This window comes from Lissotriton vulgaris, unplaced genomic scaffold (assembly GCF_964263255.1).
Source record: "Lissotriton vulgaris unplaced genomic scaffold, aLisVul1.2 SCAFFOLD_7550, whole genome shotgun sequence".
Taxonomy (NCBI): domain Eukaryota; kingdom Metazoa; phylum Chordata; class Amphibia; order Caudata; family Salamandridae; genus Lissotriton; species Lissotriton vulgaris.
In genome coordinates this window covers 5453-77541 of record NW_028248429.1, presented here as the reverse complement: position 1 = coordinate 77541, position 72089 = coordinate 5453, and the positions used below count along the sequence as shown (strand labels likewise).

The 72089-nt window shown below is 44.7% G+C and overlaps 1 protein-coding gene across 1 annotated transcript; it reads left to right on the top strand.

The window, feature by feature from the left end:
* Positions 1-19144: 19144 nt before the first annotated feature.
* On the top strand, positions 19145-43514 carry LOC147664123 (lysocardiolipin acyltransferase 1-like). Its single transcript, XM_086949977.1, has 2 exons — positions 19145-19214; positions 35139-43514. Exons 1-2 carry the CDS (start codon positions 19145-19147, stop codon positions 35645-35647), a joined length of 579 nt encoding a protein of 192 aa, XP_086806103.1. The 3' UTR covers positions 35648-43514.
* Positions 43515-72089: the final 28575 nt, after the last annotated feature.

The following is a 72089-nucleotide window of genomic DNA, read 5'->3' as shown; positions in this document are numbered from 1 at the left end:
TTATTGATTGATTGATTGATTGCAGACGGCCTGTCTCGGATTACAGCTGGGCCTGCCATTGGGCACCGCTCAGTTTTAGGGCGGTTTGAACTTTGCTACTCTCCCCTCTGCCTCCCTCAATCTCCTGGACGTAATTATGCAAAGAAGTTGTTTATTCAGCGACGGCTAAAGCAATGCTCGACCTTCTGACGGAGACGTGTTCCCATAATGTGCACTCCACTCTCTACTAGTCATTGATACATCTCTTTGGCGATGATCTGCAATTTTTATACTAGGCGAGCATGCAAGCTGCTGGGAATAAACAGCATTTCTTTCCTTTCTTTAAATATATATTTTTTTCCTTCTTGGAGTTAGTTTTCCCAAATCGCCGCCACCTCCCAAATGAGTTTTCTTTTATTCTGTTTTTTTTAAAGGGAGTAAAATAGTGTGGTAATGTTTGGGAACTCTAATGCAACTTGAGTGCATAAAATAGTGTTACTCGAAATTTTACATTCTAAATTGCAGAATCAAATTTAATGGCGTTTCGTAAGCCTGCTTAGGATTGTTGAAATTCTCAGTCTAGTGGATTTTCTATGGCCACAAGTTTAGGGGTGGTGAAAAAACTATGCAGAATGCTCGGAGGAATCGCAAACTCCCAATAATTTTGCACCAGAAGGCCACTATGGAGTGCTGTTGTCCATAATGTGCAACAAAGAAACAATGTCCTGAGAGGTAAGGATATGTAGACAATTAAACATGCATGCATATAGCATTACTTGTAAGGAAAGAAGGAGAACACTCATTGGTATGAGAAAAGATAGTTAATCATCTTTATGATATGACATTAATTTCATGGTCGGACTTATATACAGTTAGAAGCAGCACTGCATAGATTGAATTAGTGACAACCATATAGTACTTGGTGTATAAGGTGTTCAAAGTGAAGGTGGTGACGCAAGTGAAGAAGTGAACAGCGTGAGCGGCGCACTGTGAGCAAAAGTGGTGAGGGTGTTTAACTTCCGTGTCTGGGCAAAGTCACGGAAGTTGAACACCCGCACCCTGCCGCTACCGACTTTTACACGCGGAGATCGATTCCTGCAGCAGCACGCCGATTGATTCAGATTACGTGCTGAACTACGGCCAAATCTCAGACTGCCAACTAAAACACAGATTCATACAAGTGCCCACAAGCAGGCCCCAGATGATCCTTGATCGGACCAGCCCCATGTATTGCAGGCTGCCCCACATAATCGTGATGGTTTGCTAACAAGCTACCTACTTTCCGGGCTACCGGACTACTATCAAGCACGCCCCAAATCAGACAACCAAGTCCTAATGAGGATCGAAACGCCGTCTACCTAAAAGCCCAACAAAAGGCGCACCCCTCCTCCGTGGCTCAACATCGAATTGAAAGATCTACTGTTTACTGTGATATCACACTGTCACATGTTTCTTGAGCCACTCACTGTAAAACATTTGCACTTTTGCTCACAGTGCGCCGCTCACGCTGTTCACTTCTTCACTTGCGTCGCCACCTTCACTTTGAACACCTTATGCACCAAGTACTATATGGTTGTCACTAATTCAATCTATGCAGTGCTGCTTCTAACTGTATATAAGTCCGACCATGAAATTAATGTCATATCATTAAGATGATTACCTATCTTTTCTCATACCAAAGATTCTCCTTCTTTCCTTACAAGTAATGCTATATGCATGCATGTTTAATTGTCTACATATCCTTACCTCTCAGGACATTGTTTCTTTGTTGCACCTTACCTACCCAGTTCTGAATTGGTATATGGGTTACACTCCTGTAAAGTTTACATGGTTGTCCATAATGTATCATTGTTTTGCCGTGCCAAGATGGCCTACACTGTGGACCTAATTGTGATGGCCATGCCGAAGTTTTAAAACAGCAATAAACTATGTACAATACTCTGCAAGACGAACATTCACTGCTATGTTAGCTTTTGTCAATGCAATTACATTTCTACTGTTTTAAGACGGCATCATTTTTACTATTTCCTTTTTGTATTCTTTTAATTTATCTTGCATATGTTGCTGAGTTTCTGTGTAGTTTTTCTAGTTGTGGCAAAGGGGAAATTCAGGAATGAAATAGTGGATGGTTGAATGAATGTATGAGTGCAAAGATGAATGACCAAATGCATGCATGATGACTTATTGATTGCCTGGCTTAAGCCATCAGTGACGCAACAGGGACGTTCCTTCATAAGCCATAACTGTTGGCATTACCATTGTTTTTTTCTTTAGAGACAGAGTATGTGGAAAATAGACTTTTTATCTTGACACTTGCTCAGCCTTTTTGTACTCTTTATAAAAGTATATCTGTTATCTTGCCATTCACTCCACCATTTTGTGCTATAACCTTTATGACTGACCTCTCTGGAACACTCTGGAGCTCCACTTTTGACCTGCCACATTCCTGCACGGACACACACCCTGTTCGTGCTTTGGCCTGCTACAAACTGACCAGCCCGTGCTCAACCAGTCGGACAGGGAGTTTCTCAGATGTTTATCGTCCTCACCCTGTACATTACGCCCTGCAGGCGTCCAACAGGCCTATCCCTGCTTGCTGTGTAATCATACCTCTCGCTTGTGCCCTGCAGTGGTCCAAACAACTAATATTTGTGGACTTATTTGTATAAACATGCTTTCGCCTACACCCTGCAGGGATCTCACTGTTACCTGTGCTTAGCCTTTGTTTGACATGTAATCATTCTATGCCCTGCAGTACCAACTAATCAGATTGACCTCTGTGTACTATGTAATTATAATGTTTTGCCCATGTCCTGCTAAAACCCCCAAAGGCTACTCACCTGCTGATCCTCCAGATTGACCATTGTTTAGGAATGTAATAAAGTATTATTGGTACAACTTCCTTACACGCCTGGGGCAGGATAGAGGGTATATAAGGTGCAGAAGCAAAGCACTGATCAGACTGCCTCCTCAGACAGCTATGGGTGTCTGTTGTGGATGCCCTCTCCATCTCATGAGATTGTAATAAATATCCCTTCTCTCTGGCTCCAGCATTGGTCTTAGTTTGTATTCCGGACCCGTGGATTATAGGGTTACCCTGCACCTGTGGTGTTCTGCCAAAAGACCCCCAAATCCACAAGTACAGCTCACCTACAATGAGGAAATTACGTTTTATTATTCACTTTACTTCTGTAGCTCTTTTATGTAGTAAAAGGCTTCTTGGAGCGATTTAATTCTGCGTAACATCTAAATTGGTGTACATAGAAAAACATGAGCATTGACTGCGCCTAATGTGTGTTGTGCTGAGTGCCACTTGACGAAACCTATGCCTTATAAACACTTGTAGGTACAAATATGTTGCATGCATGTTGCAGGATCTTGGAGGACAGTGTGCCCTTCTGCAGACCCCTATTTTGGCACTGTCCGTGGCTTGCTTCCTGTGAACGAGTCATGCACATTCACTTTTTCTTTTATATCCTTGTTCCTGTTTTACTATTACCGTTATGTTGTCGCTCTGGAATTTAATCCAGGTTCATAATTGCTTCTGTATTCTACGTATAGATTCTGCCGGCCCTGCAGCAGCTGCCAGTAATTCAAATATAGCTTTGAGCGTAAGGGGCACAGCACCTAGCTATTAAAACATTTTACTTCCATTAGTTTGTACCTGTTTATGTTGTGTGGAATGTAAGTGCTATTTGTGCAGAGAAGTTGCTGAAAAAGTAGTGTGGGTCACTTATTAAATATTTGTGACCCATTGCTTCTTGAATTACCAAATTCCACAGCTGGGTGCATCTTTTTCTTGTGCAGAACATATATTTTCTTTAGAGGGGAGTAGAGAATCCCGTGGATATTAAAATGGAACGTGTTGCTTCTCCATTTAATAACCCTCCCCTGCAAAATCCTCAATACGGATCGGCACAAAACTTGCCATGCTGAACTATTTTTTATTTTTAGGGGGAGGGGAGTGGGGTTGCGCAGGCTCGTTGAAGAGCGCCAACGTTCTTAAGAAAACAAAAAGTGGCTTTTCACTGTAACTGACTTGAACAGAACTAGAAGCCCATTATAAGTGAGTGATAATACACAGGTTTGTTTCTTCCATACAGTTTAATGTGCACACCTCACCATGTGTTTAACTGAGAGTAACAGAATTTAATTCTGGTTGGTGAAGTGGGGAATAGTGGCCTTTGTGTTCTTAGTGTTGTGAGGTCCCAGCCTTCGACAGAAATTACTATGAATATGTAAGTCATTATTTTAAACTTGCATTACAACCTGTGCAAAATAGGCTGCCACAAAATACGCAAAAAGATTTAGGTTTAAGATAAAAAAAACTCCAAAATATATATCTTAGTAGTACACAGACTGTACCTAGTGCAAGCATAGTTTTTATAATTGTCCATTAAAAGTATGCTCTCTACAGCTCGCCTGGTCACCTTTCAATTCCCTAAATAAATTCAAAATATCTTTCTATTCAGGAAGTTTCAAGTGACTCCATGAATTGTAGCCAGTACCATCTTCTAATCAGCCTTTGCGCACATTTGCATTTCTCTCAGGCAACAGGCATCCAGTTGAGAAGACCTGTTTTAGTTTAGCTTGTTCCTCTCTGTTTCACAGCACATAGACTCCCTCCCTCCCACTTCAGCTAAGACACCTCACATGTCACATGTCGTAATTAACCGTCCAAGGACAGTTGTCTTTTAACATAAAGTAAGGGAACTGTTTCAGTCAAATAAAAAAGTATGGGCAGGTTGTGCCCCTCTGATCTTGCCTTCTTCGACTGCTGCCTCCAAGTCTGGAGACAAAACAGTCACAACAGAGCTTAGCGGCACTACCTTCCGTTGTGCAGGAGCTGTTGCAAGAGCAAGCATTTCCTGTCTAGTGCTGCAGTAGTTGGATAGGGTATCCACCAGAAAGCGCTTCTGAAGGGAAGTAACCTATTCATCCTTGCTGGTGGTGCTTATACTGGCCTGCCCTTAACAAGGCCCAAGGTCCTGTGGGCATGGGTACAAAGATCTCCTGTTCCCTGTAGCAGCACCTGGAGCAGTTCCAGAGACCACTGTTACCTATGATTTAGCATTTGATAGTTTCTGTACATTACTTTTTAGAGGCTCTTCTATAAACACACTAGAACGTATTTATAAAATTGACGCGAGTTACTCAGTTCGGAATAACGTTTGCATCCCTGTGCCAAGCCGTGACGCATAAAACATTGATTAAATGTCTGCTAATTTGTTCCAGTGGTTGTGGGAAACTCCAAGTAACAAACAGAGATGCACAGGAAGGGACCTCGAAGAGGCTGTATACAGTTGATGCTTTAATGTTCCCCTAATCATGCTATTTAATTTTCTAAGTGACCTTATCAATTGCACTTATCTTAATTGGCCAATTACATGTTCAGAGCAAAAAAAGTAAATCAGTACTAATTGCTCTTTGTAAATATTGGTAAATTTTTATAAACCTTCATGTTCACTTCTAGACTTTCCGCTTGGTTACATTTGTAAGGATGTTTTTATTTTATTTTATTTTTTATGTATTTGACCGCTTTTCAGTATCTAAATAAAGTGTCTCATAATTGACTGGCATTATTTTAAAAATATATTCTTTGACATTAGATGTTGCATTATAAATGCTCATATATTCATTTGGTAAAATAATTTATGTGAATAATTAAATTTTTGTCTGTGGTTAAGAAACGTTGATGTAAGGCCTTTTCTGTAACTTTCTAGCACAGTTTTTATGCACACATCGTTGAGTTTAGCCTCGTACCAGACAGTTTCACTTGATTTTTACCCACCCACATTTTCAAGTGCTGTCTCTGCGGTATTCTTTAGAGGTTTCTTATCATTCTGGGGATTTTGGTTAAATGCCGTTCAGAGCTTTTCAAAATAATTTTTGATCCGGCTTACCCTCACATCCGTTCAACCATTGCTCCCCATTTTGATATTTTAATAGTTTTTAAATTGGAACAATGGATGCTGACCATCTCGAAATGGTAAATGAAAGTTTTAAAAAATGCTAAAAGACCACTAATTCATCACCACACATGTTCAAGTATGTGTGGCTATCTTAGAATGCATTCTCTTTATGAAAAAGAAAACATCCTAAGATGGCCAATCAATGTGTACATGGTGGTTGGTCTCTGAAGGCCTTTTCTCATAAATGATTTAAAAATCCTACAGATCTGGCCAATTGTGCATGCTAACTTAGGAAATTATTTTTCAAGTTATAAGGTGAACATTTTTGTTACAGACTTAGTCCCTCATGTTCTATGGACATCCTATTTAGAACCAGTAGTTACAATGTTTTCTGTACATTTCATCATTTTGATGCCATTTGTCGAGTCTGATTGTGCTTTATTGCAAACTGCAGCCATCCAAGTCTCTTAAGAGTTTCAGACGCTTTAGGTTATCAGCATAATGTGACAGCACAAATATGGGGCCTTTAACTGTTGCTCCAATTGGTAAACAGAAATGTTGATAAACATGATCACTCCTAGATACAATAAACCCCAGGCCATGGGGAAGAACGAGAATTTCCTCATAAACTAAAGAAATCGTGTGAACGAACAAAAAAGGTATGTCATGTCCTGGTCATGCCTTGAACTTTGAGCAAAGTACTGAACCTGTTCATCATAAATTTGCTGATCTGATGTGTTGAACAAAGCTAGGGGATTGCTTTACCATTTTAGTTCACTTGCGTGAGTGCATGTGCACTGACTAGCTCATGCTTCTTTGTCACTCTCATTTACTGCCTTCTAATTGGGAAGCGGAGCCGTCTTCCCTTCCGCTTCTTTCTACAGGAGTACATACCAAGTACTTATTCCTTCAGTTTTATTGAGGTCCTTCCGCTGCTGGTGCTGTGATTAAGGTATTTTTTTTCTTTTTTTCTTTACTCCCACTCCCGTCAGACCCCCCTTCCATGTTGCTTCTTTTCCCTCTCATCCATGTTTTTTTCTTTCTTTTCACCTGGCCATGTTGCTTTTTTCCCTGCCACAGTCACCCTGTCCATCTTCCTTTCCCTCCCACTTGTGTTGCTTTTTTCCCCGATCCCAGTTCCCGTTTCTTCTTCACTTCCGATCCGCCTGTCTCAATTTCTTCTCCCTCCCCAACCCCTGCTTCAATGTTTTTTCTACTCGCCCTGTCCCTGTCTCTTCTACCCACTCTCAACAGATAGATGGGGAAAACAGTTCTTTGGCACTGGTCATTGATGGCTGCTTCATTGCATGTGGTTAACCATTTTGTGCTCCACCAACACCTGCCCTCCCATTCGCCAAACACAACCGATTGCCAAAGCCAATAGCTCCACCATAGGGGAGACCTATTGGCTTTCCTAGTATTTGTTCTTGATCTAGTCACTTTCTGGTGTCATTAGTGACTGATACCAGTGCTTTCGCTGCCATTTTCTTATTAGTTTGCTTTTTTTCTTTCTTTTGATAAAAAAATGAAACCATACTAACAGCTTTTGCATTACGTGAAATGTTAACTATTATTTAGAGTGGTCTTGTTTGTAGATTCCATAAACAATACCTTAATTATCTGAAACTACAAACCTATTTTGTCCAGAATACAAAAAAAGAATAACTTGTTGTTTTAAAGGTTTGTGAGACAGAAGCAGAAAGGTCTCCTCATCCAATGACAAGATGCTGGATAAAAGGGATTTCTGATTGATGCATGTTAGGGATAGGGACTCTTTCCAGATATGCCTAGCAATTAATTATCTTAGATTAGACATAGACAAACGTAGATTTAGACACAGACCCATAAAACGAAAAATAACTGAGCATTAAAATATGAATCTTACCACAAAATGAGCCCTAATTCCCTAAACATATCTTCTATAAAACATGGATTTTTAAAACTATTGCCAGTTTACAAAGGTCCTGAATCCAATCATCAACAGAGGAATGTCTTTGAGATTTTAATAGTCTTCTGATCTGCTCCTGCTAGAAGTATTAATTGCAGTTAAATTTAAATGGATTCACATGGCAATATAACAGTAGCACATTCGGAGATCTAAAATCCGCAATCAAGTTGGTCTTCTAACAGATTTCCTGCCAAGACGTGTTTAATCCATGTCCAAAAGAGATGTATGGTAGTTCCATTGCCTTTGCCACATGACACAAAACTAGTAATTTTCTTTCTACACCCTTTACCTGCTGAACTGTACCAGAGCCAAGCGCTGGAGGACTGACATACAGCGACCTGTGTTTGTGCCGAAGCGCATTTGAAAGCGCTACTTTTCGCCGGACCCGCTCCGCGGGTCCCGCTTCACTGGAACAGCTCCTTGCAGCAACTATCATCTCTGGAATAAGGGCTTGAGGCACACAGGGCTGCGAGCGAGCAGACTGCTGGACTCCAACTCCCAAGAGTCCCAGCAGCTGCCTCACCGATCCCACCTGGTGACGCTCTCCCTCAAGGCCACGCCCCCTTCTATCCTGCAAAAGGCGCCGGATTCCTAACAGCAGCGGATATCTTTCTACACCCTTTGCCTGCTGAACTGTACCAGAGCCAAGCGCTGGAGGACTGACATACAGCGACCTGTGTTTGTGCCGAAGCGCATTTGAAAGCGCTACTTTTCGCCGGACCCGCTCCGCGGGTCCCGCTTCACTGGAACAGCTCCTTGCAGCAACTATCATCTCTGGAATAAGGGCTTGAGGCACACAGGGCTGCGAGCGAGCAGACTGCTGGACTCCAACTCCCAAGAGTCCCAGCAGCTGCCTCACCGATCCCACCTGGTGACGCTCTCCCTCAAGGCCACGCCCCCTTCTATCCTGCAAAAGGCGCCGGATTCCTAACAGCAGCGGATATCTTTCTACACCCTTTGCCTGCTGAACTGTACCAGAGCCAAGCGCTGGAGGACTGACATACAGCGGCCTGTGTTTGTGCCGAAGCGCATTTGAAAGCGCTACTTTTCGCCGGACCCGCTCCGCGGGTCCCGCTTGACTGGAACAGCTCCTTGCAGCAACTATCATCTCTGGAATAAGGGCTTGAGGCACACAGGGCTGCGAGCGAGCAGACTGCTGGACTCCAACTCCCAAGAGTCCCAGCAGCTGCCTCACCGATCCCACCTGGTGATGCTCTCCCTCAAGGCCACGCCCCCTTCTATCCTGCAAAAGGCGCCGGATTCCTAACAGCAGCGGATATCTTTCTACACCCTTTGCCTGCTGAACTGTACCAGAGCCAAGCGCTGGAGGACTGACATACAGCGACCTGTGTTTGTGCCGAAGCGCATTTGAAAGCGCTACTTTTCGCCGGACCCGCTCCGCGGGTCCCGCTTCACTGGAACAGCTCCTTGCAGCAACTATCATCTCTGGAATAAGGGCTTGAGGCACACAGGGCTGCGAGCGAGCAGACTGCTGGACTCCAACTCCCAAGAGTCCCAGCAGCTGCCTCACCGATCCCACCTGGTGACGCTCTCCCTCAAGGCCACGCCCCTTCCTAAGGTCAGTCAATAAAAAGAGTCTTTGTACCCCGCTGCGCGGGAGCGCGCGGGTAGCGCCCGGGAGAAGCCCGGGACAAGGGCGGGCCCTCTGAGGCCCTCAGAGGCACGAGAAGGCCAGGCTAGGCCCACCCCCTTAGGCCCGGTAAGTCATACCTTACCTCAAAACTACCCGCGAGACCGCATTTAAAGCTAGTCTGCAGCCGGGTAGGCATTTACGCTCCCTCCCCTAGAAACAATTACCTGCAGTATAATCTCAGAGTCCCCGATCGACATAGACCACGTCCCTTTACAGCACATTCACGATAGTGTTCCCCAGTCACAATGACAAAGAAACTAAGATCTGGTAAAATAATAGTAGGAAGATCCAGCACCAAAACAAAATCAAATCCCCTTCGAAACAAACATAGCCAATCTTCCAACATGAAAAGTACGTGTCAGCTTTTCAACTTCTGGGAAAAGGGTAAAAATAAAGCCTTGGGGGTGGACAATAAAGCAATGGACCCAAAAGACTCCGGAGTTATCCACTTAGATTCTGCCCCAAATGATGTTCGAGAAAGCCCTGAAATTAAAAAAGCAAAGGCAGACTCAAGTCTAGCTAGGACGCTACAATCCCCCCCCAAGAGCGAGTTCTCACCCCCCCTGTTTTCTACTTTGAAAAATAATATTGACCTAGCACCTGAGATAATCATAAAAACAAAAAGACATAGAGCAAGATAATTTAAACATTATGGCAATTCCCCTCGATGAAGCTATTCAACCTGCAAACAGTTCACTAACCAAAACGTCATTTCACAACGGTTTGTCCCCTATGATTCTAGATGAAGTCCTATGTCAACGGTATTTAGAATCTGATCCTACAACAGTTGAGTTACCCCAGAACACCCCGCTAATGTCAAACCATGCCGGCCTACAACTTTACAGCAGTACCCCTTCCAAAACCTCACACTCTCACTTTTCCTCTAGCCCAAATTTAAATTTGACCGGAATAAATTCCTTCCAATGTAAGGGGCCCGACAAACCACTCTCTGACTCCCTCCACACCTTAGAACATTTATTGGCTTCTATCCTACACTTATTAGAAAAATTTGTGGGGGGATCTGATTGTGTGCTAGATACAGTGACCCAAATTCTAAAAGTCCTGTTGAGGTCCCAAAAAGAGAAGGAAGCGGACGGGAAGGGGCCCTCCTCCCCTCCCACGACCTCAGATCAGATAGGAATAAATGAGCATCCCCCAGTAGCTATAACTACTTCAAAAATAGCGCAAGAGAAAACAGGTGCTCCCCAGCCATTATCCAATTTAAATGGCTCAGTAAATCACGATTTTGTAATAAAACCTCATGGGGAAACCCCGCTAAAAACTGGAAATGACTTATTCCCAATTTTTAAGAAACAGAAGGGGGACGGGGAAACAGAGGAGGAAGCTATTCAGGGGGAAACTGATAATAGAGGGAAAATAGTGCCAATAAAAAAGAACGGAAAGCACAAGAGGAAACTGTTAAGACGGATAGATAAAAATAGGCGGAGGAAAATTTTATTTAGGAAACACTTAAACTCTCCCCTACTGGAAGCGCCACCCCAAATACAGATGGCAGTGGGAAATAACAAAAACCCTGTCAATATGTCAGCCAAAGAAAGCATTCCCTTAAAATCCAAGACAATATCACCCTTTTTACCTACCCATACATCTCCCTTGTCAGCAATTACTAACATATTCACCTTTGGCCAACACAGCAATAATACTAGGGATATAAAAGTGGCACACAAATCGACCTCCCCAGGTCAGGTTCAAAAGCCACTTACCCAAGCAACAACGGCACTTAATCCCTTCGCATCTGTCTTCCAGGGTGTAACAGCTCAGGGTGCTCCTCCCCAAGGCTCTATGAACCAAGAAGTAGATAAACCAACTCCATTAGGGCAAGAGCATAATCATCCCGCCCAAAAAATGTCTTCATTCAATCCCTTTGTAATTACACCCATGGAAGCTCCTGCAAAGGTTACCATGGGCAAAGAATACATGGAAAATAATATAGATACTGTATGGGTCGATTTCTTTCCCCTTTTTGAAGCTGACTGCATTCTGAACAGATCCCTCTTGTTGAAATACTTTCAAGAATCTGCCAATCTGAAACTTATCCAATCAGCCGACCTAGACATAGTTCTGCAACAAAAGTCTGAAGTGGGGACGGTTACAAGGGTGAAGTTTCACTCTAAACTAGTAGCTAACCTCATCCTACAACGGGCTGAAGACCTCCAGAGTAGGGGAATAGATGTAATTCCTGTATTAATGCCCCCCAGTCGGAATAATGCTGTTAAGACGCTGAACCAACAGAATCCACCCTCTTCCCTGCTGCTAGCCGCAACAGGCAATATAAATAACGGGTGAAATCAAAGAATTAAAAATAAGCAAGTCTAATGACTATCGCGTGGTATCATATGTTCAACCCTCTTCTTTAACTTATCAAACTACCCCCAGAGAGGAAAAGGATCATTGGAATTGGCTTCCCAAAGTATTAGCCGACAAATCTTCGGGAAAACCATTATCTAATCTGTTCCTTTAGCACGGATCTATCCATAATATCGTGGAATTCAGCAGGCCTAAAAAATAATACGGAGAAAATACAATTTCTCTTATCCCTAGAGGCAAATATTATATGCCTCCAGGAGACATGGTGCAATGGCAATATCCAAATAGGGAAGGACTATATTGTACTAGAAGGCAGCGCCACTGCGAATAAAAAAGGCCACGCCAGTGGGGGTATAGCCTGCCTACTATCCAACCGTATAAACTGGGACTACAACCACTTCCTGGACCCGAGTAAACTTTTCCAGGTAGTTACCTTGTTTGGGTCAGGCAACCCTTTAGCTGGAACCCGCCTGGCCTTGATAAATGCTTACATCCCTCCTGAAATGGGTTTTAATACAATTTTACATAAAATCTTCCTCCATATACAGAGCATTAAGGAGAAAGATCCCGGAACGGCCATCATCCTAACCGGGGACTTGAACTGTAAAATATCCAACTTTAGCTTAAATCTATTTTCTGATAAAATAAGAGAAGAAACACTCCATATTCCTCGGGCTACGTTCCCTGAAAGTATATTAACAAACAAACGGGGTAAACTATTATTAAACGAGTTGGCAGAAATCGATGGGATAATCGCAAATGGGCGTCTCCCCTCGGACTCTCCAGCAAATTTTACCCACAAATCGTATCAAGGAGAATCGATTCTTGATTATGTCATAACAGGGTCTCATTCATTTGAGTTACTAAAGGATATCTCTGTAATCGACACCGTTTTCAGCGATCATAAAATCATTTCCATCTCAATGAACGTACATCCCCCTAAATGTGACCAATGGTCCTTAAACAGTAACCAAATAAATTTTGGTAACAATTCTGGAAGATGTTATTGGAATGCAAGGGCTCATCGTTACCTAGAGGATATGCTAGATATAGCAATCTCTGAGCTCCCCTCTTGGTATGGCCGCGAAAACGAGCTCTTTTCCCTATTTTTGAATGCAATAATAACAGGGGCTCAAAAGCAGAACAAGAAAAAATCCACCAAAATAATCCACTGTCCCTTGAAATTGCTTAACGTAGACCTGAATAAACTTATAAGGGCCCAATATTTAAATAGAACTGAGGATAAATCCCGGCAAATAACAACACTAAAAAGGAGAAGGAGGCGACTCTTATATGCTCTTCGAAAAGAAAAAGAGGATACCATCTGGGTAAAAATAAGGGAAGCAGCAACTAACGGTGAATTGAGACAATTCTGGTCCCTTATAGGCGAAGGGTGCGGAACGAGAACCATTCCACTCCCCATCCCTATTGAGGAACACATATGGAGGGATTTTGTCTCAAACCTCTATGCAAGTAACCACTCAGTCTCACCCCAGGTACGGTTTATAGACACTAGCCCGCCGATAGAGTCTTTTTCAGAAAAAGACATAGAACTCGCCATTGGGGAAATGAGACGTTCAGGGGCTATGGGCCCCGACGAAGTCCCAATTAATGTGTTAAAGCAGAACAGGGTCAAATGGAGCAAGCTCTTATGCCCCATCTTTAACATATTAAGCATATTAAGCGGAAAGGTCCTACCTTCCTGGAAGGGAAGTATCCTGGTCCCATTGTACAAAAAGGGTGATAGTCTCCTCCCCCAGAACTATCGCCAGATTGCATTGTTGGATGCAATCGGCAAAGTTTTTACTAGATGCCTGCTCAAACGGATAAATGCATGGGTTGAATCCGCAAATATCCTTCCACTTGAACAGACAGGCTTTAGAAAAAACCACGGGACCATGGATAATCTAACCGCCCTCCAGGTAATAGTTGATAAGTACATAAGAGCAAGGAAGGGGAGAGTCTATGTGGCTTTCATAGACTTCTCCACGGCCTTTGATAAGGTTGACCGTCAGGTATTGTGGAGACAGCTACACATCTTAGGAATGCCACATAGCCTCTTACGCTTGGTCCAGGATCTGCATGAGGATACATGGTGCAAGGTTCTGTTGGGAGGAGAAAGAGGTCTTTCCCGGCTCATTCCATCTGCAAACGGCCTCAAACAGGGCTGCCTACTAGCTCCCCTCCTATTTTCCCTCTATGTTAGTGACCTTCCCCTTACTTTATCAACATGTGTAGGAATTGCCCCACGCTTAGGCGAAAGACACATCCCCTGCCTAATGTATGCAGACGACATTTTAATATTAGACCTCTCCCCTAAGGGTCTTAATAACCGTCTACATGCACTACACACCTTCTCTGAAGAGCACTTTTTGAAAATAAACATTTCTAAAAGTAAGATAATGTGCTTGGAGGGACGAAACAAACTAAAACTGGACCACATTAGTTGGGAATTAGGAGGTCAGAAATTAGAAAGAGTAAAATCGTATGTCTTTCTAGGTATGGTAGTCACCAGTAATTTAGGTAATAAATTACACATTGAAAGCAGTTCTCGAAAAGCAAAGTCACAGGGTAAAGGCCTAAGAACACTGTATAAATCAACAGGCCAGAGACACTTTGTTCATCTGTTGGAGGCCTTTCGAGCAAAAGTCCCCCCGACTCTGCTCTACGGGGTAGAATTAATTGACCTAGCGGAATGGGGTTTTTTAGATACAGTGGAGGGCTCTCTATTGAGAAATTTAACCTCGGTTAATAATAGTTGTAGCGCTGCAACCCTGCGTCTAGAACTCGGTCTTAGGAGTAGCTGGGCTCAGGGACTTGCAGGAGTGATTCGCTGGGTCATTAGTCTGATTAAAGGAAAGCCATCTACTCTCAGATCTCTTATCACAAAAGAGTTGATGGGCCCCCTAAATGAATACTCGATCCTAATAAAGAACTATAGGAGAGCTATCACTCTCTTGGAGTTGGAGGAAGCATCCATCTTAGAGCTTTCCATGAACCAATTGAAATTACAACTAAAACAAGCTACATGGAAGCTAAGTTACGAGAGGGATCGGAATTTAATAATACAAAAAAAGGGGGCCATACAAGTTGTTGATTCCTATTTAATCAGACAAATTCAACCCTACCTGTCATGGAACATCCCGCACGGCTTACGCCGCTTTTGGCTACTTCTCAGGCAGGACTTGCTCCCCCTGAACAAGTTGTTGGCCAAATGGTATGGAATATCCAATGTATGTAATTACTGTAACCTAGCAATTCAAGACTCCAAACATGCCCTGCTAGTTTGTCCTGCATTATTGACTTACCGCCGCCTCTGGATAAAACCGGCTTGTATTCAGTTTGGTATTTCTTCTGCAACAGCGTTGTTGGATGCTATTCTTAGTCCCCCAAATGGAATTTTTTGCAACAAAATTTTTAATTTCTTTAAATGTTTCTTAGAACTTTACTAGTATAATGGTAAATTGCTTTTGTATAATTACTGTCTGTATGAGTTGTTTTATACGGTCAAAATTTTACACTGTGTTTTGTAATTGTATAATATGTGGATCTCCACGGAGTTCCAAAACATATTTAATAAAATTGAATTGAATTGAATTGAATAGTAATTTTCACGAAGCCATCACTAATATACTTCTACAAGAGTACAATATTTGCTGAAATGTTTTTTGTTGTTGTATAACTTTTAAACCAAAGTGGTCTAGTGGACATTTTTTAAAGTGATTTAGGATTTCTACGGGGCATATTTTTTTCTAACTTTTTTTTTTCCTTAGTAAGTTATTTTGGCACAGGATTTCATAGTTTAATTTGCAAAATAATTATTCAATTTAAGTGCAGCTTTCAAATTGCCTAGTGGCCATTAAGTGAAAATGTCATCAAACGAGAATGATCCGCATTTCCTGGTTGGATTTGTTGTTGAGATCTGCACTTTTTCTGTACTGTTTTGTTGAGTGGAACGGCAAGATGGTTGATTAATAGACCGTGGCTTGAAGGCATTTATGATGCTAGAGTTGTTGAATATTGCATTCATGGTGTGCCTTGAAAAGTGTGTTTGACAGAAGCTCTGTCAGTTGAAAAGCTCAAAACTCTTGCGTTGTTGAAGGGCGAATCGCCTTTTTGATCCATGTATTCAGATCATCTCGAACAACAATGTTTGGACAGCTTAGACGGAGGGTGACAACAGAATCTGACTTTGGTTGTGGAGGAGAAGATTTTGTGTGAGAAAGGGATGAATTAGTAGGGAGGAAACTGTGTCTTTGGGAGATATGTTGAGCTTGAATATAAGACACTTGCATTCCAATGCTAAGAGGTCATTTTATTGAAAGGTATTCAGGGACTCGTTATACACAATTATGACTCCAGCTTTCCTTTTATTCAGCTGGTTCTTCTTAATGAGACTATATATTGATAGTATTTTTTATCCATGCAGGATTGGCCTATGTAGTCAGCTACCCTGGCTTTGGTATAAATAAGCAATTTGCTGAATGTCCGTTATTAGGTTGTTTTTCTAATGTCTTTTTGTATATAAATCTTGGATTAATGAACGGGCATTTTTCAAATTTTGTTCCAAATGGAGAGCAGATAGAGCTTGGGTAAGTAGTACTTGTGTGACAAGTATGGATTGTTGGTATTTTTCCAGGTGAAATAAGCTTGTAAATAGTAAATGCTTTTATTGGTTGTGGTTCTAAATTGTGCCAATACTTAAGGCTGGCAGGTCTGTTCATCTTGAAGTTAGGGAAGAGCGGCACAATGATTTTATTGTAGAGTTATTTCCAGTTATGCAATCTTTTGGTATAGTAAAGTCTTTAGTCAGATTGTAGTCTTGAATTATGCCTGGATGTGGTGTCAGCTGGCATCTTTGTGTACATGTTGAGGAAGGAAGGCGTGTGGCAGTCATGCTTTCCCTCCTTGCCTTGACTGGTAAATGGCTGACGAGATGATTGCACTACATAGATACTCATGAGTTTTTCTGTGCCATGACTGGTATTAGATTGCATAATTATGTTGGTTGCCGTAAAAGATCTGTTTTTTATATTTATTAGATTCATAATTTATTTTTATCAGATGAGGCTACCAAGATAGATAACTGTGTCACCGGGTCTCTAGGCTACACCTAAAAATAAATAAAAACATGAATGGGATTTTACCGCAGAATCTTCACTGGTGCAAAACAAGCGATAGTGACTGTTCTGTGGTAAAAAAATCATAGAACCATACACTATTAATTGCAGAAAATGAACCTATTCTGCATCCAGCATTTGTCTCGCGCAGTTTCATTCCTTGCTTCTGGAGGCAGAGTTTTCCATCACCAAGAAAATATTAGGCACATTTTCCTTTAGTTACCCCACACATCTTTTTCCTCCTGCTGATGATGTTTTTTGTGCTCTCACTCACCCAGCCGCGCCAACTCAGGAGTCCCCTTTTCATCCCGGATCAGAGCACATACAGTTCTAACCGTTGCTTTGTGTGCGCCAGCTTTGTAGGCGGTCACAAATTGCTGGCCGTGTTCGTACCTGTTTATTGCTAATGTTTTGTAATATTGCTATACATGAACATTGTGTTGCCAAGAAATAAATGGTGTGTGCTTAAAGGAATGGAATTTGAGTCTTGGAAGTAGATTCTTCTAAGAGGCAGCACAATGGCCGTACTGGAGAAAGAGCTGTGACGTTGGCCTGTGAGATCAGTCTCCTAGCACTAACCGGTCATTAACGTTGAGATGTTTCTGACCGATTGTGTACCAGTAGCTTGGAACAACGTTTAAGGCACGTACTTCCGGCATAGAGAAGCGGATCCATTTTCTGAGACTTGAAAGGTCCGTTCTAATGCCTGGAAATGGTGACATCACCTCACGCCATCAACATAGGCCCACTGAGACCGGCAGCAGTGCCTCCCATGCCTAATGTTTTGAGTTTTTTATGTATTGCCCACGATATGTTTGTTCCCAATGGTATAATGCAAGATGGTCTCTTTTATTCCCTAGAGTATTATGGGTCGTGCGCTGTTTAACTTACGTAATGCATAATATAGGCAGCAGTGCTCACATTGTGAATAAATTAGCGATAGAGCCCGAACTCTTTCCTATGAAGCACTCACGGGTCACTTCTCACCATTTGTTTTCATTGGCCCCAGTGGCTCCACCCAGTGCTGGCACCACCCCCAGCGTCAACAGTAACATTAGACCATATTATCAAACACTCACAAATGTAACAGCACAATACGGACACATACACCTAGCCATCCAAAGCTAAATGTTTTATTTATTAATTATTTTACGGAGTTTTATATAGTGCAATCTTGACCCAAAGGTATCGGGTATCAGGGCGCTTTACATAGCAGCAGTTGCGTTACATGAGGACACATTTATTTTTTTTAGACACGGGGAGACTAAGTGACTTACCCAGAATCATAGGATGTTCAGCGTCATTGTCGAGACTCGAACCCAGTTCCCAGATTCGAGACGACCGCCCTAGCCGTTAGGCCAACTACTCTCCCCACAACACACAATAAGATGGCTATTCCTATATAAGCTAGAGGAGAAGCTTAAAGTAGCATATTCATAGCTGTTGAGGTGGCAAGTACATAGTGGAACATCGCAGATGAGCTCACAGTCCCCTATCCATGCCATGTACTTCTGTGATTGTGAAAGCAAAGCAACCTTTTATGAAGAAGACTTGCCACCTCCTGCAGGCCCATGGCCGACACAACAGGGACCTTAAAAAATAAATGTTGAAGCCTTGAGGGAGAGGCCTCAAATGCAGCTACAATTTACATAAAAAAGTAGAGTTGAGAGGGAGGGAACATTCCTATTGATGTGTTTTAGTGCCTGAAATGAGGGAGTGGATGCATGAATGAATTTGTGACCCAATCAGTAGGTGAGTGTGAGGACGTCAATGAGTGTGACTTGAGAACATAGGTATGTGAGTGGTTGTACGAGCCATATAAGTGGGACATCAAGATATACATGCATCAAGTAGGTTGGGGATCACTGCTTTAGAGAAACCGTCTCTTCTAACATCCTGTCAAATAAGTCCACATCCTCAACCCAGCTGAGTAACAATTTCTTTTTTTACATCATCAATAAGTGTAAAAAACTTTGTACTATCTTCAACAAGGAAAAATCTTCATAAACTGTGTTTAAGAGCGCCAATTATCCATGCTGTGAAAAATCAGAACTTTTCTTCATATAATTGATATTATAAGGATATGAAACCTCCCTAAACTGGATTGCTGCAACAGTAGCTAAGCTAGCCCGAGAAAGTCTCAAATTCAAAAGCTATAAAAGATTCAAAACCAAGTAGCCAAAATCTGCCTTAACCTCAGAAAATGGAAACTAAGCTTGCCAGCACTGATGGCCCTCCATCGGCTCCTGGTACAATACAGGATAACGTCAAAAGTATGATGTATTATGCATTACACCTAATACAAATCTAGCTCCAGCTGTCTCAAGCCATTGGCTACACTGTACCAATTAAAAAGAATTCTTAGATGGGCCATTCTTATCAAGATTTTCATTGCTTCAGACTTTTTGGATGATCTCTGATGTCCTAATTTATAATCTCCAGATGAAAAGTTGCTCTGTGATCTCCAGGCACAGAACGGCTCTTCAATTTCCATCTGCTGAACATCCGAAGATCCTTCTGATCTGAATGAGCTGACCTGCTCGGTGATCCAAGGTGCGAAGATGCTGTCTGATCTATCACTAAGGTGCTCTCCGCTCACCAGGAGCTGAGCAGCTCACTGTCCTCAAAGTTCCAAGCAGCTCTCTGATTTCTAGGTCCTGACCCTTTGATCTCCTGGTGCTGAGATTCTATTTGATCCTCTGGTACTGGGATAATGTATGAGATGCCAGAGCTGTACTGCTCTGTGATCTCCATTAGGTTTGCTGGTCCCTGATCAGGAGATGTTAAAATTCTTTCATGTCTGATTGACCATCTCTCAGGACTTCAGATGAGCTGCTCTAGACCTCCAAGAGCTGAGCAGGTTCAGCATCGACTCACTATGCTGTGCAGGTGCGAGCTGCTTTTTGTTCTCAGTTTGCAGAACGTATCTCTGATCTAGTAGTACTATGCTTCTCTCTCTGGATGTCGCGTTGCGCTGTGATTTCCACGTGCCTGGCTGCTGTTCATGAGATGAGTTGCTGTGTGATCACCTGGTACTGCGCTGCTCTGTGATCTTCAGTGGTCAAGCGCCGGTCCAATATCCAGGCACTAATTTACTCTCTCATCTCCATGAGCTAAGCAGCCTTTTTACTCTTCGACCTCCATGGGGTGGTAAGCTCTCTGATGTCCAGGTGTTCAGCTTTATTGCGGAGATAATATCTGATCTCCTAGTGTTAAGATGTGGTTTGATCTCCATCTAATGAAATAAGCTCCAGTTCTCAATGAGCTCTGGTGCTAAGCACCGGGTCAAATGAAGCACTAGTAGGCACTTGTTTTCTATAGTCTAATGAAAGGCGGGCTAGCTTTTTCAAATTTATAGCTCATGGAGACATGTTTACTTTTAATTCAGTTTTTCAAGAATATTACAAGGTGTGTTTTGTTTTCGAATATACAGCTTATTTTTGGACTGCTTTTGCTCAATTATTGTACACAGTGTTTTTTTTAATGTGACATGATGAGTCATTTTTCTAATTTCTAGGAGTAATTTTCTAATTTATGGCGCCAGATGAGATGTCTTTTCTAATGTATTTCAGAAGGTAGATTGTTTTATGTTTGCCTTTTAGGCAAACCAGGTTTGCTAGTGTAATGTTTGCTTTATTTTGATTTGAGATGCCAGTGTCATGTTTCAAGAATTGAGTTTAGTTTCTGCCTGATATCATTCATTTGCCCTACGAAGTTATTGATGCAATCTGGAAAAGAAATCTAACCAAACTAGAAATCATTGGCACAGATCGAACATTATCTGACCAACATTTCGTGACTTTCCCTCACCTTGTACAGTATGCAGACATTAGCTATATGGAACTAAAGACGTCAGGTGTTTTCACAGGACTTTTCTTGTTTAGAAATGTAACGAACTTAGTTAAAACAAAACAGAAAACAAAAAAATCACATTTTCAAGATCATAATTAACGCTGTGTTCTTTAATTATCTTTAAATCCACCCATGTGTGAAAGCTCTAAAGTGTCTCTTGTCAGCTGTGGCACCTTCAGCCAGTTCTGATATTTATGTCCCCAGAGCATTGCATTCTGGTACTTGAGTTTTGGTATTTTCCATTATTCCAGCAGGTTTAAAACGCCCCGCATGCCAAATGCTGCTGCTCAGTCCTTTGAACGGGAGATGTCACATATGATTTGAGGTTGAGCAGGTGCTGAAGTGTGCCTCTGTGGACTGTTTGAATATGCTCCTGGATCCATTTGGTACACCGCTGTCTGTACAGACACATGGGGTCTACCTATAAATAGCTTCCAGTCCCTCTAAACAAATCCGTGAAATGCATTGGATCATTCTGCTGCTTAGTCCTTCATTTATAGTGGAAAAAATACTCCAATTCCCTGTACAAAAAAAAAAAATTCCAAACAGATTTGGATGAGCTCATCTCTAATATGAGACAAACTGGCACTGCCCGGAGATCCCTCTGTAACCACCTTCTCTGCATAGACACGTGCCCCCTATTGCACATCACCCTGTGCCCCATGCTCTTCACCCCCCTTCTCCTCATAATGCACACAATTCTGTCTCTGATCTATACATAACCTAGTGTAGTGCTCCCCTCATGTTCAACTGTAGCATTGGCACAAAGCGCACCACCCTGTGCCCCTTGATGTGCCCTATGGAGCATGCCACCATGTGCTTCCCTGTGGGACTTCTTCCTGGGTCCCTTAGACTGTATAAAAATGCTTGTCTCGAATGGTCCCCTGTGCATGTGTGCCCCCATAGGAAGTTGTGCCTATGTGTTGATTCTCATTCTGTTGGCTCTATTAAAGTTTATTCTCTTTGGTGAGATTCTCCAATAGTATCTTTCTTCCCACTTATGTCAAAATATGACTTCCCTCCAAATAGTATTGATAGATTTTGTTTTAATGTTTTTTTCCCCCGGAAAGTTGTAATGAAGTATGGATGTGTACTGTGAGCAGACAGAAAAGAAAACACTATTTTGAGAGGGAATACAGAGGTTGAATTCACAATGCCCTGCCATTTTAATTGTATGCTAATGAATGCTAGGTCCATCAGGAAACACAACAGAAATTCATGATCTCATTCTTGACATTAATTTGGATATTTATTTAGTCACAGGATGCATGATGCCTCTCATCTCGATGTATGTCTAGTGTCCCTTGCAGGTTTTAAAACCCCAGAGTATGCTGAAATATTTAAAGAGACCTGATAGCTCTTCTGCTTTACCCTAGACCCATTTTGTAAGCCGAATTAATGGGCATTAAAATCACGTTATTACTTCTCTTGCACTCCGACTTAGCCTGGCATATCGGCCATTGCGGTCTTCTACTACTGTAAACAACTTATCTGACATTTTCACTCTTATTGCATTCAGTTCCCCCATTTGTATTCTTTTAGACGATTTTACTATTTGGGCTGATCAACCCAAACCTTTGTATTCCTCTCACCTGCTTGAATCGAGCACTGTTATGTTTTTATTCAGCATATTTCTGTACCAGCGCATGAGCAGGTCACACACTCATTTCTTCTCTTTGCTCAGCTAGAAAAAAAGATACAAGAAGTATTTTGTTCCTGTCATCTGTCTGACCATCCTGCAATACTTTTTAAATGGTACTTTACTTCCACTAAAAGTCCTCATAAAACGTCTCAGTCCTTGAGTAAACACTTGTGGCAGCAAAGCAACGGCCATGACTTTGTCCGCACTTGACTCTTTTATCTAAGTCTTTCTATGAATCGCTATCCAACTAGAGTGCCTGGATATCCTGACCTCTTATGTCATATTGCCTCTTAAAACGACTCTTAAGATGACCCACCGTTAGTGGTCGCGACCTTCTGACCTGCCATTTTTGGCCAACAAACGCAAAAAGGGGATGGTGCACTAACTAGTTCACAGACCAGCACATTCTTTATCAGCAAACACTCTGTGCCCCCTAGAAGGAAATCGAACAAGCCAGGGTGTCTTATTTCACATCACAAATTAACACCACAAAGTCCTCTAAAGAAATTTTAAAGTATGCTCCAGTCTTGCAAACTCCACCCACTACAGTATGCCAGTACGTCCTTCCCAATCATCATGTGATGCTTTTATCATTTTCCTTTAAGATAAAATAATTTAAATATTTTGTAATGTTTTGCACAGTATTCAATCCACTTTCACTCGCCCCTAGGCTATTCTGTTTTGTTCCAATACACCCATTATCTCTGAGTTTAATTTAGTAGAATTGAGAGAACTTACAAACAACTTCTTTCCATAAAATCTATATCTCCCTTGCACCCTGCTATCCTGAGATTCGTCAGTTGGCTACAGAATCTATGTCACCTGTCCTGACTGAACTACACAACTTCTCACTCCATTTTTGCAATGTTCCCTTCTGCTGGAGATAGGCTAGTCTAGGCGAGGACTGGAACCACTCCCGTAACTCGGGTCCGTAACCTAGGATTCTGGTTTGACAACAACCTCTCTCTGATGGCAAGAAAACAATTCCTCTTTTCCCTATTTTCTCATGACATATAGTAGCTTAGGCCAGTTTCTTGTTGCATCTTAATTACTGTAATCCTCTTTGTCAGACTCCCAGCTTTTCTTTCTTGTAGACTTCAGAACATTCAAAATGCTGCAGTCTCACTTATTTCCAATATTCTACTCTTTTCCCCGTATCTTCGTTTATGGCCTCCTTTCACTGGCTGCCTTGAAACACATCTTACTGAAGTCCTTCCCTCTGGTTCATCGTGCAAACCATGAGCAAAGCCCTCTTTACCTCCATTCTAGATCCTCTTGTTATACTCTGGAGAGGTGTGGCTCACTGGTTAGAGGCGGCAGACCCGAGTGCAGAGAACGGCCCGGGACCAGGGTTCGATTCCCGACGCGGCAGGGTCTTGGACCAGGATCAGCGGACTGATAATTCTCGCATCGGTGCCTACTCCGATTAGGGAGCACACTCGGCAACTCTGAGCATTAGCTTGCCTCATCTCCACAACGGCCCCACACAAACGCCGGGGATGCCTGGTTTCACCTTGGAGACCCCCAGGAGGGACTATCTCACAGGGAAAGCCAGGACGGGTTCCCCAGCGGTCTATAGCGCTACGAGGCCTCCGGGTAGCAGTGCGCTTTACAAGACACAACAACAACAACAACTCTTACCTGCACCCTAACGTCGCCCTCTTTGAATCTGATTTGCGTCCTGAAAAATGGACTATCCAGGTCTAGAGGTTGCTTCTACTATCTAGCAGAAAAAAGCAAACTACCCTGGCCCTTTCGCTGCCCCATATACAAAATTATTCAGCATTAAATAAATGTCTCGACTCTTGGATTTTCTTTGCTTAATTCCTATTCCTGTTCTTTTTAGCTCTACCTGAAGTCCTTTAGCACAGGATACCCTTCTGTCTGTAGACTGTACAAATCTATAGAAAGAAATCGCTTTCCTTAATCATATTTAATTTAGGTTATGTATGTCCTATGTTGCTTGTAGCTAACTGAAAACAGATCGAAATCGTCTGGTAATAACACAGATGCCTTTTCTGGTGCTATTTTATGTCCCTTACCTGCCCTCATCCACCTGAACCCTGAGTGTTCCCTGTGCCTTTCTGGTCTTAGTTGAATTGTATTCACTGACCGAGAGACTTTAAATTGTTGTATAGTCCAACTGGAGTAGATTCACGTGGTGTCCTAATATTGTCGGACACAAATATTATAGCTTAAATATAGGATACAAAAATATTGACGCTTTTGCAGCGCCATATTGAGCGTCCTGGTGGGGTGGGTCGCACCTCACCTGGAGGCCCTATTTAAGGCGGTCCTTTTGGTTATTCGCCCTGTTAGGAATCATTTGCCCTGTTTGGCGGCTCAGCATTGTTCTTAGCGCTGCGTGGCTAGCGCGTTTCGCTTTTAATTACCCGTTCTATATTTTTGTTTATTTTTGTTTGTTTTCCCCTGTTTTTAGCTGGGAGCTGTCCCCTTACCTCCACAATAATTGTTTTTCCACCGCTGCTTTAGGGGGTCCGGTTCTGGGGTTGTTGGCGTTCTGCTTCGTGTGTACTTTGGGCGCCATTTTGGGAGGGGCATTGACGCTTTTGCAACGCCATATTGAGCGTCCTGGTGGGGCGGGTCGCACCTCACCTGGAGGCCCTATTTAAACCAGTCCTCTTAGCGCAGCGGGATCGCGCAGCGGGATTGCCATCGCTTTGCCTGAGTCTTGCCAGAGTCCTGCCCGTCTGCGCCCGTCAGAGTCCCGGAGGCGGCGGAGCGGCGGGTTGGTTAGGCTTTGTAGGGTTCTCCGCTGCTGTCGGGAAGATGGTATACTATTCGGCGCTGGAACTTCGCTCTCTGCAAAAGGTATCCTGTGCCTGTCGTACTGTTTTTCCTGGTCGCTACAGGGGTAAAAGGCAATGCCCTGGATGTGGTTGGTCACCAGGTTGTGCCCTTGCTGCTTCATTGAAGAGGGGAGAGGCCAATGTGAAACATCTTTGCCTGCTCTTAAACACTAGATCAGTGCGCAGACATGCCCTGGAGATCTTCGATCTCCTTGTTATGGAAAAACCATTATGTCTGATGTTGACAGAAACTTGCTGGGGGATCTGTCCAATCCCGATAATATGGCGGCTATCCCGCCGGAATATAATATTTTTCGGCAAGATAGATTGAAGGGGAGGGGAGGAGGGGTGGCTCTTGTGGTGAATAAGCTTGCCGCTTGTTCTATCATCCCTATGGATACTATTACAGGTTCTGAATCCCTGGCCTTCTCTATTACTTTGGCCCCTCATCAAGCTCTTAAAGGGCTGCTGGTCTATAGACCCCCTGGACCGGCGGGATCCTTTTTTGATGAACTGCAGGCAGCTATTTCGGGGTTAGCTTTGAGAGCTGAGCACTGTGTGCTGGCGGGAGATTTCAACTTCCACATGGATGAGGGTGAAGATCCGGATGCGAACAAACTATACGATATTACGGCTCCCCTTGGTTTTGTACCTTTTCTTTCAGGCCCCACACACGACAAGGGTCACACTCTGGATCAGGTTTTTTCCTCGGCCCCCTTAGAGGATATAGAGCTTCTTCCGGTGCTCTGGTCCGATCACAGGTTGGCTAGGTTCTATGTACCGGGCAGGGAGAAACTGCCTAGCAATGCGCCTAGACAGTTTGGACCAGTCTCTAGGGCACTTCATCGGATGACTCCTGAGATGCTAGCTCAGGCATCTCTTGACCATCCGTGCCCCCTTTCGGACGACTTAGAGCGGGATTTAGAGTCTTTGCAGGTGTGGCTGACGGACAGGCTGAATGATTTAGCCCCTGCGATGGCCCCTCGGGTAACATCAAAGCGGGTCTCTGCTCCGTGGTTCACGGAAGCACTGTCTGCCTCTCGTCGCCAGTGCAAGGTGGTTGAGAGGGCTTGGCACTGACAGTACGACCCGGCGGCCAGACTTGCATACAGGACTGCGATTTAAGTATATCATCGCGATATCCTTCGTGAGAAAAAGGGTTACTTGGCTAGGCGGATAGAGGCAGCCTCCAATTCATGTTAGGAGATCTTTACTATTGTGAGGGAGTTTACGGCCCCTAGATCTAATCTATCTCAAACCACTCCCTCTGAGTCGTGGGTTTGTGATCGTGCCAAGTTTTTTACGGATAAGATTAAATTGATTCAGGACTCCTTTCTTGAGAGGTTGGTTGAAGTTCGTCCCAGTAGTGGGGACGGGTTAGCTCCATCGCCCACCCTGGATTCTGTCTTGGCTGTTTTTCCGCCTATCTCTACCTCTGCGTCATTGGCACTCTTGGCCAACCTTAAATCGGGATCGCCGTTAGACCCTTGCCCGGACAAATTCCTGGCGAAGATGGCGGTTGTGGTAAACCCGTTGGTTAACCCACTTTTGAACCTCTCTTTGAGGGAGGGGGTGGTCCCGCAGACTTGGAAGCGGGCGATGGTGATCCCCCTCCTTAAAAAGCTTGGCCTAGATTATGAGGTGTTGGCCAACTATAGGCCTATCTCTCTCCTTCGGGCGCTGGCCAAAATTATGGAGAAGCACGTGCATAGCGTGCTCTGTTTTTTTAGAAACCAATGACCTGTTGCACTCCACTCAATCTGGCTTCCGCCCCAATTTAAGCACCGAGACGGCGCTTTTGGAGGTGTCTGAGGCCATCAAGGAGGCTCTGGATTCAGGAGGCAAAGCCATGCTTGTCATGCTTGATCTGTCGGCGGCCTTCGACACCGTCCCCCATGAGGGGCTCCTCGCCAGACTTTATGACATCGGTCTGAGGGGGGACGGTGTTCAGCTGGTTTACATCTTTCTTAGCTGGCCGTCGACAAACGGTCTGGGCCTCCCCTAGCTCTGCTGAGATGCCGCCGTTGGGAGTCGGAGTTCCGCAGGGTTCTGTGTTGAGCCCGACTCTTTTTAACATCTTTATGACCCCCTTGGCGGCACTGGTGGAGTCTCTTGGGGCCCAGATCGTCTCTTATGCCGACGATACCCAGCTCCTTTTTACGTGCAGGAAAGGTGAGGATTTCGACTGAGAGAGTATTCGGGAGTGTCTTGGGGCTGTTTTTAATTGGTTCCAGCAGAACAGCCTCAAATGTAACTCTGACAAGTCGGAGGTGCTGTTTTTTGGTTGCACCTCAGACCCTGACTGGCAGACATGGTGGCCGATTAATATGTTCCCCCCAGCACATGCGTCCCAGCTGGCAAAAAACCTGGGAATTAAGATCGATAATGGTCTGACGTTGAGATCTCAGATCCTCGGTCTTACGGGCACCTGTTTCGGCATTCCCAAGATGCTCCGGAAATTTCTTCCTCTGCTCATAGAAGAGCACAGGAAGATTACTGTGCAAGCCTTAAATGGCTCCAGATTGGACTATTCCAACGTCCTTTATCTGGGTCTTCCGGAATATCTTGTACAGCGGCTGCAGGTGGTGCAGAATTCTGCTGCACGCGCCATTTTTGGCCTTCACAGGCGAGCCAGAGTGTCCGGCCTTTTGCAGTCGCTTCATTGGCTGCCTATCCGGAAGCGGATAGTTTTTAAGGCTTTGACTCTGGCTCATAAGGCGCTCTTTGGTTCAGGAGCAAAATATCTTCAGCGTAGGCTTGTCTTTTACCGCCCGGCCCGATCTATGCGATCTGAATCTCTGTTTCTTGCGGTGGTTCCCCGAGTAAAGAGGGCCCGTATTGGGGGGCGCACCTTTAGACTGAGGGCACCACAGCTCTGGAACACTCTGCCATTGGCCTTACGCTGTACCTCTAATCTGCTGTCTTTCAGGAAGGGCCTTAAAACCTGGCTTTTTACCCTCTAGTATGTCTCCTTTGCTGTTAATGATTGTTTTTATCTGTGTTATGTTTTTCTTCTTATGAGCTGCCAATAAAAAGCGCCGGGACACTCCAATGGAGTAGCCGTGCGCTATAGAAATTAAAATTAACATAACATAACATATTGCTTAAATGGCTATAGCTCTTTTATAATTTACTCCAATTGGATGACATTTTTGTAAACTATTTTTTGGTACCTAAAATTTTGTCAGACAAGATTTAGGCAGCGATATTCTGGTAACATACAGCTTCATACTTTTCTGTTCTATCAGTAAGGGTCATAGTTGGGGGCTTCAGACCAGGGGGCAGAGGTGGGGGGGGTGTCCGCTGTGTGCCTTTGCCTTAATAGCACAAAGGTTTGTGTTTCCGGAGTGTTGCCCGAGCAAGAGTTTTGGAGCCTTGTGTTGAGCTTTCATACAGTAATAGTATTTAGCATTTGCCTACTTAGGTCTTTTCACACACTCAATAGCCACTGGTGAAAGCATTTACCATGAATATCAATCAAGTTTAACTGAAAAACATGAAAAAATGGAAAAAAGGAGAAAAAAAGTGAGAAATTGTCTAAGAGCCTAGGAAGCCCCAGCAGTTCCACGTGGAGATTGTGTGAGGAAAAAATATGAATGTACTGGGGGTTCAGCGACTGACCTCCAGGTCAGTACTTGACAGCTGATATGATCAGGCATGGGTGATGGACCACATTGACTGTTGATCTCGTTCCATAAGAGTCCAGTGCTTCTCTAGATAGATTTAGATTTATAGAGCGCATAGCTCCCCTGGAGCGTCCCAGCGCTGAAAATGACCTGAACATAGTGAACTCAAGAGGGGACGGAATTTAGGGGGTGGTGGGGAAGAGAAAGGTTTTGAGAGCTTTTCTAAATTTAAGGTGAACGGGTTCCATCCGGAGATCTCTAGGAAGGGCGTTCCATTTGTTTGATGCGTTCAGCGAGAACCGGCGGCCTCCAGTACGCGCCTTCCTCACTATTGGTATGATGGCCAAATTTTCCCTGTCTGAGCGGAGGGCCCTGGCCGACTTGTAGGGGCGAATCAGTCCTCTCAGGGCCGGAGGGCCTTTGCCCTGCAGCGTTTTATGGGCAATACAGAGTGATTTAAAAGTGATCCGCTCTTGAATAGGGAGCCATTGAAGGGCCTTTAACAATGGCTTGGCTGATGCCCGTCTAGGCGCCCGCATGAGCAGCCTGGCTGCCGCGTTCTGGGCTCGCTGGAGAGTATTGATAGTGGCAAGGGGGGCAGCCAGGAGGAGGGCATTGCCATAGTCCAATTTGGACAGGATCAGGCCCTGCATTAGCAGCTTTCTGGATTGAAAAGGAAGGAGGGGGAGGACCTTCCGGGCTGCTCGTAACAGACCGAAGCAGCCTCCTGCAACCTTCTGCGCGTGGGTCTTAAAGGTGAGTTGGGGTTCAAACCAGATCCCCAGGCTTTTAATTTGCTCTTTGGGGGGAGGAAGGTCTCCCATACAGGGGGGCCACAACTCAGGGGGCAGGGAGGTGATTTGATTGCCCAGAAACATGATCTCGGTCTTAGTTCCATTCAACTTAAGTTTTGAGCTAGACATCCAGGAGGAAATGGCCGTAAGGCATTTCGGGAGGTCATCAGGGCGGCCCCCTTGTTGTGACAGCGAGACGAGCTGAGTGTCGTCTGCGTAGCTGATAGATTTGATCCCAAATGGGGCTACTACCTTCTCTAATGGGGCCATATAGACATTAAACAGTGTGGGGCTGAGGGAGGAGCCCTGCGGCACCCCACACTGGAGGGGGGTGGGATTGGACATAGAGCCATTTTCCCATATCCTGAAGGATCGATTGTCCAAGAAGGACTGCAGCCAGCTAAGGGCTGACCCTGTGATGCCCAGCTTGGCAAGGCGTTGGGCCAGAACTGCATGGTCTACGGTATCGAATGCAGCGCTTAGATCCAGAAGGATCAGGGCTACTGATCCCCCTGAATCCAAGATGCATCTTACCTCTTCAGTCACCGCTAGGAGGGCGGTGTCTGTGCCCTGCCCAGGGCGAAAGCCTGTTTGGGAGTCACTTAGAAGGTGGTTAGACTCCAGGAACTCTGAGATCTGCCTATTCACTACCTTTTCGGCCACTTTGCTCAATCCAGGTAAAAGGGAGATTGGGCGAAAGTTGGACAGATCGGAGGTGTCTAGTCTCGGTTTCTTTAAGAGCCTTTTGACTCTGGCCTGCTTCCTGCTCGGGGGCACTATGCCCGTAGATAGGGACGCGTTAAGTAGCTCGGTGGCTACTGGGGCAATAGTACTCATGATTTGTTTTAGAATATGCATCGGTACTGGGTCAGATGGAGAACCACTTTTTATATTAGATAAGATGTTACAGAAGTCTTCCCTGGAAATACAGCTGAATGCCTCAAACTGAGGGCAAGAAGGGCCAGAGGGAGGAGCTTCGATGGGTTCTGTAACAGAGGATTGAGGGAGGCTATCAAGGATTTTTCGTATTTTTGCATCGAAAAATTCTGCCAGCTGGTTGCATTTTCGTACTGGGTCGTTATGTATCACGGTTTCAGCCGGAACTTTGAGGAGCTGGTTAACAATTTTAAATGTTTCTCTGACGGAGTTGGCCGACAGTCTGATTTTTTCCTCAAAGAAAAGGTTCATCAATACAAAGGTTTCTGATGATACTGAGAATTATCAGAGAACCTCATTTTTTCTGTTCTCTTGCTGCTTAGAAAATATCCAAGACATGCGCCGTGGCCGCTTTGGATACATATATGTAACTGAAAGTAAGTTCATGGGAATAAGCATCGCAGTAGAGGGTGGCTCTAGAGAGAGTAGGGAGAAGGATCTCCAGCTCCTCTCTGAAGAGCAGAAGGGATGGAGCAATCTGACGTGGCATTTTGATCCAGCTCTGGGGGATTAGTCTATTTTTTGTTTCCGTTTCTTGGGTTCTGGCCTTGCAGTACATTATGTTGGCCTCCTGCGGTGGTTAGTTTTTACAGCCAGGCACATCTTCAGTCTGACACAACTTCCAGACATTAGGAATGAAGGATCCAGATCACAGAAGTGAATTTACAACATGAATTACATGTTGTTCCTTCATTTTGAAATGCACGTGGCCGCATTTCAATTGTGTTATTGGCATGCATGTAGAATATTTGTAATGTTCATCACGTACCTCTGATATCAACACCTTACACAAGATTTGTTGAGCAGTTTCTAAGCTGTTCGTCATTTCTGTGTTGCCGTGGTCTAACATTTTATCATTTGTTCAGTCTCCTGCTATATTTCTCCTTTTCATTTTAGTGCAGTATCACTCATAAGTGTTTCCTCCTGTTAAATCATTCTTATGGTCGATATGATTGATTGTGTTTGTGAAGAGATTTTCAAGAACCCCCTCAAATTCAATACAACAATCTTCTTACGTAAAACAAATGTAGTTTTTCACGTCTGTCGCTCTAGGACAGGTACTCCTTAATCTCATAAATCCAACAAAACTCGAAAACTACATTTTTCCTAACTGGACAGCGGGATTTGAAATTCTTGTGAAGGTATTCGATCCAGATATTCTAGTTTTTAATTGGATTCAGCCAGTCTTGGCTAATACCCATGCAGTAGCAGTGGTGGAGTAAACGACTCCCTGTAAGTGACATTTGTGTTCTTTACAGTGACTAGGTGCTTGCTGCATGATCCTGCTAACCTGTAGTCCATGCGACGGCTGTCATTGCACTTTTGTTTAACTATAACTTACCCAGATTCTGAGGGACACAGGGTTACCCCTTTATTCTTCTTTTTCTAGGTCCAGTACTACCAGGATTCTATACTAGGAAGATGGGAATCTCTGGATCGAAATCTACACCTGGCCTATTTCTACATCTGTATATATAAAAAATGCACACACTTTATATATTGTTCACCACTTGAGCAGCATGCACACTTATCACCTATATGCACTTTATATTCATGTATATTATTGATCCTGACAGTCTACCATTGTAATGTATATATAATTGAATGAAGTAATTCTGATATAAATAATATCATCAAAACCTTTCATCTACGGTAATCATTGCGTGTTCGAGAGCTTACCTTTCAGATTACATTAAAAGCATCTTCAACTTACGCTTGTTCTACCCGACAGAACCACTTTTGTTCAACTTGTACCATCCAAGGTCAGGACATTTCAAGAAAACTGGTGTCAGGGCATATTTGTAATTGTAGCCAGGCCATTCTCCCTATCAATCGAGTAGTCTTAAACAGACCCTCATACCCCCTACTTAGCAGCTACAGTGGTAGCCCGCTCCAATTCTACTAACCATTGTGTAGCTAGGTGTAAAGTATAATCTCTATATTGCGAACGGATTGTTTTAAGTGACCGAAAGGTGACATCTTCATAACCAAGTGTTACCCCATAAAAATGAATTAATAAAAATGTATGCGCAAAGGGCCTGTTAAAGAGTTTGGCGGTGCGGGAGCGGACCGCCAAGCCGGCATTCCGCCCGCCAAACCTTTTTTTAGGGTCGCCCGCCATATTATGGGTGTGTCTTGTGTCTGACAGACTTTTTTGTGCCGTCCCACGGTGGGGCCTCACCAAATGGGCAGGGCACTGCAATGGGAACGCCAACATTTCCTGCACGGCATGAACTCTGTGGTCCATGCTGTGCAGGAACTGGGGTGAATGATGTCCCCCTCTGCATGCACCCCAAGCTCCTGAGACAACAGAGGGCCCTGGAGAGCCGCCTTTGTTTCCTCACTGCCACAGTTTTCATGGAGGAGCAACCGCCATGAAAACTGTGACGGAGAGGAAACGCTTAATATGCTTGGTGAGACCGCGGCGGTCCCGCCAAGTATATTGCTGCCTGAAGACCTCCGCGCCACCACTAGGGAACGACAGTTCACTGGCGTCTGCAGCTGTCACGCGGCGGTCCGACTGCCCTAGTTGTAATAGGGTGATTGGAGTGCTGGTGAGGCGGTGGCTGGACTGCCACCGCCGCACCTATGCCTGTCTGGCGGTCCTCGGACTGCCAGACTCGTAATCAGGCCAATAGTAATACTTCACTGATGATTGTGTGGACGTGTGGTGTATGGTGTTGCTTCCTGAGGTGTCCGTCCTACTGATGTTGGAGTGGCGTCCTGTATATATTTTGGTGTAGTCTAATGTTTAGGGCCATAAACATTTAGAATCTTTTTGTTTGTTTCTACGTTGGGAGTTAACACCTTGGCTGCGGCTGGAACCCCGCGCCGGTGCTGGACATTCCGATTGTGGCGTGGTCATGACGGCTCCCAGCTGTCATGAGCACCGAAGAGGTTAAACACATATCCAAAATATGGCAGCAGTAGTGGTATTATGCCTTAGAGCTACAATAGCATGTTTTGCTTCACTTTTGAGTAGTGTATTTTCCAGTTTTCCACCCCAGTGCCAATTAGGCTATTAAATTATTTAAAAATAATTGTACTCTAAAACAGAGCATCATTTTATTATAAACGCATGGTTTTGATCGTGAGCAGGCTATTACGTGACACATGGACTTAATCAACTCATCGCTGTACGTACTCAAAGTCATTTAAGGTCACCAATGGTTGCGTATTGTGGTGGAGTAGCAGCACCTGCAGCTTCGCCTGTGTTCCATAGCAGAACTCCTCATTGACTCAAACATTCTGAATATATAGTTTTGGAAAAACATTTGTTGACCAAAATATATCACTGCTGTACCAGTTTTATACTCGGGCACTAGCACAACGTAGAAGATGATCTTGTATTATTTGTTATTGCGCACGCAATGATGTCTGCAGGGCTTCCATTCAAATTAGTATTTTGCTGCTGCGTTTCATTAATGAAATCTTAATTAGGTTTTGCAGCTTGAATTATGTTTGCAGTAATTTTGTAAAGCAGTTTCAGGCAATTCTTCAAAAGTACATTTTTGCCAATGACAACCTTACACATGTGCCTTTAGGGTTCACACGAAATAACCAACAAAGCTAGTATTTATGCCACACTGCACATTTTTAGGTCTGGCCTACAAACCGGTTCAGCTATTAGCTAGTAGCATAAAAGTAAAAATAAATTTAAAAAATGCTTTGTGTCAGTCCTCTTTGTCCATTGGTCTGTTACATTTTGCTTCCACTCACCACAGCACACGCTGTGGGTTAAACTCTCACTTGAATCACTGGTCTCTTTGCACTGTCGGTGGTGGCATTTTGCCTGATCACATGGGCACCTTGTAAGTGCACTTCAGGACCATGGGCCAGTTCGCATGCTTTTATCTTTGCGTTATTTATGGTTATTTGCTTAAACTGTGTCTTCAAGTTAAAGTTGTTCAAAGGCAAAAGTCCTTGTTGTTTTCCTAACATATACATTAAAACTGATAGAAAGGGGTTCTGCCCTTTCTTTTTCCTGCCTCTCATCACCCTTCCCCTCTCCCTGTTATATTGGCATTGGGGATTGTTGGAATCACTTGCACTCTTCATCTTGTCAGGGTGTGGTTTATGGCATTTTTAAGCACTCCTCTCTCACACTGACCTCTGCTCTTTCACCGTATACAGCTGTTGATCATTATTATTGAAATGAATTAATAAACCCCCATACTGTTCAACTGAAATAATACAAAATGGAGAAATTATTTTTAATTATAACATTTTTATTTCAAGAAGAAGGCAGCCGCGTTTAATATATCAGACTTTGTTATATCTTTAATTTTTGGGACATGTACTTGGAATAAAAGGTGTAAAAAGAAATTAAACCATTAAAGCAGCTTGCCAAGGGAATATCGAGTGGCTTTGTGAATGCTTCTTACTTTAGTATGTGTCATACATTTGTTAGATCTTGTCAAAAATGAAATGTTTATTTTTTAAAAGCTATATCAGATTGCAATTGAACGATATGAACCATGTTTGATGTTTCCTGTTATCACAGTCTTTAAAATATATATAAATATATTTCTTCCAGGTCAAAACCTTGATGCCATCCACGACATAACCGTTGCATACCCGCGCAACATTCCCCAAACGGAGAAACACCTGCTAAACGGGAATTTCCCAAGAGAGATCCACTTCCATGTGAAGAGGTACCCAGTGGAGACGTTACCAGCATCCCGGGAGGAGCTACAGCAGTGGTGCCAGGAGCGCTGGCAAGAAAAGGAAGACAGACTGCGGACCTTCTATGAGCGCGACAAGTACTTTGACGCAACAGGGAGGAGCATAATCCCTCCTTGCAAATCTGAGCTGCGGGTCCTCTTCGTCAAGTGCATATCTCTCCTCTACTGGACAGCGTTCTCCATGGCCATGTGCCTGCTGTTGTTTCTGTACAGTGCTGTACGGTGGTATTTTGTAATCGTGATACTGGTTTTTGTTATGCAGCAGAAGGTGTGGGGTGGACTGGAGTTCATTGAACTAGCATGTCATAGATATTACATGAATAAGAGGCAACAACAGTTACCTTCAAAGAAAGAGGATTAAACACATCTTACAGGGAATTTAAATATTTGGAAAAAACTTTGTAAGCCGTAAGAAAATTTTGCATGAAAATCAAACACCTTTCTTACTACCTTCATGATTGTGTTTGTAAGAAAATATTTTGCACTTTTTCTTGTAAAAGGAGAGAATGATTAGACATTATGAACTAGTAAAACACATGTTTTTACCTTTGAATGTAAAATCATAAATCCTTCAACAAGAAGGAAGCTGTGACAGGATGAGGTTGTTCAATGAACTGTTGCTGGATTTGTAAGTCAATCATTTGTATTATAGTAAAAGTTAATATATGTGAAAACTGCTGGTAGTAACTAGGGAACTGTCCCTGTGTAAATGCCACACTGAAGGAAAGCCGTCTTGGGCAGCCAATCTATTTTAACTTCACCAAGACAAATGTTGTAGATCATATAAACACTGTGAAAGGCCTAAAACTCGTATGAATGGTTTACTCTGTTTTGAGTCTAATATCAACAGTTTACATTGTTTGCTCGCGGAAAGTAGGCCCACTCCTGCTAAAAGCTGGAAATGATGCTGCACTCTGACCATCAGCATATCACTGTTAGGAGTCGAGGCGGAGGGGGTCACGCATGTATCCAGTAGGATTTTAGGGAAAGTGGTATTGGCATGGTGGTCCTAAATGGCATTCGTGTCAACACAAAGAGATTTTGTTGTGAAAAAAGTTTCTTGTCTACGAAGGGTAAGGGCAGGGTATCTAGAATAGTGAAGCGAAGGAGCTCTTCTCTGCTGCTGGAGCCTTTGTCAAATGAAATAACTAGATTGGTAAATATGGAAACCCCATATATCTTTATCAATTAGGTTGTGTCAAAACTCTACTTCGATGTGTTCCAGAAAACACCGTCAGTAGGTTGCTTTTACTTTCAGAGATCGCTGCTCTTGCAGCCAAATATGCGTCCATTCGCTTAGTGAGGCTAGAAATAAATCGTGGCTACACAATTTGAATAGCTGGTGGACAGTCACTCTCAAAACTGAAAAGTGGTTTGCACTAGTTGACTGTAATATTGACTTTCTCATTCTTTTCATGAACTACACAGCTTACCATGACAATCAAATTAGCTCAGCAAAATCATGTTTCAACGGGCTTTATGCTTGCCATGCAGCAGACATCAGTGCTTGTCATTTTTTTAAACTATTGATAGTATATTGTCACATGAAACTTGTATGGTCACAAGCCATCAATGAATGCTACCACTTGCACCCACACATTAGTTCTGTCTACGTGGACATTTTTAGTCTCTCCTCCAGGTCACTGTTTATTAAGCGTACTCTTAATGTCATGCCTAGTAGTGAGAACTTGATCCGAAAAGTATTGCGCCCCTATTTCTCCCACTAGAGGTGTGAGGTTGGGGTGCAACAGATTTCTGTTTGCAAAGTAGCTCCTTCCAAATTCATGCCCATGTCCTGTGTAAGGCACAGAAGTTCCTAGGAATAGGACAATGTTTTAGCTAAAACAAACAAGCCATAAGAATATGATGCTGAATAATCTCCTGATCTTCACCACCATTTTACATAATGGTCCACTGGAAGACCAGTCAGACCGATATTTGCATTCTAGCGCTGCCTCATGTACCTTTATAATACTTGTAGCCTTCATTTTCAAGTTTTTAAAGTAGTAGAATTGTCAGCTTTACTTTTTGCCTCACTCCTAAAGCGCGGAACAATCTGCCACGACACATATAAAAAAAGCCTCCTCCTCACTCTTGAATTCTGTGAGAAGCCGAAGACCTGATGTTTTGAGTAATCCCACTAGGCCCTACATGTGTCTAGACTCTCACCTGCTCAGCACCAGGTATCCTCCTGGGTGATAGTACGCTCTACAAATCTGCATTATATAACATAACCTCTATTATTCAGTTCTGTTTTCATTTGATGATCTCTGATATGAATATTGAAATTGCCTTTTAAGCCAAAATCGATTTCTCTCCCTGTGCAGCACCACTTTGAACATCTTGTGGCCTCCATCTGTCCAATTTCTGTCTTAATCCTCATTTCCCAAGTGGTTGTATAGCAACAAGCGCTTTGAGAACTGTTCTTGCTCTGATCTGAGACAGTGAATAGCAGTGATTCTGACTGGTAGGCTGGGAGGATTGCCCAGCAATTAACCGCTGAACTCTTGTGCTTTTGTTGTGTACAAGACCAGTCTGTTCTTGTCACGTTTGTAAAATCACATATCCTTCTTGAAAATATGGATTAATCTGAGACAATGTTCTGATCTTGCTGCTTTGTTATTATTAGTAGTACAGTTGCACAAAAGTACATTCTGGAATACCTTGTGATATATGCCATAGAAGTGTACTTTCGTTTGTCTGTATCAGGGGAGTTATCTATTTTTTATTAGCATTTTTCAATCTAATTATTATTTGTATTACACTGCTAAGCACTTAGGAGAAAACAATGCTATCAAAGGTTGTACCTCATAGTCCTGCCGTTAAACACCAATCTCTCATGAATTTAGGTGTTTATGAATCGAATGCCTATTACATTTGAGTCCCTGTTTTTAAGACACCGTCTTAGAATATGCTGTGCTATAGAGACTCACCATTTTGGTATGAACCAGTTTCCCTTATTAAGAAAAGTACCAGAACTTTGCTCTTTGCATACTAGTCAACATGCGACAATCGTGGTCCTTTTCTAGTTTGTGGGTCTGCTGTCTAGAGTCATTTTGTGGTTATGCTATCAGGTGAATGTGGCCTGCAGTGCAATTGATTTTGCAGTCATGGTTTTTTAACATAGCTTTAAAAGGCTCCTAAGTGAAAAATAGTCCATGAACACTTTTCCTGGTGTACTTTGACATCTGTGTGGTTGAGCTGTAGCCTATGAATTGAGCTTAGCTGCTCCTGTGGAACGAGGCCTAAACTGATTTAGCTGCTCAAATTCTGCTGAGGTATAGAAGAACTACAAATGGAGTGAAATGCTAGCCAGAGGGTTTCTATGTAGTCCTTCGTTGTCTCAAAGACTTTCTCCTTGGTTGCCAATAATTGTACTGCAAATTGCTCATTAATGGTTTAGAACTTGAATTCCAGAAAGAATTGAAGATGTGAGGCAAACTGCCAGTACAGTGCATGCAGGGAGATGGAACCTGCTGGCTTCTTAAAGGAGTGGTGTGTCTTTTATAACCTTGTGCAATCTTGGCCTTAAGGCCCCTCTTTCCTTCATTTGAGTCTGTGAAATGCAAGAATTTAGAGGTTTCTTTACTGCTGTTACATATTTTTCCTCTTGAAGCTATGTTCTAGTCTAGGTGTTGCTGTAAAATGGCAATTCCAGAAAGAAAAATTCAATAAAAGTTGAACCGTTGTTACTATGGAGGGGACACCTATTTTTAAGTTTGAAGTGTCGACCTCCAGTCAAAGTTATATTCACAATGCATTGATGAAAAAAGCGTCCCAGGGTCCCTGCACAGTGGCTGGAATATTCTGTGTGTAGGACTATCAGTGAAGGCCCATATAATGCAGACGTTTTACAGCAAGGAGTGACTAAAATCACCTCCACACTCTAAAGCTGATTTTGATTTAGCAGACGATACCCTGTCCGCCAAGCCATATGTCCGCCCGCCTCGTTTACAGATGGAGACTTTGTTTTCTGTCGAAGGAACTCCCATTGGCTCTGAGCCTTAAAACGTCCTCCCGCTGAGTAAGGGCCATCAGAGGAAGGACATTACAGTTCCCTCCCCCATCCCACTAAACCCTAGATCTGCCCACGACATTTAGAGATGGGCAGACCTTAAGTGTTCTGTTGATGGAGTCTCATTGGCCAACAGAAGACTTCCTCCAATGGCCGGATGAAGTAAAGGTCGTTGGAGGACGGCCATTGCACCTATTTAGGGTGGGCAGTGTAATGTCTGTTTTTTCCGTCTGTCTTCACCAGTTAAAACCTGGCGATGAGAGACAGGAAAAAAATAATTTCCCCCATGTCCTGAAAGAAAGCTCCCAGGGTGTGGGGGCATTATTTTTATTGTGTTCCCGAAGTAAGCTCACACTTAGTTGAGTTTCTTTCAGCAAAACAAACATTTTATAAAAGTTTGGTGCATATCCAACAAAACAAATGACTGCTGTTCACCAAACATTTTGTATGTTGAAAGTAATTGCTGTGACGGCGGTTCCATTCAGGGTACAGCGATGACCACTGAGCTGGCGTTCATCTCTAAATGTTGTGGACAGTAGTCTGTCAGGATGGCAGAGGTAATGTGCTCCGCTATCCTGACCCGCTGTACTCCGTTCGCCAAACTGAAAATCTGGCCCTAACTGCCTTGAAAGGTAATTTTAGGACAATGTATCCCCAAAGTCTTGAGATGGTTCCGTCACATCAAATTGGTACTTAATTCTTTACATTTTCATATTTAAATAGTTTAATCCTAGATCAGGTTCCATTTCAGTGATAAATTATATCCATTTCTCTGGCGTTAGATGTTTAGAGGGACGTGCAAGAGGAGGTGAGCTATTTTGAAGATGGCATCATCTTTGCAATAAGCAAAGTTGTTTCCATACCAGACAAAATTGTCACCTTTTTCTTTTTGCATCCTGGGAGCATGTTGGAGCAGGGAAACTCCCAATATTTAGCACTATATAAAATTCAATATTTTGACTAAAGCTTCTTGGAACAGAGAAGAAGGATGATCAGAATATAATGCAGCATTTCTGATGGAATATTGTAAGATTTCATTTGGATGCTCCTATGCACAGCCTGGTAGCCTTGGGTTACTTCATTTTCAATTGTGATGACCTCTGGGCCCGCATTATATATAGGGCACATTGTACCTGCTTATGCCGCAGTACACCATTAAGTACACCGAATTACACTTAATGTGCTTTCCCCTTACTCAGCCGCAAACTCACTCCATCTCCGGTGGCAGCTCAGTAGTGTAAGATGGACCGGCTGTTAAAAGCTGCAGGTCCGCCTTTCACTATGCAGGCGGCAACTCAGCCTGTTTTTGGAAGGGGGTCAGAGATCACCTCAGGGTCCATGTGAACTCTATACCCTTCTTTCAAGGGTTGTCCCTGGGGAGAAGCATTGACTGTGTGCCACCTCATCGTGTAGCCCCTGGCTAGTCCTTTGTATCTGTGCCCACGTCTCTAAGTCAGCACGAGTCCAGAGGCAAAGTGGTTCTTCATTTGCATGAGTCTACGTTCCCAATGAGGGAACTCTCCCTTAAGGTCGTCTCCTGGTGCATACGTAATGCTAGTATGATCTGTATTACAAATGGGCCATGCAAGTGTTTGCGGCCTGTTCAGTAATACCAAAGTTCCACAGGGCACGGAAAGTAGGCACCCGGGCTACTTGAGGTAATATGACCCAAAGAGCTTACAAAAATTACTTAAGGGCTTGCTCATCATAAGTATCTTTTAGTTCTGTTTTTATTAATATGAGGCAAGAGAACTTTTTTTTTTCACTGTAACGTTCACTGGAAAACCTTCCCTGTGACAACCTGCAGTGTGGACTGTGTGTGTGTGTTTAATTTAGTATGTCTCATATAATTTGACTCAATGGTTTCTGTTAAAAAAATGCTTCAACGTTGCTCTAATATATTTAGAAGAAGTAAAAAAAGAAAATGGGGTGTTTATTTGATGTGCAAGGCCTTATTAAAAAATGTCACTGTTGTCATGTTAAATGGAATACATCACCGGAGATATCAAACTGGTAAGTGTGTAGCTCCGAGCAAGAGATGCTTTTGTTAGTAATACAGGGCACTATATTAACCATCTCAGCCATTATTGAAACTGAAAACATTCCTAAATGTAACTCTTTTCTTCACAAGAGCAGTGGATCAGCTCAGTGGAGTATGTTGTTGCGCGTTCAAGGACAATTCACTTGCAGAGTGAGGATGTATGCTATAGGATATGTTTGGCCAGTGTTGGAACTCTATTGAGTTTAGTGGTCGAATTCCTCTAAAAGACTACTTATTCTACATTCAAATTAATGTTGGCTGTAACCAAGGGTCTCACATTGTTTTCCCTTTCAAGCTCAAAGAATAACTGAGTCATCACCTGCCTGCAGCTTTAAAACTTTCCAAAGCTGCATACTCAACATCCTGGTCCCTCTCTGTTTTGAGGCCTAAATGATTGGCATACCACCTACCAGCACCACACATTTATACACTTAGCAAGGATTGTTTCACATTCACATGCTCCCATATCTTCTCTTTGACGTAGCGGCTGGTCCAAACAATTACTTTTTTTTTGGCAGTGATATTAACCAGTTCATGGGCTATTAATGCCAAAAAAGTTGCCTCCCTCCAATTCCAGCTTAGAGACATTCTGTCAGTCCCCTGTTTCCTGAATGCTGAAATGGCCTTTCCATTGGACTGGACCCTGCTGTTGGTAATAACTTACAGCTTTTTAGCTGCTACTGCACAAATGGTGACCGAAGCCCTCTGTTTTCATGTTAACTGCCTACTTAAGAATTTGGTTGATCTACTAATATTGTTTATGGTTCTAGTTTAAAGCACACATTTGACTTGTTGCTAAGCATTTCACTGCCACAGATATAAACTGGAGGCATGGAATATAGGGGAGGAGGGGATGCAGCCTATGAGCCAGAGCTGCTGACTTTTGAACTGCAGAGCCAGGTTTGAGTCCCGGTACTGATTGTGATTCTGGACAAATTACTTAATCTACCTGTGCCTAAACGTTTTTTTTAACTTGTATAATGTAATCTGGTGCTCATGAAAGCACTGTAATGCCTTTAGGCCAATTTTGTCCTAAATAATACCGCTAAAATAATTATAATCCTATGAAACCAAGCTGGGGTGTTAGGGATACTGAACCATTAATATTGCTGGATAAATCTGATTAGCATAATTTATTGAAGTTTTAGTCTCCCTTAGTGCATTTTGAGTTTATCTGGGACCTGGTTTCTTGGTTTTTTAGAATCACCTGGTTATTTTATGTCCAGTACAAGAAGGGACTGCCGTTGTAGGTGTTTTAAAACATAAAAGCACGACTATACAGTACTCCTATCACACATGGGCCAGTTTGGCATAAAAGCAGAATAACTTTGTTACTTAGAAGCCTCTTCAGCGCCATATTTAAGCTGGTTAGTGCTAGCTGAGCCCCAGAGCAGGACTTGTATATGTTGAAATTCCCCTTCTGTTCGTGCCCTCTATCCTTACAGAGCATGCAAACCCATTGCGCTCTTACACACCAATATGCCTCCTTGCAAGTCTACAGCAGAGCACCCAAAAATACACTTCACGCCAATCTTCAAAGTCTAACGCTAGAATAGCTAACTATCATGTCTTCGAATAGTTGGTCTTAATTCTATGCCTCGCCTCCAATTTTCAGAAAAGTATAAAAATACATTGACGTCAGGGAGCCACAGACAGAAGAGGGCGTTTGTACCATTAGAATTCTGACTACAGAAACTGTTTGTTGTTGTGTTTCACTTAAGGGTTGGGCTTGCATTGCTCACCTTTCTGCCTCCTCATTATTGCAGGTTTAAGCCAGTGGTTCTTGTTCCTTATGCGTTATTCACTTGCGTTTTGTCCCTGACCATAACTCTTTTCACATGGGTGGATAAAAGAGCACCAATCAGGACTTTGGTCTTTTGTGATTTCATATAGTGGTAATTCAGGGTAGCAGTCAGATGCCAGGTGTAGTGTGTGCTGTTAATCTGACTAAATGTGGTCCATTTATCGCCATGCCTGAGACCCCCTCCTTTTAACGGAGAGGGCTTTTTTACGCACAGTAGTTGTATTTTATACGCATTGTATGGCAGCACAGAATGCAGTACGGAAGCATATGCACTCAATAGCCTCATATTTGAGTTCACTGGTATGTTTAAAATGTCTACGTCATGTATCTATATAATAATGTACTCTAAAATAAAGCTATAAATAATGTTTGTGTTTCCTTCAGTTTGCCTTTTATATCTTCAAAGTAGTCATTGTTAAAAGTAAGTATACACATGCATGTCCTTTATATATTCTAGAGCTGGCGCTGGTTACTGTGGTTGAGTCCCACTTAACATTGAGAAAGCACTTTTTGTACTTCTGACAACTGTGGCTCCATTTGACAAGAGTACATGAACCGTTAAAATGAAAGTGTAAGTGTATGGAATCCATGAATGCTTTGTGTATGTTGAGCAAAGTATGGGAAGCATTATATTGGGGGATACGGGTGGGGTTTTCCCCAAAAGCCTGATTTGCCAGTTATATAGGACATTGTATTCATTGTCACAGCAATCCACCTTTTGACGGATTTACACAGTTCAATCGGAAAATACCAGTTCATTCACTAACCAAAGTTTGTATCAGACATTTTGTCTTACACTCCTTTCATTGTTCATGAACAGACTCTCCAGGTTCATGAGCATTTTTGTGGAAAAATATTGCTATGGACATGTGAGCAAACCCTTCCAGTAGGAGGCGGTAAGCTGCAGAGAGGAGAGAGCAATGCCTTGTTGCACTGTAAAAGATAATACATCGAGCTGAGAGCTTAGCGAACCAGTTCCTACAGCTGTGAACCATTGTCCTAGTTCACAATTCACCAACCCCTTTTTGAAAATGATTGTACAGTGGCTGTGTGTTAAGATGAGAATACTCCAACCCTGTTGGGAACTTTTGTATATGTATTCACACAAGAGGGTTGAAAAAAAGCTCTTTTCTTTTTATAAAAGCAAAACTCAGATTTAAGAAACAGTGATCATAAACCAACTCCCCTGCGTTGCAAACACATTTTTAGAAAGCATATTACAATGTATGCCCCCCAAAGATGTCCGAGATATCCAGTGTGCTCTGGACAGAGTGCGCTCTGTAGATTCCCAAGAACATACTTGCTATTGGAAAATCCACACACCACGCTCCATCCAATCTGTAAAGACTGTGGTCAACTGTCCCACTTAGACTATCATTTAGTATTACCTTACTTTCATTACGATAGATGCTTTTACCATTTCTAAAATTCATAAAACCTGATTTCCCTTAACTGAGTTTTCCCATTTTGGTCAGTCTTAATTTTGCCAGATTGGTTTCGTAATTTACTGGCTCAATGCATTTCATTTAATGTAGTTCTATGCTGGAATCACCAGCCAAGTCCGCAAGAGACTACAGGCAATACAGAGCACCTCAGCCAGACTCATCCTCCACCTCCCCAACGGACCAGCATCACCCCCCACCTCAGAAGTCTAAACTTGCTCTCTGTCCAGAAGAGATGCCAGTCCAAGCTACTCGCCCACACCTACAGAGCCCTCCACAAACTTGGACCAGCCTACATCAAGCACCGCCTGACATTCCACCAACCTTCCCCACCCCCCCCAGACATCTGCTCTCCACCTCCCTCGCACAAGCTCCCCACATTAGCTGAAGACACAGTGGAGGTCGTTCCTTCCCCTACCTCGTCACGAAGTCCTGGAATTACCTCCCCCTATACCTCTGAACAGCTCCATCGCCCTTTAACTTCAGGAAGGGACTCGAGCCCTGGTTTTTCGACGAATAGCCTTCAAACCTCAGCACCTGGATACCCTCCGGGGGATATGCCGCGCTGTACAAATTCTGCCTGATTGATTGATTTAGGCGCTTCTTAAGTGCTACACTTACACTTTTCTATTAAAGAAGCCTGTTGCCTGTGACAAATCTTTTACAGGCAAACCTTGGGTTTCTCATTAAAACCTGCTCTTTGACCACTAAAAGATGCAAAAAGTCCAAACTTCTCAGGATATTGTAGATTTTTTGTTCACCCTCAAGGTTCCTGAGCTGCTCGTTATAGCTTCCAGGATTTCAAGAACACCTGCTCTGAGGGACATGATCAGGCAGTTAGTACACCCCAGGCACAGCTGTTGAGCAGAACCCAGTCTCACATGTATGTTGAGTCTTAAACATAGTGCAGAAAATAGTAATGTGTCCTTGACAGAGCATACTGACAAGTGGATCCCCATACTCCGGCAATGGGCGCACGCTCTCAAAGAAAAGGCACAATGCAAATGTATACCCTATCACAAATAGTTTCTACTAGTGATCACATGACTAAATTCTCACCAGGAACACAAACAGGTTTGCACAAGTAGCTTTCATAGCTGTATTCATGAGAGCTTTTTGATGCCTTCACTATAAGGTTAACAGTTTCAGTTGAGCAAGGTAATTGATAAAATTCACATCTTGAGTTCCAGGGTGCACCTCGCCCCAAAGATGGGCACATCCGCTGAACGACGTTAGCGATACCAAAAAACAAGGCAGTTACGGGCTATTCTAGTCAAACATCAGTATTTTTAATTTCTCAGACCCTTCCTCTTGCACTAATATACTGCTCAACCACATTCATCATCAAAACAACTCCATGTTCATCAAATGAAATACTCCTTCTCCATCTTCTCTACTTTTCAAGATATCATCATCATCATAATAAAACTGTTAAAGTGTTAGTTGGGTGAAGTTCTCTTGCCTCCTGTCTCCCGTGTGACCTATTATAGAGGCAACCCAAACTCTGTTGATAGTGTGAATCATAAGAAGTGATACAGCAAGGACCAAGACAACCATCAATATTTATCTCCCCTAATCTCCAAATACAATTTGCCATCGGGAATAGAGGTCCCACCACTCAACCTCCTTGTCAACAGTTAGTCTTTAACACTTTCACTGATATTGCTGATCAGTTTGCAGATCTCTGCACAGGGATCAGGATTATGAATGCAGCATTTGACATCTTAAAGAACACATACAAATATCGCCTTTACCTACTAGAATGAAGTCAAGAACTGTCCTGTTTTGGAAAATAGCTATCTATTGTGCCGCTCTGAGTAGTTTAGAACTCGAGCATTCCCACTTAAATTACCCACGTGCTCCAGCACCCTAGCAACTCACCATATCTCTTTAATTGATGGATCATTTCCATAGTGTTCCATCAAAATGGCAAAGAATTGTGCAATACCCAAGATCTTTCCTTCGTGCAAGACAGAAGTGTGTGTGGTAGAAATTATGATGCCGACTCCACATAACCAGGGCGGCAAGAACAGGACCTTTCTTAGGATAGCCACACATATGCGTGGTTGCTCCATTACATAGCAGGTCCCAGTTAGCCTAGAGGTACTACTTCAGGTAAACACACAAGAAAGAAAAATCGTTCTTGGAACATCAACTTGGGTGAAAATCATTAAGCCAATTAGATCTGTACATTTGAGTGTAGTCACATTACATTTACTGTGTTCCATCGGAATGCAACGTTGGTTTACTTTCTCACCATCCAGTGCTTACACAGCTGAAGCTAGCTAAAATGGCTATGGGCAAAAACGTTTTGTTGGGAAAGGGCACTCACAGTCTGGTCTGGAATGACATGGGTGGTGTAGTTATCACATTCAGGAACAATGTGCCCATTTGAGTCAGTGGGTGTATGGGAACCCTACCAATATGATGAAAGGTCCAGGTGCTGCTTATACTGATTCAGAATCTGTAGGAAACTATTGTCTTTGTCAAGCGATTACTGGTTGGGCTCCGTGAGGCTGACATCTTCAAGCCCATCCCCAACCCTCTCCAGTCACAGTCACACAATGAACCAGCCAAGTACACCTGCTGCAAAGAGAGCGAGTCGGGCCCAACAAATGAATAAGCAGCTGGCAGGTTTTTACTACCGTAGTTGCAACCTGTAGCCTTATACAGAAAAGGAGGAACTGCATCTCTGTTTCATATTTGAGGTGTACCTTTAGAAGGAGCTCCTCTGTCAGCAGGTCCAGTGTGCCTCGGTTCTGTAATTGGCTTGCATAGCGATTTGTGGATCCAGGCTTTTAGCCCTCAGCACTTGACAGCAATGTTGTTGATGAACAAAATCTGGAATGGACTTTTCTACATGGGTTGAAGCCATGGCTTTGACTGCAGACTGTCAGGCAGCTTGTACCTGGGAAGAGGAACTGTTGATATAATCAGTTGTTAGCAATATTCTACAGTCACATCATCAGGCAGATTGAAATCAACGAAAGCAAGTGACACAGGAGGAGCGGATGTGTGAATCCTCGGTCTGCCCTTGATTATTCTGTGTGTGGGCTCAGCTTAGTCTTTTGGTTAGGAATTAATCATTGACATAAGGGCTGGGAATCGACCATCAGTAGATCTACCTCTTATCTCTTCACAACACCTTTATCTTCTTAAATTGTTTGAAAAGCCAGTGAGCCAAGGAAATTGTCACCTCCCAAGAAAATACACTTTAAATATTGTAGGACCGGTGTTAGCAATTGCCTGTGACCGATCCCCATCAGGTTTGCCTATGGTGTCTGGGGTCAGGACACGACTAAGGCCGATGGTGACTTGATGAATCCCACGGCGATCCCGGACTGTGAGGTGAAGCTCTACATCGCCAAGCTCCAAAAAACAACACAGGGTGACCAGTCAAAGGCAGGTCCCTTTACCACTCCCGAAGTTGTTCCCGTGGCCGATCATCGTTGAAGTCTTTGGGTAAGTTATCAAAAAAACAAAGTCCAAGCAGGACTTGACCCCTTCCCGCAACTCTCAAACTCCAGAGAAGGGGCAAAGCAGATTCCAACCCTTGTCCTGAAGCAACCTGAATTTCTGGGACAGTCCGCAGTGTTGCAGCAAATCAAACTATTCCATGAAGCCATGCTGTGGCTCTGTGGAGCAATACTTTGGTTCACAAGGAACGGACACTGCATCCACCTGAGACGGCACCAGTGGGTCCACCTTGTCACAATCTTGGACCCGATACGGGTTCCACACAGACATTGTTGCAGGCTCCAATCCTGGCTCCACGACCCACACTAGACTATGTATGGAGCCTCTTCACCGGTACCGACTCCATCAACACAGGATAACAAAGTGCACTCTACTGTGCGTCCTGACTTCATCGTTTCAACTTTGACCAAGGCTACGTCCTAATTTTCTTGGACCGCAGCCTTTGGGCAACCCATAAGACTCTGATACTCTGCTCTTGCCTCAAATAAAGGTTCAAAATATGCATAATTTATTGGGAACAGATTCTGACAATGATGCTGACAATGAAGCTGATGATGAATTTGCCCAACCATATACAGATAGCAGTTGGTTTGAAGGACCTTCAGGACACCAATGGTCTTGACACCTTGCCAGGCACTGGGCTAATTCCTGTTTAGTGAAGGCCTCACAGACATCCTTCTCATGGCTAAGGCATAACTCTGTTCCGGACCTCTAGTGAACAGACAGAAAGCACCACACCACTGTCCAGCCCAGGGTGATCTGGATGTTTTGACTCCGCTCCTCCACACTGGACAGCCTTGACAGGGAGTCAAAGTGCATTAAAACCTGTGCTTGTTTTGTTCTATACGTTTGGCATTAAGTTCTGTTTACACTAACTCTCTCTCTAGGCATTATACTTACACTTTTTTGGACACTGTTGCACAAGTGTTACCTGGTGTCCTTCAAAACTATTATGCATCTTCATACAGGCTATCTAGGATGGCTGTGATGCAGCTAAATGTATCACCTACTGTGGGTTGGACATCCCAGATTGTCTGGGCAGGGCAGTTGCCAGCAATGTAGCTATCAGGAGACATGCTTGGATGAGGTCCACAGGCTTCTCTAAGCAACATTAAGTCCACGTTAATGGGCAAGCCCTTTGATGGCTCTCACCTTTTTGGTGAGAAGGCAGAATCTGCCCTTGTGCGCTTTAAGGATAGCATTGTCACAGTGTTTTCCTTGGGCTTGTCTCCCGTACCACGTCAGCCACACCAACTGTTTTGCCCATTTCCAGGTTATTATGGGGGCTTCCAATATCGCAATCAAGTCCAGTCTGCCCAGCAAATCCAACAGTCTTTGTTGCCATGGTACCCACAGACCACATGGGCAACAGGTGCAGTGTGCAGCAAAATCTTCCACCCCCACAGGTGCCCTAGCCTCAAACCTCTATAGTGTGTCCTTTGAGGCACGCAGCCACTCTGTCAAAGGCAGGATTGAACATTTGCTGCCAGGATGGCAGGTAGTATCTTCGGACAAGTGGGTCATACAGATTATCAATCAGTATCTAAAATAGACTATTAGTTACAGATTCCTTACCTTAGAATTACCCCCAGGGGTCTGACTGAATCCGGAGAATGTTTTCCTCCGCAATACCCCTGCATGTCATTAGGCGGCGTCAATTGACTGTGCATCTGTCGTCGGTGTCATGGTCTCCAGGATGACATTGCGGTGCCTACTGAGACGCCACCCCTTTTCTTTCTTTTGTTTTTCTGCGCCAGCCTAGCGCTCGCAAATCCAGAGAGAGCTTGCCCCTTAGTCAATTATTGACTTTTGTCGAAGTCTTTCTTCAAGTCTTCGACTTCTGGTGCACGAGGGATGTCCCATCATCGGACCGACTTCTGGCCTTGCGACTCCTGTCATAAGCTGATATCCATGACGGACCCGCACCTAGTGTGCTTCTGGTGCCTGGAGCGTGAGCATGACCCGAAGTAGTGCTCCGACTGTTGGGCCATGAATGCAAAGTTTTTTTGCGGGAGCAGTCCCAAAGCTTATTGAGGCCTCATCCAAATCTTCGCCCTCCTCTGGTAAGTCGAAAAGCACCGTTGCTCTTTGCCTTCTCCCCATCGGTCGGCTGATGCGACATGGGATCAGGAGCGTCGTCTCACTAAGGCTCCGTCTCCGGCCCCTGACGTGGGGACGACTCCACGCCTCCCCCCTGTTTCCTGGAGCCGGGGTGTCCCCTGCCCTGCTTTGTATGTTCTACGAAGCCCTCCACAGTGTATTTAGGCAGCCCGACTCCGCTGGCGCACCTTCAGGCCCCGAGGAGCCAGTTGGGGGTTCTGGGCCTTCGATGCCAGCAGCTCTGTATCGACTGCAGTCAACCTTATTTGACCTCCCCCGGCGCCAATCCTGGCGACTATGCCCGCTGCGTCGGCCGTGCCCCTGGCCAGCGCTGCTCCATCCTCGTCCCCGAGATGGAGCAGGACCGACGTCGAAGGGTACTTTTGTGCCCTTGTTCATCCCATGTGTTCCCTATCGCCTAAGGGTGGTGATGAGGACTGGGAGGGGTTAATTGACCTTTTGACAGACCAGCTGGAAGAACCAGACTGAAGAGAGGAATTGGGTGATGCCAGTGGTCGGGACACCTCCAACCCTTGGTATGCTTTCTACGCTTATGGTGGCTATGGAGGAAGGAGCAACCTTTGCAGTGGTGGTGCGTAGGGCAACCAAGACCTTGGGCCTGGAGCTCCCTACAGTGGCAGTCAGGACTAACCTCCTGACAGAGGTGCTTCAACCGGTGGCAACTTCCTCTGAACTTCTCTTGCCCTTCAATGAAGCCCTCACGGACTTCCTTCTGGACACTTGGTCCAAGCCCAGCTCAGGAGCTCCTGTGGAACGGATGGTTGCCCGCCGACACTGCCCGGCTATGGGTGATCCCATTTTCCTCACCCAACACCCTTCACTTAGTGGTCCAAGCTTCTTCCAAGGGCGCATTCCCTTACACACCCCAGGACAGGGAATCCAAGAAGCTGGCTCATCTTGGGAAGCGCATGTTTTCTTCCTCCAGCTTGGCACTGTGGTCCTTGATTACAGTGGGCTTTTTGGGCAGGTACTCCCATACCTTCTGGGATAAGGTTGCGCAGGAGCTGCCTCAGTGCCCGGAGGAGGCCTGGGCAGTCCTCTCCCAAGCCGTGGCAGATGGGAGAAACGCAGTAAAATTCACAATTCAGTGTGGACTGGATACTACTGACTCACTGCTGAGCAGAACGATTGCCACATCGGTAGCCATTCGGCGCTGCGCCTGGTTGAGAATATTTGTTTTTTTGGGGGATGGTCAGTCAAACTGCTGGACACCCCCTTTGATGGCCGTTGCCTTTTTGTGACAAGGCAGACTCTGTGCTGGAGCGCTTTAAGGATTCTTGGCTATGGCCAGATCCTTTGGCCTCACAGTGTCCTCCCGTTCACCACAGTCAGCTTTTAGCCCATTTCATGGCTATGGAAGGGACACCCTCACCTCATCTGGCCAAGTCCAGCCACTGGTCCACGCATGCTGCCCAGCCTCTGCGTAATAGCTGACGTGGGACCCAGCAACACAGGTCTGGGAACCAGTAGGCAGGCCATTCCACCCCCCCCCCCCTATCTGCACAACCTCCAAACCCACCTAGTCTGATCTTTCAGCCCAGTCAACGGCAGTGGGTGGCAGGATTCGCCATCACCTCCTCCACTGGCAATCCATCATGTCAGACAGTTGGGTTTTTCAGGTAGTCCAATGGGGCTTCTCCCTCCCCTTCAAGACTACCCCTCCCTCAATGCCATAGTCTTTCGATCTCATGTCTGAGGATCATTTGGCGTTTCTCTGCCAGGAAGTTTCAGCTCTCTTGGTCAAGGGAGCTATCGAAAGGGGCCCTACTCCAGAAGTAGGTCGTGGTTACTATTCCTGTTACTTTCTGGTGCTCAAGAAGGACAAGGCCCTGTGTCCTATCCTAGACCTTGAGAGAGCGCAATTTGAATGAAATGTATGAATACACCAGAATTACAAGCCAGTTGCGTAAAGTTAGCTAAAAGTAACTAGAGATATGAGAATATGTATCTGCATTTATTCACGATTGCTTTGTTAGAAATAGAAAGCACATATAGAGTGTGGGCTAATATAGAAATGTGTGGAAATGCTTAGAAATGGTAGAAGTGTTAATCAGGTTCCATGTTATGTAGCTGCTAAATGAAGAAGGATGTAAAACGCTAAACGAAGAAACGTGCAGACTACATGGCACTGTATAAAAACGAAATGTATCATTGCATCTTTCACATAACATGGTTTCATTATTATTCAATGATTTTGCATATATATTAAAGGCTATGTTTTATAGATGTGTTTGTATAGCTAGAGAGTGGTGTGTTAGCATATTATTTTAAGTCAAGAAATAAGGGTTCACAGGATGCAGGCTATTGCACGTAATTTAGTGGGCCTGGAGAGATAAAGAGTCTTTTTGATCTGCACGTGTTAGTTAAAAGTCAAAGCCTCGTTAAAATAAATTGCCAATGCTGGTCGAAGTTTTACGACCTAGTCTGATAAGGGGAGGTTGGAATTTGGAGCCCTGTTTCGAAGTGTCTGTTTGCAGGTGCGAGGGGGGTACCAATCAAAGAGCTTGATGAATAGAGCTCTGTTCGAGGAGATAGGCACGGGTCCGGAGGAGTCTACTGGAATGTCATGGGGGTACCAGCACGCTGGAGACGGAGCCTGGGAAGCAAGGTCAACTTAAACAGACGGTCCGAAGAATCGAAACTATGGAAAAAACCAGAATCGAGACCACGTGAATTGTGTACGTGGTGGGCGTCTCAGAGGGGCGTTCCACCCATACTGTGATTTTGTATTAGGGACAGCACCCCGGGGAGGAGGTAGAGCAGATGGCCTGAGGATCCTTAGAGAGCGGATGGGTAGGCAGAAAGGGTACTGCTACACTGCATAGGGTTTCCATCTGAGACTAAGAGAAAGAGATCGGACTTCTTTGGAAGTCGACACGGCTGACACCTTTTTAGGTAAAGAACTTGCTAAGTAGGGATGTCATCTAGTCTAGAGTAGGGTCAGTTTAACCTGATTTGTTTCTCTCTTGCAAATGACGCCAAAGATTCATCTTGTGTCGATGATATTTAACTTACTGATATTTGAATTGGTCTTGGTAATTTTCTTCTGTCGACTGAGATCTCTGAGAGTTCATGTTCATTTTACTGCCTGTGTATCTTTTGAACCTCATATTGAGATGTTTGTACTTGCAACTAAGTTTGGCTTTATAATAAATCTTTAAACTTTCCCCGTAGTAAGTGGTTCTTTGGAGTTGTGTCAGGTTTGGGCTGATTTGACCTACGTAGGGTTTGCCTTTTACTCAATGACAGTCAATAATCGATCCAAAAGACTTAAGTGAGATAAGAGTCAGGGTGATCTGATAATCGATCAAAAATCTCACTTTCCCAGTTGATAGCAGAGTAAAGATGGTTGGCTTCTTGAGGAAGGCGACCTAGATTAGGTCAAGATTACCCCAAGGCCCCTAGTCATCGACGACCAGAAGAGGAGCCACCTGCCGAAGAAGGTGCTGACGACGCGAAAGAAAAAGCAGCAGTCGGTCGAGAGTGAGTATAAGGGTCATGCGTTGTCAGATTGCGGTGTTTTGTGTTGTACCTGTGTTGTAATGTCAAGCGGAGTTGAATGCCTGTAGTGTGATTGTGAGACGGTTGTGAGCGCGCGCAACCTGGTGAAAATCTTAAGTTCAGAGGAGAGCTTAAGTGGTTCCGGTGTATCGGACATCCAGAGTAATTGTCTACCATTGTGAAGGGGGTCATGAGGTACCATTGATCGCCCGCAGGACCGTGATAGGGGGAACGTAAGAGTGAGTGTATGAGTAACGGACGCTGGTCGGACGTCTACTGTGTGTAAGTAACCTATCAGTAAAGGTGAGCGTCTGAACGTTTACGGAAGACACTTCGTCAGTTGAGGTGACAATTACAGTTAGACTGTGAACGTACAGTCAAAAGTGATCGCTTGGTCGGAAGTAGTCATTTTTCAGTGTATGAATGGGACGCATGCATGACCGGGAGATGAGCTGAGAAAGGAGGGGAACTGCTGCAAAGGGGGCGAGTGACGTCAGAAAGAGCCGCGCTGGGATAGGCCGGTTGGCGCAAGCCGCGCTGTGATAGGCCGGTTGGTGTAGAGCCGCGCTGGGATAGATTGGTTAGCGAGAACGCGCAGGGATTGGTAGATTGTCGTCAGGAAGTAAACAAAAGAGGAGAATTAAGGGTAATCGTAGAATATTGAACATGAAGTGTTTTAAATGTCTAAGGGCGATCTTTAAAAGAGACAGAGGGAATTCTTATGACGGGGAAGAGGCCCCGCCGGAGGGCACACCCGCTCATTATATGGCCGTGAATGTTGGGTTACATACTATACTATGGATCTCTGAATGGAGCAAGATAACAGAGGGAAATGAGGAATTGACGTTCCCGAGATACGGAACGTTTAGGTTAGAAGCATTAAACTAGCTGAAAGAAGTAATGCTCGCGACGAGACCTTTACCCAGACCAACACAGTTTGAAGCCCTTAATGCATGGTTTAGGGCGGCGTACGACCGGAGCTTGAACAGTCGCCAAGAAAGAGTGAAAAGATCGGTAAGAGCAGTGCAGGATGCCAAATGGGATGAAGAAGCTAAAAAATGGAGGGTGCAGAGAATTGAAGCAGACAAACTGTACCCAGTGATAGAAGTCACAGGAGATAAGAAGCCTCCAGTGGAGGATGATGAGAGCGAAACAGATGACAGCCTGATAGATAGGTTATTGTTGGACAGACCACCTCCGTACAATTGCGAGGCTGAACGTCCCGAACTCCAAAAAGGGGACGGGACCGGAAAAGGGGAATATAGACCGCTCCCCATAACAGATTGGGACCCCAAGAAAGGCGAGGAAATACCTCAACCTAGTCCAGTACAGAGAGTAGTCGGAAGGTTTGTGGTACAAAAGGTACCGGAAACAGAGTGTGCAAGATCGTAACAACTGCCGGACGCACTCCAAGTACCCGTTACCATAGGTCCTGTAGTATCGATTTACGACCCAGAAAGAGCAGAAAAGGAGGAGCAGGTACGATTGGACAGGGAAAGAGCAGAGATGGAAAGCAGGAACAATACGATTAATTCACAAAGGCAGTTGTTAGGACCAAGAGGTCGGAGTACCCCATTGGATTCAGTAATGGATCCCTTAATAGAGCCAGGGGGTCAGAGAGGGCAGATGGATCTGAGGGGACCACGACCGAAATCCTTTAAGGAGTTAAGGGAGTACTTGAAAGAATGGGATGCTGCCGTAGAGACTCAGAATAACAGAATAGAAGCGGAAGCTGAATGGAGAGGCCGAGATAATCGAATCCTCTCTCACTGCGGAGCTGGCGAAAGCAGTCCAGAGTGGGACGGGAAGAGTCAGGACGGTAAAGGAGACACTCGCCACATCGGGAGTGGAAGTAGACAGGAGCATGTTAGGAATACAGGATGCGGAGGGGTGCCTCGCCCTATTCTCAGTGAGGGAGATCGAAGAACACAGGAGTACAGGGACAGTTACAGGTGCACTCACCACACACCGGGCGAAAATATACAACATTGGAGTCGCGGGAGTATGGAGAGTCGCGAGGGGTCTCACCATGCATCCAGTGAACACGGACGGGATCGCGGGAACATGGAGAGCTGTGAGGGACCTTATCGAGTATTGAGTGACACCAGACAGCAAGGGAATTGTGAAGGCTTAGAGAATAGTGGAGGATCTTATCGTGCGCCTAGAGAGACTGAATAGAGGAAACAGAATGGGATAGTGGGAAATAGAGCATTGTTTCACCACACACCGAGGGAAGACGGAAGAGCATGGGATTTAGAGAGATGGGAACAAGGAAGGACTCCCCATAACTCACCTGAAGCTAGGCGTAGGACTCGGAGCTGGGACGGGAGGGATGTAGATGGCCCATCTAAGAATGAAGTACTGAGAGCTGAGGTAAAGGCAAAGAGACTTTATGTAACCAGTTTAAAATCAGACTTAGATGAAATAATAGACGGCACATTGCCAATGGAGAGGATCGATTTGTATGAACAAGATGAGGTACTGTTTCTAGCAAAGGATGTTACTCGGAAGGCGAGGGCAGTACATGAAAGGCTATCTGAATTGGCAGACAGGTACATGGTAGACCTATCAAGGACTAAAGCACTACAGGGTAACCATAGGCTGCATTGCACGGATCAGGATTTAGACGAAAGGAGGACGATTGGGTTGAAAACACACATAAAAGAACTGATCGTGGGTATAAGAACGTGGAGAGATTTGGATAAATGGGAGGAAAGATGGTCCAAAAGGGGGACCGTCAGAAGGAGCACAGTTGGGATGTCCCCAGAGGGAGGGCCACAGAGGATGGAAGCGTACCCTTTGCGAGAAATTGCGAATGGAAGCTACGTGCATGTGCCCTGGAGTAGGGGGGACTTAGCGGCATTTACCAATTCTTTCCCTAAGCTGAGGGAGAACCCCGTGGAGTGGTATAAGCAGGTAGAGAGGTTTGTAAAGATATCCAAGGTATTATGGGTTGACCTGAACACCCTGTTTGACATCGTAGTGCCAGGAGATTTGTGGACAGCATGTAAGGTTAGCGTTGAATGGCCAACATCCGAACCGGATAGGGATGCTCAGACAAACGGACCATCAGAAAAAGTCATGGAAAAGTACGAAAGGGTCATGACATGGCTGAAGGATAAGGTGCCGTTGCAAGACATAGACTGGGTTAAGATAGGCCGAACCACCCAAGAACCTAAAGAGACAGTCCATGAGTATTATGAGAGATTGCTGAAAGCATTCAAACAGTACAGTGGGTTGGATGTAATGGATCCTAAAGATATAGGACAGTTTGTGTCAAAGTTCGTTTTGGGTTTGAGGCCTGATATTAGTCTGATGATCCAGCAACACTTAATTTGTTGGCAAAACAAGCCTTTAGATGAAATTTTGAGGTATGCCAGGTACTGCAGTGATGAGATAGACTCCAAAGCAAAGAAACTTAAAGAGAAACTGATGATGGTACAGATGCAGTCGGCTGGAAAGGGTGGACAGCGGCAACAGGGAACAGTGACATTAGGAAGGAAGCAAAATAATCAGAATAAAGACGATGAGGAAAAACAGAGACCTAGGGTAGATATTGCGACATTGAAAAAGACGACCAGGTGTCACCAGTGCAACGAGGTGGGGCATTGGAAACGCGAGTGCCCCTATAATATAGAGACTGGAGAATTGGAACAAGAGGAGGACGAGGTCCAGAGCAGTCTGGCGAAGGGGTCAACGTTACACAAGGGAAAGTTTATCAAAGGGGGGACCCCGACTCCTCGAGCCCAGTTCCCTCAACCACCCAGAATTGCGACCAGGGGAAAGACCTATAAGCAGATGCCCCTTTTTGTAGGAGGAGAAGAGTGCTATTACGTTGATCCCCTTACGGGACAGCGAGTGAATAGAGAGGAAGATTGTACCCTCGGGGCCGCTTTAGAGGTGGATCAGAGGGGACCATACGTGGAAGCCGAAGTAGCAGGATGTCCTACGACCTTTTTGGTGGACACGGGGGCCACTCGATCCACTCTGAGATCAGCAGTAGTCCCAGGTCTGCCAATGTCAGGAGAAACAATCCAAGTAGTAGGAGTCGCAAATAGGAGAATGACTAATCCTTTGACAGAACCAGTATCAGTGAAAATAGGGAAATACAGTGATGAACATCAGTTTGTAGTCTGCGACTCCAGCCCTGTGTGTTTGTTGGGAAGGGATTTGCTGTGCAAACTGAATTGTACGATATACTGCACACCTCAGGGAGTGGAGGTACTGACTAACGATGATGACGCTGATTTCAAAGTCGCAAATTCAAGGGTGTGCGTGGAGCTGTATCCCACCTTGACGGTGGAAGAGCTTCCATGGGATTTAAGAGGTGCGGTGTCATCCGAAGTGTGGGACTTCACTGAGGAAGAAATAGGACTGATCAAAGGAGTAGAGCCAGTGAAGATCATGGTAAAACCAAATGCTGAGTATCCAAGAACACCCCAATACAAGTTGACCCCGGAGACGATTGCAGGAATAAAGCCTGTGATCGAATCCATGATTAAGCAGGGAATACTGAAGGAAATCGTGGGAAGCCCATGTAACTCCCCGATTATGGGTTTGCAGAAGCCTAGCGGGAAATACAGAATAGTGCAGGACCTTCGAAAGATTAATAATATAGTTGTTTCATGTTGTCCTGTGGTACCGAATCCATCAGTGATACTGTTTCAGATACCATTCCAAGCCGAGTGGTTCACAGTGATAGACCTTTGACAGGCCTTCTTCTCCATCCCTTTAGATGAGGAAAGCCAGTATCTTTTCGCTTTTAAGCTGGAAAATCGCGTTTTAACATGGTGTCGTATCCCACAGGGGTATACAGAGAGCCCATCGATCTTTAACCAGCTGTTGAAGAAAAATCTTGAAAGTCTGGTACTGCCACAGAACTCGGTTCTGGTCCAGTACATAGATGACCTACTTGTGGCGTCAGAAACTGAGGAAGCTTGCAAAATAGACACCATCACCTTACTGAATCACTTGGCTGAGAACGGACACAAGGTGTCTCCGAGCAAATTACAGTATTGTTTGACTGAAGTACAGTATTTGGGTCACAGAATTGAAAAAGGGAAACGGAAAGTGTCACCAGACAGAATAGAGGCGATCATGAAAATGAATTCGCCCACAACACAGAGAGAAGTCAGGATATTCCTAGGAATGGTCGGTTATTGCCGGCAGTGGATAGCTAACTTTTCACTGAAGGCAAAACCGTTACAAAAGCTGACGCACAAGGGGGTGAGTGATCCGGTACCATGGGACAAGGATTGTTTGATGGCGTTTCTGCAGCTGAGGGAGACTTATGTCGTGCCCCGGCTTTAGGAATGCCTGATTACGAGAAACCATTCTTACTTTACTGCTGTGAAAGGGAAGGTTGCGCTTTGTCAGTTTTGGCCCAGATACATGGAAATGCCCGTAGACCAGTTGCATACTTCTCGGCTACTTTAGACCCAGTAGCCGCAGCGTTGCCCGGATGTCTCAAATCCGTTGCTGCAACAGGTGTCAGCATTGAGCGTTGCGAGAATATTGTAATGGGACACCAGTTAGTGGTGTATGTACCGCATTCTGTTGAACTGTTGATGACCAGGACCAAGACACATCATCTGACGAATAGCAGGCTCACGCGCTATGAGCAAGTCATTCTGGCTGCCGAGAACGTGACCCTCAAGAGATGCTCTGTTTTGAATCCTGCCACCTTGATGCCACTTCCAAATGACATTGATGATGATATATGTACAGATCATGACTGCCTTGATGTGACTGAACTAAGCACCAAACCAAGACCAGATATCGTGGATGAGCCCTTGACTGACCCTGATGAAATATTCTTTGTTGACGGCTCATGTGTAAGAGACGATATTGGTCAGCTGAGAGCAGCTTATGCCGTTTGCACGATTACGGGAGTGGTTGAAGCCGCTTGCCTGGAAGGAGTACACTCCGCACAGGTAGCTGAAATCATTGCATTGACACGCGCCTGTTTAGCAGGTAACAAAATTCGAGTCACCATTTACACCGATAGCCAGTATGGTTTCGGGGTAGTTCACGACTATGGGCAGTTATGGTCTCAGAGAGGTTACATGACTTCTTCAGGTTCTCCTATTCGAAATGGGGAATTCGTTTGATTGTTATTGGAAGCATTACAAGGTCCGACAGCTATTGCCGTTGTAAAATGCACAGCACACACTAGAAACACCGATTTTGTGTTGCAAGGCAATAGATATGCCGACGAGGTTGCACGTTACTGTGCAGAACAAGGATATTCTTTTACAGAGGTGGAAGTGAATGGGATTCAGGAAAGGACAGAGTTATCAATGTTGTTGGAAACTGTAGACACTTGGGATGAGTTGAAATGTATACAAGAAAATGCACCTGACATCAAGAAAAAGACATGGGAGACTTCGGGTTGCACAAGGAGTGAAATGGACTTTTGGGTCTCTGCAGATGGTAGAGCAGTACTACCAAACGAACTAGTTAGTCCAATGGCAAGGAGAATACATGAGCCAACACACTTAGGTAGAGATGCCATGGTGAGGGTATTCAGGCAAACCTGGTACAACCCCAAGTTTAGAGTAGCGGCAGAAGCAGTATGTCAACGTTGCGTGACCTGCCAACAACTGAATGTAGGAAAGAGAACACCAGTCACATTGAGTCACATAGGAAGGTCTGGAGGGCCATTCAATTGGTTGCAATTAGATTTTATAGAAATGCCGAGGTGTAACCGCCTCAGATACGTCCTGGTGGTTGTCTGCATTTTTTCCAGATGGGTTGAGGCTTACCCCACACGCAGGTGTGACACACTCACAGTAGCAAAATTGTTGCTTAGAGAACTGATACCGCGCTTCGGGGTGCCGGCCTCTTTGGAATCAGATAGGGGAACACATTTCAACAGCGAGATTGTGAAGATGCTTTGCTCAGCCCTAAATATAGATCAGAAGCTGCATTGTAGTTATCGACCAGAAGCTTCAGGGATTGTGGAACAGATCAACAGCACGATTAAATCCCGAATTGCCAAAGTTTGTTCATCAACATCCTTGAGCTGGCCTGATGCACTGCCACTGGTCCTTATGAGCATACGTAGCACACCAGACAAAAGGACAGGTCTCTCTCCACACGAGGTGTTAATGGGAAGGGCTATGAGGCTGCCATCAGTTCCAAATACAGCACTGTTGAACATTACAGATGATTTGATCCTGGACTATTGTAAGGGACTCTCTGACGCCATTCATTCTGTGTCCCTTCAGGTGCAGGCAGCAGAAGTTCCATCGTCTCGAGATTTGTGCCACGACCTGTGCCCTGGGGACTGGGTCCTGGTGAAGAAGCACGTAAGGAAGAACTGCTTAGACGTGCGCTGGCGTGGGCCCTACCAGGTCATACTGGTAACAAACACTGCAGTGAAGTGTGGAGGCTTGCCCAACTGGATCCACGCCTCACACACCCGAAGAGTTCCAGCACCTCTGGAAGAAACAGCTCCTCCTTCAGATGAAAATCCCGCTGAAGATGGAGAATCCACAGAGAGGACCGGTCAAGCTGTAGAGGTGCCGGACGAAACTGGGAGTGTGTCTGATCAGGCCGAGGACGGTCAATACACCAGCGAAACTGAAGTAGCCACAGAAGGAGAAAGTAGCTGGGAATACGAATCAGACACTGATCAAGCTACAAGTGGTCAAGAGTCGAGTGCAAGAACAAGGAGCAGGAGAGCAAGGAGAGGAGAGGCTAGCTGGCCGGAGAGAAGGAGAAGGCCAAGTCTGAGATCCAATCCAGAGAGAACTCTTGTTCCGATTTCTGAAGACTCAGACCTAGACGAAGGTGCAGCGGACTCAGACTCTGAGGGTCCAAGAAGATCAAGGAGAGTACGCGTGCCCTGCAGAAGATACGCCACTCCTGAGTGGACCTACCTGGCAGCAGATGTCTTGGGGACAGAGATCCGGGAGGGTGAGGGAAGTGCAGGTGACCAACCTTGATCCAATCGTAACGGTGGAAGTAAGACTGTTGACGCCTGGAATTGAGACCGAAGGGTTGTTAACGTTCACTCTCCCCATCCCTCTGTATTTAAGCAGGATCAAAGACCTGGTGCTGAACAGATTAGAATTTCCAACATTGGGTCACCCAGTACCAGAGCACGAAGAAACCATCCTTCGTTTGGAATTGTTGGAATATGCTATTAGAGCCGCCGGTACAAGAATAATAGTAGATACTTAAAGACTTTGTAAATCAGCCAGAGAAGAGGAGATAACCTAGCGCCTAGTGGAAGAAGAAAAAATTTAGGGACGTTTCATTTAGCGGATGGAGAAGGGCTAGGGTTGTCTGTTGTTGAAATTTAAGAGACTGAATTGCAAAAGGACTTTGTCAGCTTCCAAGTGTGGTTAAAAGACTGAGAAGCGAAATGAAAGCAGAGTGAAGAAATCAAAAGAGACTTTTCGGAAAGAAACTACACTGTTTGATAACATGGAGGCCGGTGGTTCGAACCGCAAAGCAAAATGAATAATAGGCACACTTATAGCAGTGGTGATTTCCCTTATAGTCATAGTAGTCACTGTATCATACATAGTGGGACATGCGAGTATAACACAGACAACAGATGTAAAGCCTGTAGCGACATCGAAACCTGCTGTTACTGGTACAAAGGAGGATAATGTAATTCAGGAGAAAGCAATATTAGCAGCAGAGGCACGTAGGTTAAATGTAGATGAGTCGCAGGGAAACTTTAAAACCAACGCTTATGCTAAACTATTGTATGAATACATTGACGCCACGGAGGCCAAAGATTGCTACGTCTGCATGCAATTACCGGCTTCTGTAGATGAAGGCATTCGATATCATCATCTACCATTGACTTATGGGATTACATGTAGTTTATTGCTTAGTATATTTTATGGACGAGATGGGTTTGAGTATTATTTCTCGAATTATGATTCAGTGTTACCAGAAGTCCCGAACTATGAACAGATGAACAAGTGGGACTATTACAAGGAGGAAGATAGATTGGCGAAATTCTTCCTTCCTTGGGATACACTGGATACTTCATATGCACGCAGAAACAATCTGACTTGCAAAGTATCAGAGATTGAGAAAAAGTTTATAGGGCAAGTTGATGACCGTTACAGAAGGCAAAAGATTCTGAAAATGTCAGGACAGTGGAAAACAGATTGGACCGAGGAAGAGAAGGCCCATAAAAAGAAGGGTAGTAACGGCCCAATAGCTTTAGATAGAACACAGAAAGGGAAGTTATGCCTAACCAGAAGCAAAACTTACTATGAGAGTGTGTTTGTAGGTGAAGTTGGCTGTGAACATGCTTTCCGATTAGAATACTATACAAAGGATTTCTTAAAAGAGATGCAAGTGATTCCTAATGTATATTTTGTATGTGGAAGAAATGCCTACATGAAGCTGCCTGACAATTGGTACGGTTCATGTTATTTGGCAATTGTCTTCCCCAAAATATATCATGCTAAGGACTTAGAGATCATAGAGGGAAAGGCCTCAGCAAGGGGGAGAAGAGATGTAGGTGATGCTGAGGTAGTTGGAGATGTATTTGGTGCTATGTTCCCTCTTTTAGGGTTAATACTTAATGATGTCAAGATCAGGAGATTGGCTACCGTTGTAGACAGATTGTCTGCAAGTACTGCAAGATCACTAATGCTGGTAGAAGGGGAGATGCAATCGATAAGAGCAATGGTTCTTCAGAACCGTCTTGCTTTAGATGTTCTGCTAGCAAAAGAGGGCGGAGTCTGTAAGGCTTTGAAGGTCCAGGAATGCTGCACTTACATTCCAGACAACTCAAAACCTCTTGAGAAAGGCATACAGAATATTACAAAGATACATCAAGAAATTGAGGACCTAACAAGGGTAAATGTCTGGGAAAAAGTAGGTCACGGGATGGGTAAAGTTGGAGGTTGGTTTGCCAATCTCGGGAAAAGTTTTGTCTGGTATATTTTGAAGCCTATCATCATAATTGTGATTTGCATAATCATATTGTGGGGTTTAGTGAGACTGTACAAATGGTATAGGTCGAACAGATTGCAAAGGTCCATGAGACAACAGGAGCAGAGGTTAGCTGCTATGCAAGATCATCAATATAGGAGTCTGAGGGCTCTGGAGACGATAAAAAGAGGGAGCTTTGCAACAAGCTCTGTTTGACCCATTCAAATTGGTATACTAGTGATGACCCCTGGAGGTCATCAAAGGGGGGAACTGAGAGAGCGCAATTTGAATGAAATGTATGAATACACCAGAATTACAAGCCAGTTGCGTAAAGTTAGCTAAAAGTAACTAGAGATATGAGAATATGTATCTGCATTTATTCACGATTGCTTTGTTAGAAATAGAAAGCACATATAGAGTGTGGGCTAATATAGAAATGTGTGGAAATGCTTAGAAATGTTAGAAGTGTTAATCAGGTTCCATGTTATGTAGCTGCTAAATGAAGAAGGATGTAAAACGCTAAACGAAGAAACGTGCAGACTACATGGCACTGTATAAAAACGAAATGTATCATTGCATCTTTCACATAACATGGTTTCATTATTATTCAATGATTTTGCATATATATTAAAGGCTATGTTTTATAGATGTGTTTGTATAGCTAGAGAGTGGTGTGTTAGCATATTATTTTAAGTCAAGAAATAAGGGTTCACAGGATGCAGGCTATTGCACGTAATTTAGTGGGCCTGGAGAGATAAAGAGTCTTTTTGATCTGCACGTGTTAGTTAAAAGTCAAAGCCTCGTTAAAATAAATTGCCAATGCTGGTCGAAGTTTTACGACCTAGTCTGATAAGGGGAGGTTGGAATTTGGGGCCCTGTTTCGAAGTGTCTGTTTGCGGGTGCGAGGGGGGTACCAATCAAAGAGCTTGATGAATAGAGCTCTGTTCGAGGAGATAGGCACGGGTCCGGAGGAGTCTACTGGAATGTCATGGGGGTACCAGCACGCTGGAGACGGAGCCTGGGAAGCAAGGTCAACTTAAACAGACGGTCCGAAGAATCGAAACTATGGAAAAAACCAGAATCGAGACCACGTGAATTGTGTACGTGGTGGGCGTCTCAGAGGAGCGTTCCACCCATACTGTGATTTTGTATTAGGGACAGCACCCCGGGGAGGAGGTAGAGCAGATGGCCTGAGGATCCTTAGAGAGCGGATGGGTAGGCAGAAAGGGTACTGCTACACTGCATAGGGTTTCCATCTGAGACTAAGAGAAAGAGATCGGACTTCTTTGGAAGTCGACACGGCTGACACCTTTTTAGGTAAAGAACTTGCTAAGTAGGGATGTCATCTAGTCTAGAGTATGGTCAGTTTAACCTGATTTGTTTCTCTCTTGCAAATGACGCCAAAGATTCATCTTGTGTCGATGATATTTAACTTACTGATATTTGAATTGGTCTTGGTAATTTTCTTCTGTCGACTGAGATCTCTCAGAGAGTTATTGTTCATTTTACTGCCTGTGTATCTTTTGAACCTCATATTGAGATGTTTGTACTTGCAACTAAGTTTGGCTTTATAATAAATCTTTAAACTTTCCCCGTAGTAAGTGGTTCTTTGGAGTTGTGTCAGTTTTGGGCTGATTTGACCTACGTAGGGTTTGCCTTTTACTCAATGACAGTCAATAATCGATCCAAAAGACTTAAGTGAGATAAGAGTCAGGGCGATCTGATAATCGATCAAAAATCTCACTTTCCCAACCTCAGGGCCCTCAACCGCTTCCTCCAGAAGAAGTTCAAAATGTTAACATTGGCTCAGGTCCTATCTGCCCTTGACCCTGAAGACTGGATTGTGGCATTGGACTTGCAGGATACCTACTTTCACATCCCTGTCCTGCCAGTCCACAGACGTTACCTACGATTCACTGTATGCCACTAGCATTTTCAGTTCACAGTGCTCCCATTCGGCCTTACCAGTGCCCCTCGGGTGTTCACAAAAGTGATGGCAGTGGTCGCAGATCAGGGGTTCCAGTCTTCCCCTATCTTAACGACTGGCTGTTGAAGGCTGGCTCGCCACAGGCTGGCGTCTCCCAGCTTCAGATTACGGCCGACCTCCTGCATTCGCTGGGGTTCACTATCAATGGGCCAAAGTGAAACCTGACTCCCTCCGAGTTGCTCCTTTTCATTAGGGCTGTTCTGGACACAGTGCAGTTTCGGGCTTATCTTACCAAGCAGAGAGTCTGGAATATTCGGGCTATGATGCCAATGTTTCAGCCTCTATCCCAGATTTCTGTGAGAATGACCCTCAGGCTGCTGGGCCTCCTACATCCTGCTGTTGGATTATGCCAGATGGCATATGCAGGCTCTGTAGTGGGACCTGAAGGTCCAGTTGGCACAGCATCACAGGAATCTCTCCGACTATGTCCAGATCTCGAAGGGAACTGAAGTGGTGGTTAACGAGCCAGGATTGGGTCAGAGACAGATCCCTCTCCCTTCCCCAACCAGACCTCACTGTGGTGACCGATGGATCACTCTTGGGATGGGGCAGGCCCCTGGTAGAGGCGGCGATCAGAGGAGTCTGGTCCCTGGTGGAGTCTGGGCTCTATATCAACCCGTTGGAGCTTCAGGCGATTCGCTTGGCACTGAAGGCATTCCTTCCCTCCCTGAAGGGGAAGGCAGTGCAGGTGTTCACAGACAACACCACTGCCATGTGGTGCTGCAACAAACATGGTGGGGCCGTGGACCATTTGTCAAGAGGCTCTTTGCCTTTGGACATGGCTGGAGCAACAGGGCATGGTCCTGGTGGTTAAAAACCTGTCAGGTTCTCTGCACGCCAGGGATACAAACTCAGTTGTCAGTGCCTGGTTGATCACGAATGGTGGTGGTGCTCAGAGGTGGTGCAAGGTCTCTTTCAGCAGTGAGGAGAGCCTTGGTTAGATCTGTTTACCACCAAAGAAAATGTGCAATGTCAGAAGTTTTGCAAGTTGGAGTTTCCAAGGCGGCTCTCGCTTGGCGATACTTCTCGGCACAAGTGGAGTTATGGCCTCCTGTACACCTTTCCACCTGCAAATCTTCTGCCCCAAGTGCTGAAGAAGATCAAGCGCGACCGGGCCGAAATAATTCTTGTGACACTGGACTGAGCACGAAGAGTCTGGTACCCCGAGCTCCTGAGCATGGCTATAGATTCTCTGATCAGACAGCCCCTTCAGGAGGATCTTCTGTCACACCAACAGTGGACGGTTCTCCACCTAAACCTGTCTAGCCTCCGCCTCCTTGCGTGGAGATGGAGCGGCGGCAGTTGACTGCTTTTGACCTTCCTTCCGAATCTGTAATGTCACTTTGGCAGCCAGGCGTCCCTTCACTAAGACGGTGTACACCTGTCGATGGAACAAGTTTGTGGCACGGTGCACAGCAAAGTCTGTGGATCCCCTCACCGCCCCTCTTTCTGAGGTTCTTTTGTTCCTTCTTTCTTGGGCTCTGGGCACTTTTAAAGGCTATCTGGTAGCCATATCTGCTTTTCTTCGGCTACCGGATCAGCGCTCCCTGTTCAAGTCCCAGATTGTAAGTAGATTCTTTAAAGGCATTATTCATCTCTTTCCTCCATCTCCTTTCATAATGCCTCAGTGGAACTTGAATCTTGTTTTGACCTACCATATGTGCTCTCCTTTCAAGCCTCTTCACAACTGTCCTCTTAGGCTTCTCACTCTGAAAACTGCTTTTCTTGTTGCCATCACCTCTGATCAGAGTGAGTGAGCTTCAGGCTCTTACTTTTAAGCCCCCTTTCTTCTCAGAACATCCGGACAAAGTGGTGCTTCGGACGAGACCCTTGTTCCTACCTAAAGTTGTTACTCGCTTTGACATTGGACAGACTATCACTCTGCCCACCTTTTTCCCACCTCCGAACCCTTCTAAGGAGGAGGAGAGACTCCACCGCTTGAACCTGAAATCTGGGCTGTCCTCCTACTTTGACCGCACAAAGGATTTCTGGGTGGACGATCAACTCTTTGTTGGCTATGTGGGTCCCAAGAAAGGTCGGGCTATGGAAAAGCGTATCATCTCTTGATGGGTTGTCCTTTGTATAAAGATTTGTTATGCTTTAGCTAAAAAGGAACCTCCAGTGGGGCTGCGAACTCATTCCAGTAGAGCTACGGCAGCAACTACTGCTTTGTCGCGTGGAATCCTGCTCATTGACATCTGCTAGGCAGTCACATGGTCTTCTATGCACCCGTTCACCAGACATTACTGCCTGGATAGTCAAGTCTGGAGGGATGGAAGCTATGCCGGTTCTGTCCTCCAGGACTTTCTGATGTGCACTTGGTTCGCAGTCCCTCCTCCAAGGCTGGTATTGCTGGGGTGTCTAGTCTAAGGTAAGGAATCTATATTTAAAAGTCTCTTTCAGATTAACAAGTTTCTTACCTTTGGTAATGATGCATCTGTAAGAGACATATATTAGTTACAGATTCCTTACCGCCCCACCCATCCTCCCCGCTCTGCGAACTGACTTCTAGGGATAGGGACTCCCTTGCAGGGTCCTAGTGTGGCATACCAGTGGTTAGTGTCTTTAATGGCTCTGCGCTTCTGCCGTGGAAAGTTGTGTCAGAACTGACGCCACTGAGCAGGTGCGGCGTCTAAGTAGGCACTGAGATGTCATCCCTGCGACCACGATGGCGACGACGGATGCGGAGTGGACTGACGCCACATACCGATGCGCAAGGGTACCGCTGAGGAAAAAAAATTCCAGATCCAGTCTGACGCCAGGGGGTAATTTTAAGGTAAGGAATCTATAACTAATATATGTCTCTTACAAATACATTGTTACCTTAGGTAAGTAACGTGTTCTTTAAGCCCTATTTATTTTTCCTCTCCCAACCTTCCACTATCTTAAGAATTACTGATGGAGGGCAACTTGTCCCTCTTGCAGCAGGGAGTGCAGGCTCTTCTGGCCCAGGGAGCTATACTGAGGGTGCCGGCATCAGAAGTGGTGTTGAAGGGCGGAGAACTTTGTCCTAATTTAGACCTTTGCCCTCTCAATTTCTTCTGAGGAAGGACAAGTTGGAGATGCTTGCCTTGTATCGGATGTTATCTGCCCATTTTACTGAAGCCTGGATGGTACCAATGGTTCTGTAGGACACCTATTTCATCATCCCCATCCTGCACCCCACAGGCTCCATCTGTGGTTCATGATAGGGTAGGAGCATCTTCAGTTTGCTATTTTCCATGTTGGCCTCACCATTGCTCAGCAGGTGTTCCTAACAGTGATGGCAGTGGTTGCAGCGCATCTTGGGAGGTCAGGGGATCCAGTCTTCCATACCTCGACAACTGGCTGTGGAAGGTGGGCTCGACCCAGGCAGTTGTCATCCACCTTAATACTACGTTGAACCTCTTAAAATCATTGGACCAAAGCCACACCTGACTCTTTCACAGACTCTCTCCTTTACCTGAGACATTCTGGACCTTGTACAGTTTCATGCCTTTCCTGGAACGGAGAGTCTAGGACATTAGGGCCATAATCCCAGTATTCCAGCGCCTGTCCTGGGTCTCAGTGAGGATTACTCTAAAGCTGCTGGGACTGATGGCCTCCTGCATGCTCTTTGTCAAGCACTCTAGGTAGTTTAAGCAGGCTCTGCAGTGGGCTCTGAAGTCCCTTTGGGTACAGCATCAGGTGGACCTCTCCTCCCATTTCCAGATATTGGGGGAAGCTGCAAAGGACCTGCAGTGCAGGTACTGGAATGCTAATGGGTCAGTGGCAGACCCTATTTCAACGTCACCCTGTGATAACGGTCACAGACCGAATCCACATCAACGTTCTGGTGCTGCAGGCCATCCACTTGGAAATGAAGGCCTTCCTACCATTCATTAAAGAGCGGCTGATGCTGATACTCATGGACAATACCACCACCATGTGTTACTGCAACAGTCATGGCAGGGTGGGATCTTGGAACCTATGCCAGGAGGCACTACACTTCTGGAAATATTTGGTACACCAGGGGATTTCCCTTGTGATACATCTCCTGGGAGAATCACTGAATGCCAGGGTAAACTCAGCTGCTAATGCCTTGTGGGTCATGAGTGGAAGTTACATCTGGAGGTGACACACAGTCTCTTGCCCGAATGAGAAGAATCTTGGCTCAATCTTTTCGCCACCACTGAGAAAGTACATTGTCAGCACTTCTGCGCGTGGGATTTTCGCAGAGAGTCTCTCTTTCCGCTTTGTGTGTTCCAACTAGACTGGAACTCAGGACTCCTGTACTCCTTTCCACCAATACATCTCCTTTTAAGAGTTTGAAGAAGATCATGAACTACCATGCCAAAGACGGACTAGTGGCACCGCATTGAGCAAGGAGAGTGTGGTATAGAGAACTTCTGGGCATGAGCATCTGTCCTCCAGTCAGCCTACTGCCTTGGAAAGATCTTATGTCACAATAGCAGGGCAGGGTCCTGCACCCAGACCTGTTCAGTCTTCACCTGCATGCTTGAAGATTGAGCAGGGACAAGTGACTGCATTCAACTTCTCTCCTAATGTTATAGATGTCATCTTGGCAGCCAGACATTCATCGCCAAAATCTGGATAGTGCTACCACTGGGACAAGGTTTATTAGGGTACTCAGCAGATTTTAAGCCAAACTATTCGAAGTGTTGCTTTTTGTGTTGGGCCTAGCAGGGGCAGCTCCTCTAAGACGGGGCCGGCAAACATTCATGCGCACATTGCATGTTCTCCACCCAGGCTGCAATACAGCCTGGATGAGGAACAGGCCCAGACTTCAATTCCCCATCTGAGCTGCCAACCACGGCGCTCAGACCATTCACAATGCTGCATTACAGTGTTGTGATTGGTAAGCACCCAGGCTCCCCTGAGCCAATCACAGATTGGCTTAGTGGAGCCTATCCTGCTCCCTGTTCCAACAGAAGCAAGGAAGAGGATGGAAGAGAGGCGGCAGACGGCCCTGCCGCAGGCTGGCAGGCAGATAGTGATTTTTTTTCCTCTCCCCTTCCCCGTTTCACTATTGATTTGCGGGAGCAGCCACGACTGGTGCCTAGCACAGAAAAGACTTCCTTTATGTACAGTTAAGGGGTACTTGTTGACTCTGTCGGCCTTTTTGCAATGACCGGATCAGCCATCTTTGTTTCAATCATCTGTTATGATGTACTTTTTGAAGAGTCAGCCACACTCTCCCGTTATCATATCTTAGCTTGGTCCTCAACTTCCTGATGGGTACTCCCTTTGAACAAATGCACAGTCCACTACAGCTTCTTACCCTCAAGACAGTGTTCCTCTTCACCATAACATTGGTGCAGCGGAAATTGAGCTGCAAGCCCTCTCTGTCAACCCACCCTCTCTGTCAACCCACCTTGCACTACTTTCTTCAGAGACAAGCTGGTCTCTGGATCTCGAGCTTCCTTTCTTCTGAAAGTGGGCAAACCACCACCCTGCCTGCATTCCAGGCTCTGACTCACCTCTCTAAGGAGGAGGAGAGACCCTTGACTGGATACTAAAAGGGCTCTTGGCTTTTGCATAAATTGTACCAGGGAGCATTGTGTGGATCATCAGCTATTTTTGAGATTCACTGGAAGATGAGCACGGCAATGCAGAAGAGGACCATCTCCTGATGGATAGTGCTCTGCATTAAAATCTGCGACGCAGTGGCCTTGAAGCCACTCCTGGAAGGTTTGAGGGCTCATTTCACTAGAGCCAAGGCTATCACTGCATTGGCAAACGGAGTGCCTATCCTAGACATTTCCCAGGCTTCTGCATGCTCATCCCTCCATACGTTCATCAAGCACTACTGTCTGGAATACCAGGTATGTTGTAATGGGCATTTTGACCCCTTAGTCCTGCAGGACTTTTTGGTTTAAGCCAGTTTGCTGATCCACCGCCTGTGAGGTACTTCTTTGGTATCTTTTCAAAAGATGAGGAATCTTCAGTTAGAACGATCTATCAGAAGAACAAGTTACTTACCCTCAGTACAGCTATTTCTGGTAAATACCCTATCTATCCGCAGATTCTGCACCAACCCCCTCATCCTCCATGCTGTGTAAAATGGGATTATTTCCACCTCAAAAACGTCCCAAGTATAGAGATCTGCGCACAAGTTAAAGCCAATTTTCTGTTGGACTGTGCATTTGGGGGCACGGAGAGTCTAGAAAGCAACTGATGTCAGCACACACCAGTGACACCTGTATGTGGTTCCGCACATCACTTTCAGAACGGAACAACTTCCGCACTGAGCCACACAGTGCCACCTACCGGCTTGCAGAGGTACTGCTGAAAGGTATTCGGATCCCTTCTGATTCCTGGAGAATATTCTAAAGGTGAGTAATCTGTGATCAGATAGAATATCTACCAGAAAGAGTGCTACCAATGGTAAGTAGCTTCTGTGTTGCTTCCACTCTTAAGTGGGATTGTGAACCTAAGGACAAAATCTCATATGTCTCCATGGGCTTTGCATCACTGCATTTGCATGGGTAAGCTTTTAATCATTTAGAAAATATGATGACTAAAAG

What these genes read in the sequence shown, in the direction of transcription:
- LOC147664123 (XM_086949977.1), top strand. Translation starts at nt 19,145, where the DNA reads ATGGAAACTAAGCTTGCCAGCACTGATGGCCCTCCATCGGCTCCTGGT. An exon ending in AATACAGGATAACGTCAAAA is followed by an intron (nt 19,215 to 35,138) that starts GTATGATGTATT and finishes TATTTCTTCCAG; the next exon opens with GTCAAAACCTTGATGCCATC.